The sequence below is a fragment of the Oncorhynchus kisutch genome, linkage group LG5 (genome assembly GCF_002021735.2).
Source record: "Oncorhynchus kisutch isolate 150728-3 linkage group LG5, Okis_V2, whole genome shotgun sequence".
In the NCBI taxonomy this organism is placed as follows: domain Eukaryota; kingdom Metazoa; phylum Chordata; class Actinopteri; order Salmoniformes; family Salmonidae; genus Oncorhynchus; species Oncorhynchus kisutch.
The window spans coordinates 59,860,585-59,931,399 of NC_034178.2; the positions used below are offsets into that span (position 1 = coordinate 59,860,585).

Consider the following 70,815-nt stretch of genomic DNA (forward strand, 5'->3'; position numbering starts at 1 on the left):
TCATGTGGAAGCGGTAAGTTACCTGTAAACTTGTTCCAAACATTTCAAACAACTCTCCTAATACAACTTTAGGTATTTTTATACGTAAATAATCAATACAATTTAAGACGGGATAAACTGCGTTCAATTGCGGATAAAAACAAAGTGGAGCGAGCGTTCAGTTCGCGCTCCCCTAACAAACAGTACACTTCACTCGACCCTCGTTCTGAACAGCCCTACTTCTTCATTTTTCAAAGGAAAAACATCAACCAATTTCTAAAGACTGTTGACACCCAGTGGAAACTATAGGAACTGCAAGCAAGTGCCACATGAAATCTAGGAATTGGGTATAGAGCCAACCAGGAGGAAGGGGGGGTCCGTAATGACCCTAGGTATCTGTGGCCACTACCAATGTAAACTAGCTAATGTTGAGACCTAAAACATAAAATTGGTTGATATATATTGTCCGGAAAACGTAAAATAGAAGGCGAAATCTAATAATAAAATTATAAGAGAGTAGGTCAGAGACATAATTATATAAATATAGATTGCCTGTCGAAATACGTTTTGGAGGGGATAGTCGAGATCGTCCGGAGGCGCACAAATAGGTCTGATTATCCCGTAAAGGAGGGAAACCTAAAATAGGGTGTATGAGATACAATATATTAATTCCAGTGAATCATTTTGGATTAAAAATATGTAGGCAGCCTAGCCAGCCCAAAATGTTAATATAAACTGAATTTGATCACATTAACATTTTCTCCTGATACATAAATGGACGATAAATACATAACGTTACCAATTAGTTTAAAATGACCAGATGGACAGGGCGCATAGGATGTAACGTTATACAGCTGCTCTTATTAGTAGCCTACAGTTGATCAGTCTGAAAATTAGTCATTTAAATCCCATACAGCATGTCAGATTTCTAATGTTTAGGTGTTGAGTTTTTGCTTGGATCTGTCTGGAGTGATTATGTGTTCATCTTTGCTAAATAAATATCGGAGGAAAGTAAAAAGCCTACTTGAGCACGTGAAAAAATGTCAATCTCTCTCTTTAATCTACATTTTAATGGATGATGCGATGGAAGCTATCAAATCATTCGGAAAAGACATTGGAAAGTTTGATATGTTCGGTTACCTCTGCAAGGTGCAATTACCTCTGCAAGCTCATTGTAGTTGACCTTGTTGGCGAAACTTTCCCTCTTGTGGCCTCTTATCAATGCAGCTTTTTCCCAGAAGCTTGAATCTGATGTGGGCATTTATATGCTCCCTGCTTTTGTTTTGCCATTTAGCTGAACGATCGATGTTCTTCAGGTCACTCTACCCACATTTCGACCAAGGCTCAGACTTTCCAAAAAGCAGGCAAGGCCAGCAATACAGGCAGCTTGAAGAAAGGCTCCCTGTTAACCAGCTATACTTTTGATACCAGTCGATATTGAATGACCTCACCTTTTTATCCTTTATGAAACTGATCTCAGGCAGAGATCGACCCCCAGACCTGAATCCAATCGAGAATCTGTGGAAAGAACTGAAAACTGCTGTTCACAAATGCTCTCCATCCAACCTCACTGAGCTCGAGCTGTTTTGCAAGGAGGAATGGGAAAAAATGTCAGTCTCTCGATGTGCAAAACTGATAGAGACATACCCCAAGCGATTTACAGCTGTAATCGCAGCAAAAGGTGGCGCTACAAAGTATTAACTTAAGGGGGCTGAATAATTTTGCACGCCCAATTTTTCAGTTTTTGATTTGTTAAAAAAGTTTGAAATATCCAATAAATGTCGTTCCACTTCATGATTGTGTCCCACTTGTTGTTGATTCTTCACAAAAAAAATACAGTTTTATATCTTTATGTTTGAAGCCTGAAATGTGGCAAAAGGTCGCAAAGTTCAAGGGGGCTGAATACTTTCGCAAGGCACTGTACATTTCAGAAACCAAACCTATCACCTTCATTGCAAAACAGTGTATTTGACTCAATTATTTGGTGACATGTTTAGTATAGTATGATAACTTTTTTAATGTTTCTAATGTTTTTATTTTTGGGAAATTTCATTCTATACCTATATCACAGGAGGTTGGTGGCACCTTAACTGGTGAGAACGGTCTCGTTGTCATGACTAGAGTGGAATCAGTGGAATGGTATCAAATACAACAAACACCTGGTTTACAGGTGTTTGATGCCATTCCATTCGCTCAGTTCTGGCCATTACCATTCTCGGTAAGAAAAAAGAAAAAAGAAATGCATACAAAGGAATGATCATCTTGCTCACATAACATGATTTGATAATAATAAAATTGGTACGTAAAGAAAAATAAGTTTAAAAAAGGTGGGCATCCACCTCCAACTCCCCATCCCAGATGTCAGAACAACACAATAAAGGCCTTTAAACACTTGTTGGACAATGAATGTAAAAATAAAAAGCCTTTTATGGTGTATGACAGAGTGGAAAAATAACCCCATTTAATGCATTTTATGAAACAAGAGTATCAGCTTTCACATGATGTGAAAGCTGATACTTTGTCATGCAAGACTACAAATCCATGCTGGAATCTCCTGCACGTACTCTCTAGCCGACACCTTTGCTGCATAGAAGTAGTAGTAAAATAAATGTACTGCTTTAAAATGGTCCTGCCCATGCTGTCACAGATGCTACAATAGGACAGATACAAAGATGAGATGTCTAAGTAAATGCTTTGCTGTCAGCTAGCCATAGACTTAGTTAGACTTCTTACTTTGTATCTGTGCCATTATGTCGTCTGTGAGAGCATGGGCAGCGCCATTGAGGCTATCTGCATTTTAGAGTAGGCCAGTGGGAAGAGTTATAGGAGGATGGGTTCATTGTAATGGCTGGAATGGAACTAATGGAACGGAGTCAAACAGGGTTTCCATTTGTTTGATGCCGTTCCATTTATCCCATTCCAGACATTACAATGAGCCCATTTTCCTATAGCGCCTCCCACCAGCCTCCTCTGCTCCATTTTAAAGTAGTGAATTTCTTATTTTACTACTTCTATGAGTTGGTAAACAAACTGAAAGGGTGCACAGTGCCACCTGGAGTGTGTTGTTTGAAAAGGTATAAAGGCAAGGTTGTTGTTTACTTCCACCTGCAGTTATGGAATGTTTGCTAATGAGTATCATTCTTTGGCTGACCATTCCTGATGACCTGGATGGAATTATGTGATCCTTCCTTAACCCATAGGAAGTCCCACCCAGTTGACTTCTTCAAAATGGCGAAATTCCTCAATGGCGCTGTTCATGCTAAAACGGGCTTCACTAGTTATCTATCTAATGGGGCATTCACATGCCCGTGGGAAGTTGTAAATCCGACATGATTGTTTTCAAGTTGTTTTGATGTTAGGAACAATTCTTCAACCAAGAAAAGTTTACATAGCTTGCTTAACATTGATAATATGTTAAAACTAGCTACATTATCCATTTAAATACATTTTTAATTGTTAATAAGGGATTTGTTGCCATCACTTGGTTTAAAATGTAAAAGCTTAGTGGTGAAATGCCACAACTCTGCAACTCGGGTAACAACATTTTCTCAGTTTCCCAATTGTTATTATGACTTGAGGGTTGTTCAAGTGAAATTGTCCAGTTGAAACTACAAACTTCACAGTCAATGCAGCTTTTCATCGATTCTTCCACATTTGATTTAACTAATATTTGTTGGCTTATTTATGCATTCCCTCTTGTATAGAATGCTGTCAGATATTTATACATACTGTGCCTTGCGAAAGTATTCGGCCCCCTTGAACTTTGCGACCTTTTGCCACATTTCAGGCTTCAAACATAAAGATATAAAACTGTATTTTTTTGTGAAGAATCAACAACAAGTGGGACACAATCATGAAGTGGAAAGACATTTATTGGATATTTCAAACTTTTTCAACAAATCAAAAACTGAAACATTGGGCGTGCAAAATTATTCAGCCCCTTTACTTTCAATGCAGCAAACTCTCTCCAGAAGTTCAGTGAGGATCTCTGAATGATCCAATGTTGACCTAAATGACTAATGATGATAAATACAATCCACCTGTGTGTAATCAAGTCTCCGTATAAATGCACCTGCGCTGTGATAGTCTCAGAGGTCCGTTAAAAGCGCAGAGAGCATCATGAAGAACAAGGAACACACCAGGCAGGTCCGAGATACTGTTGTGAAGAAGTTTAAAGCCGGATTTGGATACAAAAAGATTTCCCAAGCTTTAAACATCCCAAGGAGCACTGTGCAAGCGATAATATTGAAATGGAAGGAGTATCAGACCACTGCAAATCTACCAAGACCTGGCCGTCCCTCTAAACTTTCAGCTCATACAAGGAGAAGACTGATCAGAGATGCAGCCAAGAGGCCCATGATCACTCTGGATGAACTGCAGAGATCTACAGCTGAGGTGGGAGACTCTGTCCATAGGACAACAATCAGTCGTATATTGCACAAATCTGGCCTTTATGGAAGAGTGGCAAGAAGAAAGCCATTTCTTAAAGATATCCATAAAAAGTGTTGTTTAAAGTTTGCCACAAGCCACCTGGGAGACACACCAAACATGTGGAAGAAGGTGCTCTGGTCAGATGAAACCAAAATTGAACTTTTTGGAAACAATGCAAAACGTTATGTTTGGCGTAAAAGCAACACAGCTCATCACCCGGAACACACCATCCCCACTGTCAAACATGGTGGTGGCAGCATCATGGTTTGGGCCTGCTTTTCTTCAGCAGGGACAGGGAAGATGGTTAAAATTGATGGGAAGATGGATGGAGCCAAATACAGGACCATTCTGGAAGAAAACCTGATGGAGTCTGCAAAAGACCTGAGACTGGGACGGAGATTTGTCTTCCAACAAGACAATGATCCAAAACATAAAGCAACATCTACAATGGAATGGTTCAAAACTAAACATATCCAGGTGTTAGAATGGCCAAGTCAAAGTCCAGACCTGAATCCAATCGAGAATCTGTGGAAAGAACTGAAAACTGCTGTTCACAAATGCTCTCCATCCAACCTCACTGAGCTCGAGCTGTTTTGCAAGGAGGAATGGGAAAAAATTTCAGTCTCTCGATGGGCAAAACTGATAGAGACATACCCCAAGCGACTTACAGCTGTAATCGCAGCAAAAGGTGGCGCTACAAAGTATTAGCTCAAGGGGGCTGAATAATTTTGCACGCCCAATTTTTCAGTTTTTGATTTGTTAAAAAAGTTTGAAATATTCAATAAATGTCGTTCCACTTCATGATTGTGTCCCACTTGTTGTTGATTCTTCACAAAAAAATACAGTTTTATATCTTTATGTTTGAAGCCTGAAATGTGGCAAAAGGTCGCAAAGTTCAAGGGGGCCGAATACTTTCGCAAGGCACTGTAGATACATACATATACATCTCTACGGAGTTGAGTTGCGATGAGTGTCGGTGGAGTGTACCACTGGCTAGATTGAGTCGCTATCAGTCGATACTTGTAAAAATGTCTGTTTGTCCTGTGTAACTGCAAGCTTTTCTTTGGGTGCTGAAATCCGTAGTTTTTATATATGGATTACGGGGTACAGTTTGGCAGACGTCACATAAAATTATAATTTTTTCTCTCCAAAAACAACTGATTTCAGCACCCGAAAAAAAGCCTGCAGCTGCACAGGACAAACATAGGTACAGGAAAAGCATAAAATAATGGACATTTTTACAAGTATCAACTTATAGTGACTCGATGTAGTGGCGGTGTACTCTTCTTGGCACATCACACAAGAACCCTGTATGGAAGATATCCATATTACAGAGGGATCTAACTAGAGCTACTAGCTAGCTAAGATGAACCAGTGAGGATTTTACATGGTAGTTCTTCACCGGCAGGATGCAGTTCATGGGAACACCCAGCTCATTACTGCAGATCTGCAACTGAAAAATGTTGGACAACAATTACTTATGCTTTACCTGAGAAAGCAGGATTTTTGTTTTACCTGAGTTGGCAGGACTTTTTCTTTACCCGAGTGGGCAGGAATTTAGCTTTACCTGAGTAAGATTTAATGTGATTTGATGTGACTTGAGGATTACATGTGATGTATAACATGACACCTTCTCTTTGATTGCATTGCTGGTGTATATTCTCTTCACATCACTGTCCACAAGAACACAAGCCTTGTCTGGCATGGTCATGACAACAACTTGAGGAATTCCTGTTGAAGAAATGATTGAATGGAAGAGCTAATATATAGGTAACCCTGTTTCAAGTAATAATAAAAGTGAAGGTCAAGAGCTATCTACAGCCAAAGGCCACTTCATAAACACGGCGTGAGAAAGACACAGAGAAACATAGAGGGTTTGGAATAGCTCACCCATATTACTGGCTTTTTCTCTGACCTTCCGCATCTTCGCTGTGACATCACTTGACATGAGAGAGATTTTGTCTGCTGGTACAACACTCACCAGACAGTGAACCTTGTTACTTGACATAGGCATCCTATTGTAGTCTGGACTTTCCTCAGTTAATGGCCAGCAAGGATTGAACTGGCCCAAGGAAAGACAAGACTGGTCTGACAGGACTTCTCTGCTTAAAACGATTACTAGTTTGTTTTGTTAAATTTGCCATTGAAAAATGTATTATTTGGCTGGTGTTGGTACACTCTGAGGAATAAGGTGCTATCTAGAGCCTAAACCCATAGGAGAACCCTTTGAAGAGCTATTTTTGGTTTATGGGAGAAACCTTTTGGTTCCATGTAGAACCTTTTCCACAGAGGGTTGTACATGGAACCGAAAAAGCTTCTACCTAGACCCAAAAAGGGTTCTACTATGGGGAATGGTGAAGAACCTGTTTGGAGCCCTATTTTCTAAGAGTGTAGGAAGAGCAGAACTATTGGCAATGTTTGTTGGGTTAAGGAAGGCTACATTTACAGTATAATATTATTTGTGTGTGTATGTATACATTTGTGTATGCTGGTTTACCTTATAGCCTTCTGGTAGATGGTCCTTCAGAGCATTGATGAGGTCTTTAGGTTGCATCCCATTTTCTTGTGCCTCCAGACCCATGACATCATTGAATGCAAAGGGTAGACGGGCATTTCCATTTTTAATGTAGTGTGTTTTATACTGAAAATAAACATTTTTAGAACATACTCATAGCAGGTTTTTGTGTACAACGGTATGCTAGGGATCCATGTTTCATCCATTAATAGTGTTTTGTGATCATTGGCACTACATTCCTAATTTATAGTAACTTACTGTCTTGGTGAAGCTTGTGCCAGAGGCAGCTGCTACCAGGGCACCAGATGTTGTGCGTCCTTGGAAGACATTGTTGACTGAGTTGATGAAGCTGGACTTCCCTGCACCGACTGGTCCATGTAGCAGGCATCTCAGATGACCCACGTCAGGATCATTCAGTTCAAAGTTCCTCAGGACCCCCACCATCTCGTCCCTATTTTGTTTACTGTCAGAGACAATGATTTATCATCAATTTAGCATAGCACACTGTTTGCACATCCCTTGGTATTGATTGTAACATCCTTTGCATTCTTTTTTGTTGTCTCCTAGTTATCCTCCATACTTACCTCCAAGATACTTTCCTCCATGGGCTGTCAAATTCTGTGTGACACATAGGAATGTGTTTATATTAAATGAACTTGGCTGTAATTTCTCGTTTCCAATTTCCCCCATCACTTTCAAAAGATATCTTCACCTTAATTTAAATGAATGTACAATAATTCATGATTACAGTCAACTTGATATATGCATGACTTTGGACTTTTATCAATGCATGCTCTAAAACAAAGAATACAGATCAGGCGTCAATTGTATTTTTACTGATATGTCTCATGCTGTTTTCACAATATGTCATGACTCATGTCTCTTACCCTTCTTTGGTGGTGTTGGTCTTGGTGTTGGTGATGGTTGGACTTGATATCTCCCATATCCCCGGAATAAATTGTATTTGGGGGTGAAAAGTATGTAATTTATGTACTGCAACTCTCATAGTCTGCTAAGGGCCACATGAAAATAATATGTTCATATTTTGGTCAGATTTGATTTCAGACTGGTTCCTTCAACGACAGACATACAGTCAGGTCCATAAGTATTTGGACAGCGTCACAATTAGCATAATTTTGGCTCTGTACGCACAATGGATTTGAAAGGAAACAATCAAGATATGTTGAACTCGTAGACTTTTATCTTTAATTTAAGGGTTTTGTCAAAATGATTGTATGAACCGTGTAGGAATTACAACCATTTTCATACATAGCCCCCCAATTTTAGGGGCTCAAATATACAGTGGGGCAAAAAAGTATTTAGTCAGCCACAAATTGTGCAAGTTCTCCCACTTAAACAGATGAGAGAGGCCTGTAATTTTCATCATAGGTACACTTCAACTATGACAGACAAAATGAGGAAAAAAATCCAGAAAATCACATTGTAGGATTTTTTATGAATTTATTTGCGCCTTTGAAAACCTTAACATGACTCCTGGCAATGTCATTATTTTTTTCACCATCCAACAATTTTTGAATTGTATTATTTTTACTTGTACATGCACCAAGCTTCCAAAGGCTGGAGCCAAACAACTTGGTAAATTATAAAGACCCAAATAAAACGTATGTGAAAAGATGTGGTCTAAGTAAATAACTTTGCTTTTTTTTTTGTTATTTTTTGTTACAACAAACCAGGTCTTCCTAACATTTACCATAACTAGTAAGCCTCACATCCTGAATGTATATGGGCTCCCAAATATCCACCGGGGCACACATGGGAGGGGTGGGACCACATGCACTTTTAAGTAATTGAGCCAAGAACATAATTTCTATATTGTAATTAAAATAATTTACCCATAAGAGAACACATGACCAAAGCAAGGCATGACCCATATAGAATTAAAACAAGATTATTCTTAATGAGAAATATAATCTACTAAACAAATGTTTGCGGCAGGCTAGCCTAGTGGTTAGAGCATTGGACTAGTAACCGGAAGGTTGCAAGTTCAAACCCCTGAGCTGACAAGGTACAAATCTGTCGTTCTGCCCCTGAATAGGCAGTTAACCCACTGTTCCTAGGCCGTCATTGAAAATAAGAATTTGTTCTTAACCGACTTGCCTAGTTAAATAAATAATGAAAGACATGAAAACTGTCTCCAACATTGTGTTTAGCTATGTATAAAACTTTCATATTGGCAGGAAGGTCATTGAGAATATAACAATATACAATAGTTTAGGAGGTTTAGGGATAAATATAGTGAAGGATCATGAATGTTAAAGATTTGTTCACAGTAGGGATTCTGAAAGAAGGGGATTAGAACCCCAAAGTAATAGCGGTAAGAAAGATCATGAAGGTCATTTCAGATTCAGGTTTAGGGAGGTAATAACTTTATGGAAACCACTATTCACACTATGTGGATTATAAACATGTACAGACATAGAGAACCATCACATCAATAAGGTGTACAGGGATGAATGGCTATTCAATGTACAACAGTAGTCTTCTGTTACAAGCAATGCGTATTTAATATGTTTACATACATCCATGACTGGATGGTTTCACAAACTCCTTTAAAGCTTATGTAAGTAAGTTGTAACAGGCCTCATTCAGCTGTCTGAATTAATCTAGAGACACCAAAACATCAATGTTTAGAGAAGCTTGGAGATTATATCACAAGTAAGGAGCAAAGAGCTGATTTACCTAACTCTGTACATACCAAAGGAATTTCCAGAGCTAGCAATCCCTGAGACTGTGTAGGATAACTCCGACTCGTACGTGTAATGGTTATTGTAGATGTTAACTACAGAGGGAGTTTACAGTACGTCAAAGAGCTTTATAAAGGTAAAGAGAGCAATGAATGGACCTACGTGACCTCAAAGAGGGTCAGCCTACTTTCTGATAGAGAATGCAGGGATGTGTACTGAACCTGTACCCATAATAAAGGGCTCTATGGTCAAATGCATCTAAAGGCTTTAAGGAAGTGGCAGCTGCATTCATATAGATGATTTCGCCATAGTCCAGGTCCAGTAAGAACATCACTTGAATGATCTGCTTTGTACTATTGAGCAAGAGGCCTGACAAATGTCTATATAAGAAGCCCTTTTTCATATTCAGCTTCTTAATTAACTAACTCATCAATATGTTTTTTAAATGTCAGCTTAACATCTATACATATACAATATACTAGGTACATACACTTCAAGCATTAGAATAATTATTGTACACTCTGGAAAACAACATATACTTAGTTTTCCATGTATTCAATAATAATTTAAGGTAAATAAAGGTTTTCTGCAAAATAATGACAGCACACTGTAATTCAGATAGAGCATGATCAGCAGGGCGGGCAACAGAGTACACAACTGTATCGTCTGCATACAGGTGCAGGTAAAACTTTGTTATTATTATATTTATATCTTTCTGACAAAACAATATTATTAATGTATACAATGTAGTTGTTTAATAGACATTCTAACATATAACACAGTATCTAGATACAAAAAAACTGTATATGCAACATTTGAACAACAATTTCGACCCCCTCGGGTTACGAGGTATTTGACATGACGAGACATTGGCTATTTTAGTATTTATTTTTTATTGACATTTTTATAATATGAAAGTATATTTTTAGAGTTGAAGGAAATATTGCTTATGTTAAACTGTAGAGAACAAGAACCTTTGGTGAATCAAAGAGTCACTGATGTTTTATACACAGTACTACACATATCTAGAAGGCTCGTTCTGACAATAAACAAGAATTTTTAACATTTCAAACGAGGATGTCAAGACAGGTCCGCACTGTAGTACTACAATATTACACTGTTATATACTACTAATGTTCTAGTATCTAGGATGTTAAGTAATATCTATAGGGGGGAACATGTACAAGATATAACACATTCCCCACAGCATCTAAGGATGCATACACTGACACTGACATTGTATTATGTTAATGCTAAGTATGTGTACATTAAATAGCATAAGTATGTGTACAATTTTGTTTAAAAGTTCAGAATATGTCTCTTGTGAATTTTGAGATGGGGTACATATATTATGTTTTTCAATTTCTTACGCATTTTTAATCAAATTTGTGAGTTGTAGACATATTTTGATTTAGTTCAGCATTGAGTAGTTTTTTTTACATGTAGATCTTCACAACCTAATACATATACAACTTTTTTCGTTCCCCCATGGCTATATAAACCCAACTCTAGGTTTAATTTGTGTTATAATAATGATCCAAAGTTTAAAAAATCTAAGAAAAAAAATCCATGGGTTTCTATGGGATTCTCTTATTAATAGAAACCTGGTTGCAGTTCCTATGGCTTCCACTAGATGTCAACAGTCTTTAGAAATTGTTCAATGTTTTTCTTTTGAGAAATAAAGAAGTAGTGCTGTTCATTGTAAGTGTCACTCCAGGTGGACTCTACTGTTTTGGTTCGTGTGAACTGGAGCGTGCTTGTTTTTATCCGGTATTAGAAACAGTTTATTCCGTCTTAAATTTTTTCGAATATTTACATTTTAGGGTACCTGAGGTTGGATTAGGAACGTTGTTTGAAATGTTTGGATGTAGTGCATGTACAAATAAAAATAACACAATTCAACCATTGATGGATGGTGACAAAAATAATGACATTGCCAGCAGCCATGTTAAGGTTTTCAAAGTTTTATTGGTGGAGTTTATGGATTTGCATGTGGCTGTGCATTATACGATGCCTGCATAGGAAAGAGGATCTGATCATGCCTATTAGTATTCTATATCAATTCTTGATCCAAAAAGACACACAACTGTTATGGGGTTAATTCCACGTCTGCTTGCATTGCTTGGTAGTGTATTAGCAATATGCATTATGCTAATACACTATCAAGCAATGCAAGCAGATGTGGAATTAACCCCATAACAGTTGTGTGTCTTTTTGGATCAAGAATTGAACATAAATAATACAATTTAAGTAAAGTATAAAATAAACAGTACTATCCTAAATTGAGACATTAATAAAAAAATGTGTTATCACATCAACATCAACAGAATCTTTCAGAATGTACCTGTTTTCCGTATAGAATGACATGTATACAGATTATATTACAACTTTTTGTGTTTGTCTAAATGATTGTTCTTCCGTAAATAGGAAACTCAAAAGTGTGTTTGTCCGAGAAACATTAACTAGATAGTTGTTTTATGTTTGTGAAACCTTGAAATGAACACAATGAGAAGTGATTTTGTAACACTAGTTTTGAATGGGTAATTGTATCGAATATACATCATTGTATGTTTTAATTAGCGCTCATATAAACTGTTTTCATCACTGCCCACTGTAAACCCATTCTTGTAAATTGGAGCTACTGTACATGATTGTCTGGGGCTGCTGTACAGATATGAGCACTTGACAAGAAGTTGACATTTCTGGGTAAGTCTCACCTGTAATATAATAATAATAAAGATTATGATAATAATAATAATATTGTTATATTAGTTTTAGAATAATACAAATCTGTCAATCAACCAAATGCATTTCTTAAAAGCCCTTTTTGCATCAGCAGTTGTCACAAAGTGTTTTACAGATACCCAGTCTACAAATATAAGACCCATCAATGCATATGCCAATGCACAGCATCTAGGAAACACTCCCTAGAAGTCATGAACCTAGGATTAAAACTAGAGAGGAACCATGCTCCATGGGTTGTGCTGAGTGGACATTTAAGAGTACATGTGCCCCTTATTGTTAGGTTCTATTACATAAAGTTATCACAGATACACACTATGTACCACATTATATTAATATTTTGCCTAAAAAGTGGATGTCATTGTCTTTCATAACTGTTGCAATACAAAACATTTAAAGGTTGTTAAATATTGGTTACTTTGGTGTAATATTACACAATTAAATAATAGATCACCACTCACACACACATACATGGCTTCATCGTTGTTCACAGTCTATTATCATAGTTTGTCATAGTTTCTAATTATCGTTTCTAATCATAGTTTGAACATAGTTGGCCATAGTTTCTAATCATAGTTTGAACATAGTTGGCCATAGTTTCTAATCATAGTTTGAACATAGTTGGCCATAGTTTCTAATCATAGTTTGAACATAGTTGGCCATAGTTTCTAATCATAGTTTCTAATCTGAGTGGTTTTGATATAATAAGAGGATCAAATAGAACCTAAGAGGGCAGAAGCTATTGTCTACAAACAGTATGGATAAAAACAATGGCTAGTGCTCAATGGATAAATAGCCTTCATTAAAAAAAACATATGTCAATGAAAACAATTAAGACAAATCATTCTTAAATAATATATATCTTTATACAAATATTCAACTCACCTTCAAAAAGCTCCATGAGGGAGGGAGGATTCCCAGATGATCTTTTAGCTGTTCTGTGTTCATGCTGTTCTGGGCTGATGACTGTTGGAGAGGGGAGGGGCACTGGAGTGAGCTGGGGCCTTTTATGGCCCTGCCTCTGGGAGCCTGTTCGCTTGTGACATGATGAGATAGTGAAAGAGGGCCTACCTGTAAGATATTTTGTGCTACAAACATACGTCTATTTGAAGAGTTTTTTGACCATTCAGGGATATACTATCAAACAATCATGAAATCATTTTTTTTTGTTAATGTCTACTCTAAAGAATGTGAATTTGGTCATAAAAATACTTGTTGACAAGTTGTATGCATGAAAATAAAGATGCTTAAAATATGTGACATTTTAGAGACATTTTGGACACTATTAAGGGCCTCTTAGGCCTTGTTATGGATAAATGTCTATAAAGATATGTTGGTATAAGATATCTGCTCTATTTTTGGGTCCCATGTTGACCAGATGTTGGGGAATCACTGGTGGGGAATATCTTAATAAACACACTAGGCGTTTTGTTATATTTCAGTCTTCTTTGATGTATTTAAAGTAATGGGTTGCAAACTCAAAAAGGAATACATTTAAACTATATCTGACATGTTACTGGTTACTGGTGTCTTCTTTTTTAAGTCCATAACCATGTGTGTGAGGTGTATACTTTTGTTCTCTCAGTAGATTTGTTTAAGACTACCATGAAACGCTCTGTTTGCCCCTTATATAAACAACCCAGTGCATTAAAAGGTAATTAAAGGGGGTAAAATGGATCTGTTTAAGTCATAAGTACAATTACCGTTTCAAAAACAGGATGGCTTGATTGAACGAGACAGCCACCACAGGTGACAGTCCCAAGGGACATCCTCTGGGTGGAAAAAATCAACATTTGTTATGGGGTACCACTATGTACATATAGTAACCTACTGTGTTGTTATGAGGTACCAGTATGTACATATAGTAACCTACTGTGTAAGGTCTGTAAACGTTTGTTGACCATTCACAAGGAGTCTTTTTTGTAGGTCAGAGGTTAGACAGGTTTAAACACCATTGGTTCCTACAAGCATACCCACACGTTCGCACTCAAAAGGGGAGAGACAGAGGTCATGAGATCGCCCCAGTACCCGCCTCACACACACACACACCCCAGACACACACACACACACACACACACACACACACACACACACACACACACACACACACACACACACACACACACACACACACACACGCACACGCCCATCTTCCCGGAACCCTTTCTCCTGTGTTGAGAAACCGAGACAGACAGATACAGAGAGAGAGAGAGATTCCATTCATGGTTAGATACATTTAAAATGTTTATAAAACATACATATTATTTTTTAACAGTACGACACTTTATTACCCCTTAACATGTTTTTTAACTGTATTCTTGTAAAATAAGGCATTTTGCTCCTTGATCAGGATTATCTCTTTGTGTGTCAACTCACAGCTCGTGATACCTACCATGCACCTACCATACACCTACCATGCAGCCTGGGGACGGACGGACGCATGCACGCACGCCGCACACACACACAGACAGAGGGCAAGAGGAAGAACTGTCATTCACTGAAGGTAAATACATTTTTCTTTTTAAAACCCTTGTATTTTCTTCTAAAATGTTCATACGTAAATGCCATTTATATCCTTTAAATGTTTACATGTATAATTAGTCTTTAATTCCTTTCTTATAAAATAATGTTATCAGCATGTTTCTCTGCTTGTAACCGAACGACCTCCCACACACAACCCCATGTTGGGGGGTGACAGAGGTCATTAGCTCCCCCCCGGACGCTACAGATCCTTGTCAACACACACACACGGAGAGCGAGAGAGAGAGAGACAGCGATTTCATTCATTGTAGTTAAATCACAATACACCTAAAATTGGTCTAGGAGCCATGTTTTATTTCTTTCTTCTTTGGAGTCTTCAGTGGTTTATCTCTCTCGAGGTTTCTTGTCGCTCGTAGTGTTCACAGCTCTTTACTTATACTGACCAATGCACAACCCCCCCAGAAATGACTGTTTCATATACATTATCATAAACAGCAGAGACTCACTACTCTACTCTTTAAAATGTTCAACAAGGTCACTACACATCAATCATCTTTAATGCAAAAACATGCTTTACCATAAACAGATGCACTATCAGGATACATAAGCACTCACTCGATAGTGTGAGAACGGAAGAACAGGATGTACATATATGGGCATAACCACATGACACATAAAATAGGTAATCAATCATCTTTGAACACAAACTGTCTACTGTATTCTCTCTGTGGTTGTTGTCCTGGCCACACACGGCCAAGTCTCTGACCTTTTCTCTATAGGCTGCCTCGTCGTTGTCTGTGATCAGGCCTACCACTGTGAGCCATGACCAGCCTTTCAAAGCACTTCATGGCTACAGACGTGAGTGCTACGGGTCGGTAGTCATTTAGGCAGGTTACCTTAGTGTTCTTGGGTACAGGGACTATGGTGGTCTGCTTGAAACATGTTGGTATTACAGACTCAGACAGGGAAAGGTTGAAAATATCAGTGAAAATACTTGCCAGTTGGTCAACGCATGCTCAGAGTACCCATCCTGGTAATCCGTCTGGCCCTGCGGCCTTGACCTGTTTAAAGGTCTTACACACATCAACTATGGAGAAGGTGATCACACAGTGGTCCTGAACAGCTGAGGCTCTCATGCATGTTTCAGTGTTTCAGCGGCTGTGCTTCCCTTTGTAGTCTGTAATAGTTTGCAAGCCCTGCCACATCCGACGAGCGTTGAAGCCGGTGTAGTACGATTCGATCTTAGTCCCGTGTTGACACTTTGCCTGTTTGATGGTTTGTCGGAGGGCATAGCGGGATTTCTTATAAGCTTCCGGGTTAGAGTCCCGCTCCTTGAAAGTGGCAGCTCTACCATTTAGCTCAGAGCGAATGTTGCCTCTAATCCATGGCTTCTGGTTGGGGTATGTACGTACAGTCACTGTGGGGATGACATCATTGATGCACTTATTGATGAAGCCAGTGACTGATGTGGTGTACTCCTCAATGCCACCTGAAGAATCCCGGACCATACTCCAGTCTGTGCTCGCAAAACAGTCCTGTAGCTTAGCATCTGCTTCATCTGACCACTTTTTTATTGACTGTCAATGGTGCTTCCTGCTTTAGTTTATACTTGTAAGCAGGAATCACGAGGATAGAATTATGGTCAGATTTGCCAATTGGAGTGTGAGGGAGAGCTTTATACCCATCTCTGTGTGTGGAGTAAAGGTGGTCTAGAGTTTTTTCTCCTCTGGTTGCACATTTAACATGCTGATAGAAATGAGGTAAAACAGATTTCAGTTTGCCTGCATCAAAGTCCCCAGCCACTAGGAGAGCCGCCTCTGGAAGAGCGTTTCCTGTTTGCTTATGGCCGTGTACAGCTCATTGAGTGCGGTCTTAGTACCAGCATCGGTCTGCGATGGTATATAGACAGATACAAAAAATATAGATGTAAACTCTTTTGGTAAATAGTGTGGTCTACAGCTTATCATGAAATACTCTACCTCAAGTGAGCATAATCTCGATACTTCCTTAGATTTCATGCACCAGCTATTGTTTACAAATATGCATAGGCTGCCACCCCTTGTCTTACCAGACGCCACTGTTCTGTCCTGGTCAAATAAATTAAAGCTGTATGTTAATCATGTCGTTATTCAGCCATGACTCTGTGGAACATAAGATATTACAGTTTTTAATGTCCCGTTGGTAGGATATACGTGCTCGTAGTTCGTCTATTTTATTATTGATTGATTGTAAGTTGACTAGTAAGACCGATGGTAAAGGTAGATTACCCTCTCTGCGATGGATCAAGGCACCCGGACCGTCGTCCACGATACCTCCGTCTTTTCCTCCTGCGAATGACGGGGATGAGGGCGTTATCGGGTGTCTGGCGTAAATCCTTCCCGTCCGACTCTTTGAAGAAGAAGATTTCCTCCAGTACGGGGTGAGTAATCGTTGCATATCAATAGGTGGCAGAAACATTATGAACAAAATAAGTTACAAATAGCGTCCATCTCCTTCGGCGCCATTATTATCTAGGTGGGCGAGGGAGGTGTGGATTTCGTCATCTATGGCTCTGTTGGGGCGGCATGCAAATTGGAGCTGGTCTTGCGTGTCTGCGTTGATGGAGTTGATTTGTGCCTTAACCAGTCTCTCAAAGTACTTCATGATTTCAGATGTGAGTGCTACAGGCCGGTAGTCATTGTGGCATGAAGCCTTAGAAATCTTGGGAACAGGATTGATGATGGTCATCTTAAAATGTGGAGATTACAGACTGGGACAAGGAGAGGCTGAAAATTACCATGAATATGCCTGCCTGCTATTCAAATCAAATGTTATTGGTCACATACACGTGTTTAGCAGATATTATTGCGGTTGTAGCGAAAATGCTTGTTTCTAGCTCTGACAGCGCAGTAATATCTAGCAAGTAATATCTAACCATTTCACAACATATACCCAATACACACAAATCTGAGTAAAGGAATGATGAATTAAGAATATATAAATATATGGATAAGCAATGTCAGAGCGGCATAGACTAAGATACAGTAGAATAGACTACAGTTTTTAAACTCAGCAAAAAAAGAAACGTCCCTTTATCAGGACCTTGTCTTTCAAAGATAGTGTCCCTGCTCATCTACGTGAATGTGCCTTAGGCATGCTGCAAGAAGGCATGAGGACTGCAGATGTGGCCAGGGCAATAAATTGCAATGTCCGTAATGTGAAACCCCTAAGACAGCGCCACAGGGAGACAGGACGGTCAGCTGATCATCCTCGCAGTGGCAGACCACGTGTAACAACACCTGCACAGGATCGGTACGTCCGAAAATCACACCTGCGAGACAGGTACAGGATGGCAACAACAACTGTTCGAGTAACACCAGGAATGCACAATCCCTCCATCAGTGCTCAGACTGTCCGCAATAGGCTGAGCGAGGCTGGACTGAGGGCTTGTAGGCCTGTTGTAAGGCAGGTCCTCACCAGACATCACCGGCAACAGCGTCACCTATGGGCACAAACCCCCCGTCGCTGGACCAGACAGGACTGGCAAAAGTGCTCAAAACTGATGAGTCGCAGTTTTGTCTCACCAGAGTTGATGGTCGGATTCACGTTTATAGTCGAAGGAATGAGGTTTACACCGAGGCCTGTACTCTGGAGCAGGATTGATTTGGAGGTGCAGGGTCTGTCATGGTCTGGGGCGATATGTCACATCATCATCGGACTGTGCTTGTTATCATTACAGGCAATCTCAATGCTGTGTGTTACAGGGAAGATATCCTCCTCCCTCATATGGTACCCTTCCTGCAGGCACATCCTGTCAGTGATGGAAGCCAGTAGCTATGGAGCGAACCGTCACACCGATGCCCACTCACTGACATAATCTTGCTCGCTTCTAAACCAGCATTGGCCAGTTTCTGGACTGTCATTGTCCTGATGCTGTGTTTTGTGTATGTAGTTCTTCCTGCTGCCCTGCAGATCTTAGGTAGAAGTTCTGCCAGATAGTTCATGCCCATTTGCTCTGACATGTACCAGATCGGGCGTTCTCCGGGCATTTCGATAGATATTTCTCCAGTGATGCCACCGGGCATAGTGGCTTCCCTGGCTGCTTGAACATGAATCCACTCTTGTACCCCCTGCCCCTCTCCCTTAGGTCCAGATGATTCTTTGTGGCCTGTTATAATATTGTTTTCCAGTAGCCTAATTACGAGTTCAAATTATGAACAACAAACCTTAGAACGCTCTCATCTGTTTTTACGAGGAATGAGTTAGAGTTTAGTTGTCTGTTCCCCTCTTTTCCTCTTCGACCCAGATGTTACCGGAGGTCAAACCACACCTTCTCGACCAGACCCCATGGTGTACCGGGATTCAGAGCCTGGGAGTTTTGGAGCGGGGCCATGTCCTTCTCGGTGATTGGAGGGTGGCTGTTTGATATATTTTCCTTGCCTTCTTAGCTGTTTGATGTTGCCCAGAAATACATGATTCGAAGTGGTAAATTCAGTGTCCTTCATAAACTTTTCCTTAGTGACAGTTTTGAAGTCATCAACGTTTTTCTTCTCTGCTAGCCAGCCCTCGAAGCAACGGACAGCACAGTTTGTATTCTTATGTGTTTTTTTTCCGTTGTGTCTTTTCTCTAGGTCATTCAATGCAGTTTCCCCCAAATCTGCATGCCTGGGTATTACTGCCATCTCTTTTTATTCATCCATAGTCATGCCGCCAAAAAGATCAGAAGAATTCTTCCATTCATCCATTTTAGTTTTCGCAACAAAGTATCGATTTAGCCAGTCAACTGAAAAAAAAGTTGTCTATGTTGCTCAATTTCCTGTCTGACTCGTTTATTTGGGATGATGGAGATCGCAATACAATATTGAAAAGGTCGGAGAGACAGACAGTAGGGTTTATACAAATCTCTGCTGTTGAAAACCAAATGCTAATCTAAAAGAAATGGTAGATAATGTCTAGATACTTTTTATAGTAGAGATTAAGTTTATACCTTTCCTGGCAGGGTTGATGAGACAGTGGGTTGCGCATTGAGATGGACATAAATGGGCATTTCAACGTCATAGATTTAGCCGGTGGTAACTTGTGAAATAGACACAGGCTGGAATGCGGTTTTACCCAATCAGCATTCAGGATTAGTCCCACCGGTTGTATAAAGGTCAATATACTAATGTCAATGTAGCCTTTCAAGGTCATTGTAGTCTTTTGGACATTTGTTTTGCAGACAGGATGAAGTAAGATTGGAATGAAAGTTCTCATTTCAATGTTTTCATATTGTGGTTGTATCATTTCACTTAAATTGAAAGGCCTATACTGTTTATAGACGCAATATGCACCTTTGTGTGACAAAAAGCTTGAAAGAATGTAAGTGCACTGGTTGAGTTTTATATTACTTTGAACTATACACAGGGTTCATTGGCTGTCGCCATAGCAAAACCCTTTTTGGTTCCAGGTCGAACTCGTTTGGGTTCCATGTAAAACCCTCTGGGTAAAGGGTTCTACATGGAACCCAAAAGGGTTCTACCGAGATCAAAAACGGTTCTACCTGGAACAAAAAAGGGGTGTCATGACGCCAGGCGAAGAACCCTTTTCGTTACTGTAATAGATAGAGCCTTTTTTTCCCCAAGAGTGTACATGTAACACACAACAGTGCACACTTGTATTAGATAAGCTAGTCTCATTGATAGCTATGCATCATGTTTTTGCATTCTAACTGACATTGATATACAGTCACTCATTTGATGTGACCTTATGGTTCTGTGTATTTATGCTTTTCTGCTTTAGCTGGCTCTCTTTGAGATTTCTGGGTAAAATGAAGGTAAATAAATACATAATCATTTTTCATTATTTCATTTCCTTTTGGCAATTGTTGACATTTTATTTATATCTGTGACACAAATATACCAGTTGTGTTATTTACTGTGTCAAAAATACTTTGGATGGGGGGTTGGAGGGACGCGATTTGCGACTGACATGTTTTCCGTTTGCTCCCACGGTATTCTTAAAGTTTATGTGAATTTTGCAGCAGAACCGTAAATATTAGTTAGGTGATCCCTTTCCGTAAAAACCAAGACTACCTTGCTTTCGAATGTCAGCATGTTGACGAAACATAAGTAACATGACTTTGAGAAAACCCAGCCTACAAGACCCACTCTCATCACCGCCCTCTCCTGAGTCCCGGGGACTCACACTTTACCTGGGGGTGCAGCTTGGCCTGGCGGCGCTGAAATGAACATTCTCAAGGCCGTCAAACTACTACGCTCTGACATAGTTGAAATGAAAATGGAGGTAGTTGCTACGATTAAGGCCCGAATACAGGAGGTCTCTGATACTGTAAAATCAGATCTAACCATCCTGCGGAATGAGACGGTGCCAGCAATCACATCACTCAAAACAACAACGGCGTAGCACACTACAACGATTGCAGCACTGGAGACCTCCGCTACCAATGTCTCCGACTTAACTTCATCCATGGAGGCTGACGTGAAACGCCTAGCTGCGGATTTGAAAAAGGTGAAGGAGAGCTGTGTGAGTTTAGAGGGATTCTCTCGCCGCAATAACCTGAGACTTGTATCGGTCCCAGAGTCAGCGGAAATGCCTCGCGCCACGGATGAAGTTTCTGGGCTGCTGAAGGATGTTCTTGCCTTAGATGAGAAGCCCCTGATTGATCGTGCCCACCGCTGCGCCCAAAGCCCCGGGATGGTGAGAGTCCCCGTGACATAATTCTTCGAGCGCACTTTTTCCATGAGAAGATCGAGATTCTCCGAGGAGCCCGTAATACCACTCTGAGCTTTCAAGGACAGAGCTTCTTCATCTACCAGGACTACTCCCCCACTGTTTCCAGGCAGCTCACAGCTTTCGACAGGCCAAACGACTCCTACGGGACCATCCAGGTGTGAAGTATGGACTGAGATTCCAGGCCTGTTTATGGCTGTTCCAGGCCTGTTTATGTGTCACAGAATTTGACGGCCCATGGCGGGTATAGTAAGTATAGTTTGACCAAATATGGACAATAGAGGACACCAAATATATGAACTCAGCAAAAAAAGAAACGTCCTCTCACTGTCAACTGCGTTTATTTTCAGCAAACTTAACATGTGTAAAAATTTGTATGAACATAACAAGATTCAACAGCTCAAATAAGCAAAGAGAAATTACAGTCCATCATAACTTTAAAACATGAATACAGTCAATCAAGACAATGTCAAGAACTTTTAAAGTTTCATCAAGTGCAGTTGCAAAAACCATCAAGCACTATGATGAAACTTGATCTCATGAGGACCGGCAACAGGAAAGGAAGACCCACAGTTACCTCTGCTGCAGAGGATAAGTTCAGTAGAGTTACCAGTCTCAGAAATTGCAGCCCAAATAAACGCTTCACAGAATTCAGGTAACAGACACATCTCAACATAAACTGTTCAGAGGTCCAAATTTGAGATTTTTGGTTCCAACCGCCGTGTGTTTGTGAGACGCAGAGCAGATGAACGGATGATCTCCGTATGTGTGGTTCCCACCGTGAAGCATGGAGGAGGAGGTGTGATGGTGTGAGGGTGCTTTGCTGTGTAAGGGCTATTTGACCAAGAAGGAGAGTGATGGAGTGCTGCATCAGATGACCTGGCCTCCACAATCACCCGACCTCAACCCAATTGACATGGTTTGGGATGAGTTGGACCGCAGAGTGAAGGAAAGGCAGCCAACAAGTTTTCAGCATATGTGGGAACTCCTTCAAGAGTATTGGAAAAGCATTCCAGGTGAAGCTGGTTGAGAGAATGCCAAGAGTGTGCAAAGCTTTCATCAAGGCAAATTATTCCATATGTGTTATTTAATAGTTTTGATGCCTTCGCTATTAATCTACAATGTAGAAAATAATACAAAATCAAGAAAAACCGCTAAATGAGTAGGTGTGTCCAAACTTTTGACTGGTATTGTACGTGTTCTGTGCCATAATCACTGCCGGATGGGGCCGTGCTTAACATGACATGTTTTAGGCTAAATGGAAACACTAAAGTGTGAAATATGCATTTGTCCTACAAACATTTTATTGTCTCTGAACAGTTGTTGTGTTTTGTATCTTCTCTCTTTATCTGTCTCTATCTAATAAGTGTTGCATTCACTGAATTGTTGTCAAAATAGGCTATTATTTCGACATTTTGTGTCAGGCCTTGTCTGTACTAAATCTTATTGAGAGAGGTTACCTACATTTTGAACTAGTCTCTGAATAGTTTTTTGCATTTTTACATTGACAACAATTCTTACTTCTTTAACAATCACATAACCTACTTTGTGTGGGTTTTGAAATACTTTCTGAATATTGTCCTCTGGTCACATTTTGGAGAATTGTTTTATTTATATTTAAATAATATTTCTAAGTATAATATATTATACTTCATATATTTTTTGTCATTTAGTCAAATTTACTCCAATTTAAATACTTTAGGGTTTTTTGTTGAGTTGAGTGTTAATTGTTTTTTGATAGTGTGTCTACACAATGGAAGACACAATTAGTGTTAGTCCTATTGACATTTTTTAATTTTATTTTACCTTTATTTAACTAGGCAAGTCAGTTAATTCTCATTTGTGCTTTGTTTTGAGCTATGTCTGTTTGTTTGAAATGTGTGAGAAATGTAGCTTTATCTTCTCAGTAATCTACAGCATCATTCTATTGGGATCTAAAGGGTTAATAGAGTGTTGGGCCACCATGAGCTGCCAGAACAGCTTCAAATGCTTCTTGGCATACAGTGTATCCTACAAGTGTCTGGAACTCAATTGGAAGAACGCAACACAATTCTTCTATGATAAATTTAATTATTTGGTGTTTTGTTGAAACAATACTAAATACTATAGACTAAAGTCTGGAAAAACATGACTGTGAAAACTAGTATTTACAGTTAGCTATAGTATAATTACCATAGTAAAAGAAAACAGTAGTATACTGTAGTAATTATTGTAGTGTTTTTGGACTGTAGTATACTGTAGTATTTACTGTAGTGTTTTTGAGGCCTGTAGTATACTGTAATAATTACTGTAGTATTTTTTCAGAAATTACTGTAGTATTTACTTTAGTGTTATTGTTTTATTATATTTTACATAGATGTGGAGGCTTTATCCTTGAGGAAACATACCAGAGAAATACTAAAAGCATGTTTGTCTATATTGGTTACACTGTGCATTTGGAAAAAATTCAGACCCCTTGACTTTTTCCACATTTTATTATATTACAGCATTATCCTAAAATTGATTAAATTGTTCCCCCCCCTTATCAATCTACACACAATACCCAATAATGACAAGGCAAAAACAGATTTACATAAGTATTCAGACCCTTTACTCAGTACTTTGTTGAAGCACCTTTGGCAGTGATTATAGCCTTGAGTCTTCTTGGGTTTGACGCTACAAGCTTGGCACACCTGTATTTGAGGACTTTTCTCCCATTTCTTCTCTGCAGACCCACTCAAGCCCTGTCAGCTTGGATGGGGAGCATCGCTGCACAGCTATTTTCAGGTCTGTCCGGAGATGTTCAATCGAATTAAAGTCCGGGCTCTGGCTGGGCCAATCAAGGACATTAAGAGACTGAAGCCCTTCCTGCATTGTCTTGGCTGTTTTCTTAGGGTCGTTGTCCTGTTGGAAGGTGAACTTTTGCCCAGGTCTGAGGTCCTGAGCGCTCTGGAGCAGGTTTTCATCAATGATTTCTCTGTATTTTTCTCCGTTCGTCTTTCGCTCAAAGCTGACTAGTCTCCCAGTCCCTGATGCTGAAAAACATCCTCACAGCATGATGCTGCCACGACAATGCTTCACCGTAGGGATGGTGCAAGGTTTCAGGCCAAAGAGTGCAATCTTGGTTTCATCAGACCATAGAATCTTGTTTTTCATAGTCTGAGAGTCCTTTAGGTGCCTTTTGGCAAACTCCAAGCGGGCTGGAATGGTTTCCATCTGGCCACTCTACCATAAAGGCCTGATTGGTGGTGCTTCCCTTCTGGAAGGTTCTCCCATTTTCACAGAGGAATTCTGGAGCTCTGTCAGAGTGATGGAGTTGACCAGCAACTAATGTGGGCAGACTGGATCTCCGACGTCACATAAAATTAAGTTTTTATTAAAAACTATCTGATTTCAGCTCTCAAAGAATACCCTGCAATTACACACAACATTGTTCTGTAATTTTACCTCCTACTTTTTCTTGACTGAAAATCTCTCTCACCAATGTAGCAAGACCATAAATGTAATGGTAAGGCAGGTTTGGAAAGGAGAGCTCAGCTCTTTGCTGTGCTATAGCCAAGATGTACCATAGGGGGGAGCAGCTGGTCAATCCAACTCTGTAATCTCAGGGCCTCTTTCACTACCATGAAAAATACTTCAAGAAGAGCAAGCACATGCATGTTGTCTTCACAAAAAGTCCTATTCTAGTTTTTAAATTACAATGTAAATCTGTTATGTTGGCTAAAAAACATCAGATCCTTCTCAGGTATCAGGGCTACAAATAGCGTACTATTACCGGTAGTTACCGTAGCTACAATACTGTAGGACTGTTAATCTCTGAAGGAGGTAATACAACTAGTGAATCTGGTTAAATATAGAGGAGGCCTGATACCTCTATCTATATGGATCTCATTTTGAGTGTCTAGACTCTAGAGAGAGAGAGCGACGTCTGCAGAAAATGTGTCTGTGCGTGCATGTGTGTGAGCTTGCATTTGTGTCGGGTCAAACAGGTGCAGGTGGTAAAAATGAGGACACTTGGCATACTACGGTTTATTGTAGAATGAATGAAAGTTCATATACAGCAGTTACATCTGGTGTATATTTGATCAATCTAGAAGAAAAAGAAACGCACACCTATTTAGGCGAGGTGCTGGCTAGCAGAGTAGAAAAGTAGAAAATTAAAGAGAGCCACACACTCTAGGAGCTCAAAGATTTAATTACCAATGTTTCGACAGCCAAGCTGACAGCCAAGATCAATGTCTATTGGATCATTGTTATCAAGTTAACACACTGAATTCAACATTTCATTCAGAATTGTTTTGCAAACAACAATACAAATCATACAAATGGAAAAAAAACATGAACATTCCTAGGTCTCCTGTACTGTGTGTACCTGAACAGACATGACCATTCCTAGGTCTCCTGTACTGTGTGTACCTGAACAGACATGAACATTCCTAGGTCTCCTGTACTGTGTGTACCTGAACAGACATGAACATTCCTAGGTCTCCTGTACTGTGTGTACCTGAACAGACATGAACATTCTAAGGTCTCCTGTACTGTGTGTACCTGAACAGACATGAACATTCCTAGGTCTCCTGTACTGTGTGTACCTGAACAGACATGAACAATCCTAGGTCTCCTGTACTGTGTGTACCTGAACAGACATGAACATTCCTAGGTCTCCTGTACTGTGTGTACCTGAACAGACATGAACATTCTTAGGTCTCCTGTACTGTGTGTACCTGAACAGACATGAACATTCCTAGGTCTCCTGTACTGTGTGTACCTGAACAGACATGAACATTCCTAGGTCTCCTGTACTGTGTGTACCTGAACAGACATGAACATTCCTAGGTCTCCTGTACTGTGTGTACCTGAACAGACATGAACATTCCTAGGTCTCTTGTACTGTGTGTACCTGAACAGACATGAACATTCCTAGGTCTCCTGTACTGTGTGTACCTGAACAGACATGAACATTCCTAGGTCTCCTGTACTGTGTGTACCTGAACAGACATGAACATTCCTAGGTCTCCTGTACTGTGTGTACCTGAACAGACATGAACATTCCTAGGTCTCCTGTACTGTGTGTACCTGAACAGACATGAACATTCTAAGGTCTCCTGTACTGTGTGTACCTGAACAGACATGAACATTCCTAGGTCTCCTGTACTGTGTGTACCTGAACAGACATGAACATTCCTAGGTCTCCTGTACTGTGTGTACCTGAACAGACATGAACATTCCTAGGTCTCCTGTACTGTGTGTACCTGAACAGACATGAACATTCCTAGGTCTCCTGTACTGTGTGTACCTGAACAGACATGAACATTCCTAGGTCTCCTGTACTGTGTGTACCTGAACAGACATGAACATTCTAAGGTCTCCTGTACTGTGTGTACCTGAACAGACATGAACATTCCTAGGTCTCCTGTACTGTGTGTACCTGAACAGACATGAACATTCCTAGGTCTCCTGTACTGTGTGTACCTGAACAGACATGAACATTCTTAGGTCTCCTGTACTGTGTGTACCTGAACAGACATGAACATTCCTAGGTCTCCTGTACTGTGTGTACCTGAACAGACATGAACATTCCTAGGTCTCCTGTACTGTGTGTACCTGAACAGACATGAACATTCTTAGGTCTCCTGTACTGTGTGTACCTGAACAGACATGAACATTCCTAGGTCTCCTGTACTGTGTGTACCTGAACAGACATGGACATTCCTAGGTCTCCTGTACTGTGTGTACCTGAACAGACATGAACATTCTTAGGTTTCCTATACTGTGTGTACGTGAACAGACATGAACATTCTCAGGTCTCTTGGACTGTGTGTACCTGAACAGACATTAACATTCTTAGGTTTCCTATACTGTGTGTACCTGAACAGATATGAACATTCTTAGGTCTCCTGTACTGTGTGTACCTGAACAGACATGAGATTAAATATTTATCAAATCAAATCAAAGCAAATTTTATTGGTCACATACACATGGTTAGCAGATGTTATTGCAAGTGTAGTGAAATGCTTGTGCTTCTAGTTCAGACAGTGCAGCAATATCTAATGAGTAATATCTAACAATTGCACAACAAATACCTAATACACACAAATCTAAGTAAAGGAATGGAATAAGAATATAGAACTATATGGATGAGCAATGTCAGAGCGACATAGGCTAAGATGCAATAGATAGCATAGAATACAGTGTATATATACATATGAGATTAGAATTTCAGCTTTTCAGCATTTCAGCTTTGCACCTCGAGAGCCCTGCAAAGGCTTGACTGTTCTGAGGCGTGTAGAGAGATCTTCTGAGATCTCCTGTTTTCAAAGAATCATGTGGTTTGGTTCCCTCTCTCTCAAACCCTCGACCCCCGTAGAGCTGTGCTGTGCCCACATCCTCCCCCTGTACGACCCCCACCTAGATCATGTTTCTCCCCATATACCCCTCAGCCCACACAGACTCCAAAGAACCAAGCACTATTGCCATGCAGTTCTGGGCAGTAACAAGTTGCTTTTTCAGAATGCCTTGGCTTAGCTGCAGCAAGGAACATTGTTAATGTAAGAAACTATCTCGCAAGGTGACGCCAATAGCAATTATATAACAACAACCTATGTAATGAAATGCATTTCTAAAATATGCCCCAACGTTGCAGTTACATACACTTTTACGCACTTATTTTTTACTGCACTGTAGAACACTTTTAAATGACCCCAAATGTATATCTTCACCATCCTGCTATGTTCAGTGCCTTAAGAAAGTATTCATACCCCTTGACTTATTCCACAGTGTGTTGTGTTACAGCCTGAATGCCAAATGGATTTTAAAAAAAGCATAATTTGCCCATCTACACACAATACCCGATGATGACAAAGTGAAAACATGTTTTTAGACATTTTTATCAAATTTATTGAAAATGAAACATAATTTACATAAGTATTCACACCCATAAGTCAATACATGTTTGAATCACCTTTGGAAGTGATTACAGCTGTGAGTCTTTCTGGGCAAATCGGTAAGAGCTTTGCATACCTGGATTGTACAATATTTGAACATTACAGACATTTTCAAGTCTTTCCATAGATTTTCAAGCTGATTTTAGTCAAAACTGTAACTGGTCCTCTCATGAACATTCGATGTCGTCTTGGTAATTGTATATTTGGCCTTGTGTTTTAGGTTATTTCTGAAAGGTGAATTTTGTATTCCAGTGTCTGTTGGAAAGCAGACTGAACCAGCATTTCCTCTAGTATTTTGCCCGTGCATAGCTCTATTCCATTTATTTTAATTTTTTTTAAACTCCGTAGTCCTTGCTGGTAACAAGCATACCCATAACATGATGCAGCAGGTACTCAGTCATGTGTTGTGTTGATTTGCCCCAAACATAACGCTTTGTATTCAGAACATAAAGTGAATTTCTTTCCCACAATTTTTGCTGTTTTACTTTAGTGTCTTATTGTAATGTTGTTGAATATTTTTTATTCTGTACAGACTTCCTTCTTTTCATTCTGTCATTTAGGGTAGTATTGTGGAGTAACGCCAATGTTGTTGATCCATCCTCAGTTTTCTCTTATCACAGCCATTAAACTCTGTCACCATTGACCTCACAGTGAAATCCCTGAGTGTTTTCCATCCTGTATCTTTGTAATGACTGGGTGTATTTATACACCATCCAAAGTGTAATTAATAACGTCACCATGTTTATAGGGATATTCAATGTCTGCTTTTATTCCCATCTACCAATCATTTCCCTTCGTTGAGGGGCATTGGAAAACCTCAGAGTGGAGGTAGTCATTCAAAAATCATGTTAAACACTATTATTGTGCACAGCGTGAGTCCATGCAACTTATTATGCGACTTGTTAAGCGCATTTTTACTCCTGAACTTATTTAGGCTTTCCATAACAAAGGGATTGAATACTTATTGACCCAAGACATTTCAGTTCATTCATTTTTTATTAATTTGTAAAAATGTATAAAATCATTCCACTTATGGGGTATTGTGTGTAGGCCAGTGATCATAAAAATCTAAACGTAATCCATTTTCAATTTAGGCTGTAACACAACAAAATGTTGAGGCACTTTACAGTGTATCTGGGTAATGTTCTTACTGAATGGAAATTTGGAAATTAAAATAGAAAATCAAAAAAAATGTGGCAATCGTTCACCTGCTATTGAATTCTATTCCCTAGCTAGTGTGTGAAGTAAATATATTAAAGGTGGCCCATATAACCAAGGCATAAAAGGGGTATTGTGGCAGATCGGGGGGTTTGGTCAAGACGTTTACCCAGATCAGACACGGACAGAGAAGGATTAGCTCAGTTTCAAGGGTGTTTATTTAAATAATAGATCAAAAAGAAAATGATGGGTCTCCCCTATGAGAACCTCTCCGGGATGCCATCTTCTGGAATTCTGGATCTGGCTGTATCCTGTCGTGCACAAAACTCACCTCCCTCTTGTTACCTCTGCAACCGTCAACAATAACACAGTAGTCCTTTCTTCCCCAACTCCTACTGTGTGCTGCCCTTCTGCCAGCTTTATGGGCCTTGCACAGATGGTGAGCAAGCCGCCCTTGATTACTCACCAGCTCGCAATCAGCCCCAATTAGTCCTGGCTGGAGAGCCCGTCGAGACCTGGCAGATGGAGCCATCACCTCATGATGTAAATTCCATCTGTTACCAGGCCTCGACGAGTCTCCCCCTGGTGGCTGACCTGCTGTACGCCACAGTATAAAGACGTGAAAACGTAAATGTGAGCTACTGTATTTGCTATCAAACAGATATATTACTATTGCTCATTCATTTTATATCAAATATAGGCTACATATCACTTTATTGTAGGAACAGTGACCTCAAAGCTGCTTCACTACATCTTACAGTAAAGTTCATGCTCTGTTGAAATTGTTAAGGCTTAGTTGAATTTACTTGACAGAGTCAATTAATGTAGATTTTCTCAGATATATTTATACGGGTATTTATCTGTTTTAGCAATGACAGAAGTACTCATTAAGCATTGTTGTTGGTTGGCTGTGTATTGCTTTAACATGAACTGGAGTTAAGGTAGCTGGATCTGCAGCTGTGCTCCAGTACTCAGTGCTGCTGCAGCTGGTCTAGGTCACACACCTGGGCAGAGCGGTTCGGGTTAGGAGAGGTGATCCACACTTGGCAATTGTGCAAACTAGTTACACCAGAAAAAAATGAGGTCTGATTTTAAATGTGTTGGTATAAAACAATACAATATAGTGCTAAAATAGTGTTGACAAGTACTATTTATACGGACTCTAAATACTTTCGACCTTGACGAAAATTTCTATGCCGGTGGTTCTAGAAGTCCAGAGGTTCGTTGAGACATAAAGTCATTGTTGATATTATGAAATTGTTCACTTTCTGTTGGTCCATGAGTTTTACCTTATTCAGAATGAGGGCTATCGCTGGTGGAGTAAGTCTCAAAAACTAGTGAAATGTTTAAAAAAAGTGTCTGAACACTTCTACAGCATGCCATTTACATCAACAGTAGAGATTTGGTTAAAGAGGAATATAGAAGAATAGTTAGACATACCACATAACACGTTTTAAGTTAGGAGTATAAAGTTACCGTAACATTTATCCATTTTATGTTTTATTTTATGTGTTAATATTGTATGAATCAGTGATCTCTTAAGTGGCAAATACAGACAAAACCTAACAAACAATCAACAAGAGGACATAAATCTAATTTATTATTTTGGGAAATCTTCTGACGTAATGTCTTTATTGCAAGTGTGTGTGTGTGTGTGTGTGTGTGTGTGTGTGTGTGTGTGTGTGTGTGTGTGTGTGTGTGTGTGTGTGTGTGTGTGTGTGTGTGTGTGTGTGTGTGTGTGTGTGTGTGTGTGTGTGTGTGTGTGTGTGTGTGTGTGTGTGTGCGTGCGTGTGCGATAGGCCTGGTGTGTGGCTGTGTGTTGCCCAGGCAAGGGGTGTTGCCCAGACAACACTTGGCCATGTTACTTCAGTTCCTCCCCTGTTCTCTGGCAGATGCATGAAGGGAAAATAAATCACTTTTGCCGACCCTCAGCTAACACTCGAGACATAGACCACAAGTCCACAGCCACTCAAGATGACCCCATTGGGACTGATCTGGACAATGGTGTGTTTGATGACAACAGGTAGGACCGCAATATTCTGTCTACCCACTGTCATCAAGTTCTTCTCTGTTGAGTCCTCAGGAACAGCGTTAGACCCACCTTGACAACTAGTGCAAGTCAGAATGTTAAATGTGTGTGTTATTTATTTGCTTAATGGAGTGTTGAAGAGGCCCCTGTGTTTTCTTTAAGTTTCTTTATATAAAGTTCTTTAAAATATTTAAGTGTTATGTTTTAGTCTGCGATGATTAAATAACAGTAAATAAACAGTATGCTGGAGCCCAAATGCACAGACCCTCAATATTGTCTTCAGGACATGACGGAAATTCAAAGACGACCAAGAGCTATTCTTAAATCCAACGAGAGCTCTGCAGTTAAGATATTTATACATATTTCTGTGACGCATTACATATAAAGAAGCCAAGCGAAACATTTCAGCAGTGTCTCGCACGTTTGCTTCATAATGTCGCCTTTATAGATAAGTCTCTCCACTAACCTTTCATTTGTGTTTCTTCATGGTTCCAAGGCGCTGTCATTTAACATTTCCACTATTGCAAAACGAGTGGTTTGATGATAGTGTTGGTTTGTGTCTGTTTAGGTTTTCTTTACATTGAGCAGGCTCAAACCTTCTGTTTTCTTTCTGTCTTTCTATCTCGCTTGATGTACAGTATTTCATGTATAATTTACCTGATTTAATAAACAGGTGTCCACAATACTGGTGAAAGCACAATAATTCATTTATATTGACGCACAAGCAGACAATGTTTCAATCTTATGTCAGGTAAGAATATTGTAGGACAGCGTACGTGTTACGGACGTCCATCATGTCTTCTTATTATTTTGATCTCTGTCCAGCACGCAAAAATGGCAATAGGACCTCATTCCATCAGTATTGTTTATATACTGTATGTCTCCTTTGATGTGGTAGCAGTTTGTTTAGCAAAACTAAACCTCCATTCACTTCTCCTATCCCAGTGTCCTGCCAGACACTTTCAGAGTCCGACTTCGTCCGCTACCCCAGGATCAACGACACAGAGGTCCTCACCTGTGAGTGTTCCAGCCGCTCCTGCCAGACGGTCTACTGGTTCCGCACTCTCCACAACAACCTCGACTTCCAGTTCCTTCTCAGCCTCAACAATGCTGGCCGGACCAACCACGAATCCAGTGTGGACAAACACCGGTTCCAGGCCAGTAAGCGGGATGGGGGAAGCAAGATGACTTTCACACTGCGCCTCATTAACATAAGTTCAGAGGACGCAGGGCTGTACACCTGTATGCTCCAGAACCAGAAAGAGAATGAGCTGTGGAGGCCAGGAGTTCTTCTCAGACCTGGAGGTGAGAGGAACCCATTCCCCTGCATGGCACTGACGCTTCCCATTCTTCTTATGGCTAAATAGAAGGGTTAGGTAGGTTGCTTTCTAAATGTAATCTTTTGCAGATACTAGTTACCTGTCCAAAATTACAAGTAGTAACGTAACTTTTGGATTAACCAAACTCAGCAACTAATCTGATTACTTTCAGTTAGTTTTAGATTACTTTGCAATATATAACTTTTTCGGCGACCCGACCAAATTCACATAGAAATGTGATTTATAGATCTGTCATTCTCATTGAAAGCAAGTCTAATAGATATAGATCTGATCTATGTGCGCTTGTTTTTGGGTCTTTTGCTTTCAGTTTTATACACCAGCTGAAAATACAATATTTTTGGTTATGGAAAATATATTTCACAGCAGTTTAGATGGTACAATGATACTCTACCCCCCTCAAACTTAACTAGGGACCTCGAAGCTAGTTCTTCTGCTTTAGACCTGGGACACCTGCTGGGTGCAATTATAATCATGTAGAACAGAAAACCAGCAGACTCCAGACATCATAGGGTAGGAGTTGAATACCCCCGCTCTACACTATATTTGCTTGTTTTTTCACATAAACTGAGATTAGGCAAATTAGAAGAAGACAGAAATGACACCCCACCTGTGTTTTGGTATAAATAAATAGAAAGCTGAGGGATTGGCCAGGAGAAATGTAACCATTCTCAGATCAATAGACAGAGCTATGGATGCAAGGACTGACCATCCATATAAAAATGATTGTTTTAACCACGTTTTGGGGCTATACAGTGTTGGTTCACATTTATATTACAGCTTCTCATGGGGTGTGACAGTTGAACTAAACTCGTGAGGCATTTATAAGTTATATTCTTCAAGAAGCAATGGGTATATATAATACATGTATAAGTCCAGTGGATGTAGCAACTACTGATGGTCCCTTTGAGTCTTATTTTGGAATCAGAACGAATTAGATTGAGCAATGAAAGCCCCACTCATGGTCTTCTTAAATGTAAATAGTTTATGACAGTATGGAGCACAATACCACGGAGGAGTTTAGAAGGTGGGAACTCTTCAAACTTGAATTTCATAGACTGGGATCTGCACTATGCAGCTGTAGCAAGAGTGCATTTTTCACTGATGATCCACTGGTCGCAAAAACAATGATTGATAGGCAGCTTAAACTTCTTAAATTCCATCATTATTGGGTTAAAATACACATATACATTTGTGAACAGCCATTCACAACACAACAACCACAACCCGTAAGGTGCAAATAGATCAATGAGAGAGTGTGTGATTCACATACATGTGCTATGTAGATATCAATAATAAGTGATATCCGTATCACCCCGTAGGCTACACTACTGCTGTCGTCCTCACCTCCAAGCATTTATTCAAATTTGATAATCTGATGGGTAATCAATTTGGATGCTGATAGAGTTCGCAAGACAGAGCTTGGAATGTAGCATACAACATTTTCCCGCTATCCATCAAATGCATTTGGTCTTATGGTCAGACTCCCTCAGGTGGAACAAATTGAGCTTTTTTTCAAAGCTGATTTGAATGTCATTGAGAAAACAGAAAGGTGTCAAAGATTGTTTTCATAAACCTCCTTTCTGAATTTAATCCTAGAAGTAATCATCTAGTTTTTCAAAAGTATCTGTAATCTGAACTCTGGTTATGTAACACGTTACACAGTTTCCATAACGGATTTCATGTCATCTGTTACCTCCCAACCCTGCTGATTAGAGATGAGAAGGTTCCTGAATTAATCCAGAATTCCTAAATTTACAACCTAGAACCAGGGACACAACTTTCACTGGCGACGGGGGGGACATGTCCCCCCCACATTCGGAAATTGCATATTTGTCCCCCCCCCAGTTTTATCTTTGGAATGTGATACAAAACGAGGCAACGTGGTGCTTTAGGACCATGCGGACGCCTCCGAGTGGTCGGGTAGACTGTTTGGAGCATTTATTTGTCTGGCAAAATAAAAATATATGAAAAAATTGTGACCCCCCCCACTTCTAAAACCAAAGTTGTGCCCCTGCCTATAACTATACTGAACATAGATATAAATGCAGCATGCAACAATTGCAACGATTTTACTGAGTTACAGTTCAATAAAGGAAATCAGTCAATTGAAAAAAAATGTTTTAGGCCCTAATGTATAGATTTCCCATGACTGGGCAGAGGCACAGCCATAGGTTGGCCAGGGAGGGCATAGGCCCACCCACTTGGGAGCCAGGTCCACCCACTGGGGAAACAGGCCAAGCCAATCAGAGTGTAAGTTTTTCCCCACAAAAGGGCTTTTTTACAGGGCTTTATTACAGAAATAATCCTTAGTTTCATCAGTGGTCCGGGTGACTGGTCTCAGACGATCCCGCAGGTGAAGAAGCCGGATGTGGAGGTCCTGGGCTGGCGTGGTTACACGTGGTCTGCGGTTGTGAGGCCAGTTGGACATACTGTCAAATTCTCTAAAAAGAGGTTGGAGGTGGCTTGTGGTAGTGAAATGAACATTCAATTATCTGGCAACAGCTCTGGTGGACACTCCCCGTCGCAAGTTGTCCGCTGTAACATTTGTTGAAAATCTTACTAAGAAGCTAAGATCCAAGATAGTTTTTTTAATATCAAAATAAATCATGCTTTAGTATTAAAAATAGGAGAAAGATTGTTCAAACAATGCTTCTCTGTGTATTGGATTTTAGTGATACTGTTAACATACATGCAGAAACCTCTAAATGAAAAGCCCTGGGCACAGTCTACCATTCCGCAATACGTTTAGACAGACATTGTAGTCTGTAAAAAGAGAGCTGCATTCTCTTTTATTTATTTACAAAGCAATCTGACAGAAACTCCTTCTATATGCAACATCATTAATTAAGATAAGAGTCATAAATGACCAAACCCGTTCACAGGAATGGATAACACTAGAGATCCCTTCAGTCTCCACAGATTTGGGAAAATCTGCATTTAGTTTTTTTGCCCCTAATTTCTGGAACAAAATGAGTTCACTGCAGCTACATGTACTGGTGCCACTCAGGCAGTTTAAATTATTGATTGAGGACCTTTATGTAGTTAAATGTGATTGCTTTTATTAAATATGTTTATTTTTGTTTGTTGTGTGCTGAATTATATTGTTTTATACACATATATCCGTATGTTGTTTTAATTTTCTGTTTTTATTGTAATGTGTACAGGGCTCTCTTGATAGATTTTTTATCTCAATGTGACTCCCTGTTTAAATGAAGGTTAAATACAATTCCTGCAGTCAGCATGCCAATTGCATGCTCCCTCAAAACTTGAGACATCTGTGGCATTGAGTTGTGTGACAAAACTGCACATTTTAGAGTGGCCTTTATTGTCCCCAGCACAAGGTACACCTGGGTAATGATCATGCTGTTTAATCAGCTTCTTTATATGCCACACTTGTCAGGTGCATGGATTATCTTGGCAAAGAAGAAATGCTCACTAACAACTGTCTGCACAAAATTGGAGAGAAATTATTTTTTGTGCGTATGGAAAATTTCTGGGATCTTTTATTTCAGCTCATGAAAAATGGGACCAACACTTTACATGTTAAGTTTATATTTTTGTTCAGTATAGTTACACAACAGTAACTATAACTCTCTTACACTATACTCCTGTATTATCTTTTGAATGGCCTGAGAACAGACCAATTTCCTGATTTTCCATGGTCTACACTCTTAGAATAAAGGGTTCTTCGGCTGTCCCATAAGCGAACCCTTATCCCTTCATAGCGCTAGGTTGGGATTAATTTAATTTCTAGTGAAGTCAGGACGATAGTGGGGAATTCAGCCTTGTTATAGAAGAGAAAGGCAATAAGTTCATATTATTTTGCGCCGGTTGCAGATCCATTTCCAAGATTCTTCATCTGTCCAAATCTCTCTCCATGATCTTTTGTGCATTTTGTCTCTCTCACAGTGTTTCTTATATCCATCACATTGTGTATTTTTGTGACCCACCAGAAACTCGGCCAACATTACTCCCCGTCACAAAGCCTCAGCCCCAAGGCATCCCAAACAGCATCCCAAACGGCCGCTGCACCAAAAGCAACTATCAGACCCCAAAAGGTAAGATTCACAAGTTTAACAAGTCTGTCCAATAAGTTGTCTATTGTAACAGGTTGAATGTTTTAAGCTAAATCCACACAAAGATTATCCCGTTAATTAGTGGTCTCACTCTCTCTTTTGGAGAACCAGGGCTATGTTTGTAACTCCAATGTTATGTAACTAGTTACGTTGACACGATATACGTCCCAGCAGTTTAAACATTATTTAACAGGTTTTCTGTTGTGTTTCAGGCTGTGGCTCCAAGGTTCTCTGGCCATTGGTTGGAGTGCTGATGGCCCTGGCTGTGGCTTTGATCTCCACACTGTACTACTTCAGCCGTGAGTATCTTCTCTCCTTCCTTACCTGCCGATAAGTCTTGTAGTAATGTAGAAATGTAGTAATGTATTCATGTTTATTACAGTTACTCTGCTGTTGTTCTGAATTTGTTTTTGTATGTGCTACAGGACTACCCAAAAAGTGTCGACATCAGTTTGCCAAGTAAGTTCTTGTGTAAACTTCACAAATCTGTGACATCTTTCACTTCTCCTCTCCCCTTTTCTCACAACACAATAAAATCTATCTTCCTGCTGCTGTATCAATCTCGGGACTTACTCTTTTTCTCAGAAGTAGATCTGAGCCTGTATTCATAAAGTGTCTCAGAATAGGATCCGTTTGGCCTTTTAGGTCACAATGAATACGATTACATGTGATTGATCACTTTCTCTATATTTGACAGTGTCTTTGTCCCTGTATCCATCTCTGTGTATTTGACTTTCTTTGACTGTTTGTATCTGCCTCACAGGAAAGGACCATTGGAGTAATTCAGAGCACCCAGACTGCAGACTCAGAGACAGTGCTGTATTTACTGTATGTGTCCTTACAGGGATCTCCTTCCACTTTATGAATCTGAAGACTGTTTTATTAGCATCTTACTTTTCTATTCTTTGTTCATTACAACGAAGAAACAGCCTGAAGTTCCAACTGTCTAAAAGAGAACATTTAGGATTCTGTTCACAATGTTAATGTCTCTGGCTATGGATTTGTAATTAAGTAGATGTTTGAAATAAAACAACCTTTATACTGAGCAGGTATTACTCTCGTATGTGCTAGTACTGCACCAATGCTATGCATTCTGCTGCGGTAGCCTAATGTTATGATTATTGGATGTGTGCAACATGTATAGATGATAAATAAAAGCTGTAAAAAACAAAAAATAGAATTACTTCATGTCTACGTACTGTCATCTTATCACAGGGACCAGAGAAAAGAGTGTGTGTTTGTGTACAGCATAGTGTATGTGTGTGAATGTGTGTGTCTATAGCAGAGTGTGCGTGTGTGTGTGCGTGTGTGTTATTTCCTTGTTTAGCTGTTGAGTAGAAGACTTTTAATCTTACTGTTTGTGTTTAAACACAAACATAATCAAGCCTGCTCTCCACTATTTCACTTCACATTGCGGAGAGCAGGGACATTCTGTAACACTGTATATAAAAAGTATTTATTGATGTCAACCACAATAATAGTCTACATGATAAACACACATAGATAAAGCTTGTATAAAACAGCATGCACACCTTTATCATTTGAATGGGGTGATAAAAACATCTGTCTTCGTTTCTTCGGGTCTCAAAGAGTGTACAAGACCCTTTCCTGTGTGACAGAGAGAGAGAGGAGAGAGAGCGCGCTGCGCACATTGAGATGCTATCGCTCTCTCTATCTCATTGTTCTTTTAACTTTGAGTCCCTCATCTTGACGCTGAAACAAAACAACCGCAGCGCGACCACAGACCACGCCACAGGCAGAGAGAGAAAGAGAGAAAGGAGAGAGAAAAAGGAGAGAGAGAGAGAGAGAGAGAGAGATAGAAAGGAACATAGAGTGAAAAGGCATGTGTACATTGTCATCAGACATTACAAAACCCTAAACTTTATTTAAACTCCTGACATTGCGTTGAATGTCTGTCACATTGTTTATTTTTATGTGTCCTAATAAAAGAAGGGAAAAGTTGACTACAGTGGTTGATGGCAGAAGTGAGCATCAGAAAAGTGCACATGGAATTGTAGTTCATAGTTACACTTTATTTTACAGTGTTTATACCTAATCACTTTGTAATAATTACACCTTGGTTTCTTTGGGATTCATTGAAAAAATCATCACTATGTATAGTAGTTGATGAACCATGTTTCTTTGGTATTGCTATCATATAATTTCCTATTAAATAAATAGGAAACACTTTAATTTACACTCTTGGGTAACACTTTATTTTACAGTCCTGGTACACGTTCACAACAGTCCTAAGACATTGCATCTATCTGGAATGGTAAGTGGTTATCCTGAAGAGAGATGTGCTGAACATTTCATAGAATCTGAAGATATTCTAAGAATACTAATAAATTTACAAGAAATATGAATGCTTGTTGCCGGAGCATAATACAACTTGACATTGAAAACTAGAACTGAAAAGTAATCCTGTCATTTAATCCATGATTTCTGTTTGAGCATAGTACAAATAATGTATATCACTCATAAATATACACTTGAACAAACAATGTAATATCTATCAATATAATATTAGGATTACATGAAACACAACAGCGCTCCTAAAATGTTTCTCTTTTATTTGCTTTGAAAGATATTTGAAAAGAGAATGAAATAATGATATTGTGATCAGAACAATAGTAGTATATTTAGTTAAACACATATATAATATATAGTTAATCCTGTGTACAAAATGTAATGTAACTATGGTTGAATATATTATTTTTTGTATTTCTGCTATTCTCATCATTTGTAGTATTTGTAATCCCATGACTGTATTTATTTATATTTCTGCTATTCTCATCATTTGTAGTATTTGTAATCTCATGACTGTATTTATTTATATTTCCTTCTGACAATATAATTGTTAACTTGGGCTCATCCATTTCTGTTACTATTGTTACACCAAAAAGCAATCAACAGCAGTGGCAAGAACCTCTTTTATTTACATTTGTCATTCTTTCATTTTCCACAAACTTAAAATCCATACAAATAGCTTTTTGAAAAATAACAATGATTAAAAGCCAATCATATACACTACAGTCCCCTGTATCACACGTTTGGTAAAATACTATACCAAACATTTTTCATCAACAAATGGTTATGTACTATAAGAAACACTGAAATATAGTTCACCTTACACAAGTAATTAATTAAACAATGCTAGATGAATCATTAGGCAAAGTGCTGCATACAGTTTTTCCTAAACAAACACAGACAAGGAATTAGCTAAACTCAACACATAAATGCTAACACAAATCTTCTGAAATAACAGAAACCTTGTCATCCATGAGAATATCTATATCTCTGACAGTTTAAACTGAGTACAAATTATTTTGAAGACTGAATATTTCAAATCTCCCTCTTGAAAGATCTCATGCCATTGCCATCAGCATTTTTTCCAAAAACAAACAAGCCCCTTACCAACTAATGTACTCTTGGTTAATTTACAATAGACTGATAGACTTTAACACTATTGTGTTACACGTTGTCAATTCTATAAATCTGGTTACAGATTATAGAGTGTGTTTACGTACATGTGTGTGTTTTGTGTCTGTCTGTCTGTCTTTGTCTGTGTCTGTCTGTCTGTTGGTGTTTTGTGTCTGTCTGTGTCTGTCTGTCTGTCCATTATCTCACTCTAACGATGACAGACATGGCAAGCTTTGTCACAGCTAGTCAGCCATTGCTACTTACTGTATACTGAGATCATCCAACGGTAGCTTCTCTGTCTCTTCCCTTCCCACAATGCAGAGAGCCCCTATAAGGGCAGGGGAAATTATCCTAATACTGCTGCTGTTCCATCTTAAATGAGAGGAGCCTACTTCTGACTGCATTTGAATGGCGAGTTACTCAAACTCTCTACGTGTCTAATGTGGTCCTAAATATTCAGGGAACTCTCTCTCTCTCATAGGCATCCCCTGGTCATCCCTCTAGACACAAACACACACACACTGTTTGGGGTCGGAGAGCCCTCATTACGAGTAAGACAGGGAAGCCCAGGTAGGGGTAGAGAGAAAGCACCATGGAGGGTTAGGTGAGTCAACACAGATACAAAGGGATGGAAAGTGGCTAACTGTCAGAGCCCCTATATCTCTGTCTGACTGGCTCTTCCTGGACACCCACCTTCTAACTACAGAACACACCAACACAATGCACAATCCCCCTGTGGTTATGAGTTATTGCGTCACTTACAAACCTACAGTTTCAGGCACTGACATTCAACATGACATTCAGATTTTAGTTACTTTAGGCTACTATAAAGTAAGTAAAAGTCATCTTTCCTTTTCCAAAGTAAAGAAAGGGCATGAGGTGACGCAAGACATGATTGCAACATGAACAAGGTGAGAGGAGCACTTAATTGCATTTCTCAAATGGAAACTTAAATGGAACAGTTGTTATGCCTACAGCCGCCCCAGCTAGCACATTTGGTTCCTTGGAAGTTGTGGGAACATATGTTTTTGGTTACACATTGGTTGAGGGATCAAAGCCATAGGTTTCCTGAACAGTAACATGTAACTTTTTTTAAGCATCTGTTCTCGGAACGTTTGTTTTTAGGTTGTAGGGAGATTCTAAGAACGTTTTACTCTGGTTCCTTTAAAGTTTTACTGGGAAGTTTTATTAATGCTCTGAGAACAGAAATTATGTTATTTGGAGGTTTTTCAATCATTCGTTAATACTTTCACTGAATGTTTCAATAAGACTTTTAATAACACTGCTGTCTTATTTTGGGGAAACTTTTTTTTTACTCCAATGCACAGATAGGACACATGGAAATTAATTTCCTTAGGCATTAATCATACAAACAAATGTATTTTTTATTGTGACACAGCATCAATGAGATACAAATCAGTTCATTTTAGCCAGTGTCCAGTTCAAAGGAAACAAGCACTCGTTAAGATCAGGTGTGGCCAATTAGTGGGCCAAGATGGCTGAACACACTTAACAAAATAGAGGATAGAGAGAGTTTTGTTGATGCTGAGATGGGAATAGAGTACCACAGTATGAGTCAAAATACCCATAACACCTAGCGGTCAAACAGAGAAATGGTTCCAATAGTTTTCCACCATTCATTTTTCCCATAGGGGATTTTTAAAACACTTAAAAAAGGGATGTGTTTCGTGTAGGCTGTTTTGATAACTGATGATCTGGACTAGACTGCCTAATCGAGGCAAAGGTAGGAATCTCTGGATTAATCTCTGGACTAATGTTAGCTAAATGTACTAATGAATACATTAGCAAAATTTCTTTATGGCCAATTCTGTGAACTGTCTTGTGCAAGTTTTAAATTGACACAATACCTTTTAGCAAAGGTGTCATCGAAAGATGACATTTAAGTGTTTCTAAAATCCCCTATGGGAAAAATGAATCGTGGAAAAACAGTGGTATAAAGTACTACACAAGTAGTTTTTGAGGTACCTGTGCTTACTCTATTTATATTTTTGACTACTTTTAGTTTTACTTCACTACATTCCTAAAGACTTTTTACTCCATCCATTTTCCCTGACATCCAAAAGTACTCATTACATTTTAATGCTTAGCAGGACAGAAAAATTGTCCAATTCATGCTCTTATCAAGAGCATATCCCTGGTCATCCCTACTGCCTCTGATCTGGCGGACTCACTAAATACATATGCTTCGTTTGTAAATTATGTCTGAGTGTTGGAGTGTGCCACTGGCTTTCCCTAAATAACAAAATATTAATAAAATGGCATCTGGTTTGCTCAATATAATACATTTGAAATGATTTGTACTTTTACTTTTGCTTTTGATACTTAAGTATACTTTAGCAATTAAATGTACTTTTGATACTTGAGTATATTTAAATCCATTTATACTTTTTGTAGTATTTTACTGGGTGATTTTTCACTTTTACTTGACTCATTTTCTATTACGGTATATTTACTTTTACTCAAGTATGACAATTTTCCACCACTGTGAAAAACTATTGGGCCTCCAAGTGGTGCAGTGGTCTAAGGCACTGCATCACAGTGCTAGCTGTGCCACTGGAGATCCTGGTTTGAGTCCAGGCTCTGTTGCAGCCGGCCGTCACCGGGCGGCGCTCAATTAGCCCAGCGTCGTTCGGGTTAGGGGAGGGTTTGGCCGGCAGGGACGTTCTTGTCCCATCGCACTCTAGCAACTCCTGTGGCGAGCTGGGTGCAATGCACGCTGACACAGTTGCCATGTGTACAGTGTTTCCTCTGAAACATTGATGCGGCTGGCTTCTGGGTTAAGCGGGCATTGTGTTTCATAGTATGCATAGGACTCATCTCGACCTTCACCTCTCCTGAGTCCATACGGGAGTTGCAGTGATGAGACAAGACTGTAACTACCAATTGGATACCACGAAATTGTGGAGAATAAAAGGTAAAAATGTCAAGGGAAAAAATGATTGAAACCATTTCCAATGTGGGGCTCTATTTATATATTTAAGCAATAAGGCCCGAGGAGGTGTGGTATGTGGCTAAGGGCTGTTCTTAGGCATGGCGTAACTCAGATTGGCTGTCAGCGCCCGAACCACACAGTTTATAATTTCAAATAACATTCTTAGAATGTTCTCTGAACATTACTAAAGTTTTCTTGTGGATTTATGGAAAGTTTTCTTAATGTTCCTTGAACAATTTGAGAACATGACTTTAAATAGAACCATGAGGAAACCTGTAGGAAACATTAAGCTGAAGTACTGAAATTCCCACAGAAGAATGTTGTTTGTTAACGTTCTTGGAACAATTTGAGAACATTACTTTAAATAAAACCATGATGAAACCTGTAGGAAACATTATCCTGAAGTACTGAAATTTGCACCGAAAACATTGTTTCTTGATGTTGTCAATGTCAAACCAGTTGGAGAATGTTCCTAGAACAATACCAACATTTTTATTAAATGTAACCTTGTTTGAACTTTTAGGAAATGTTCTGTTAAAGTACTTTTTTGTCAAGTTCCTTAAATGTGCTCAGAATGTTCCAAAGTCAAGCAATTATCCTGCACCATTCCCGGAAAGTTGTGGGAAGGTTGTATGCAAAATAACTCCAGCACAACCACGCTCTAACCAAGCTGTAAGAAACATGGTTTTCAGAACGTTATTTGCTAGCTGGGGCGGGTCTTGCGAAGAGAGTGTTGCTTAATATTGCTATATATATATGTTGAAGTTAAACTCATGTTGCTACATTGTTACAGGGTGTAGGCCTATACAGCGTTGCGCCACATGTGATGTCTCCAGGCTGATCGTATGAGTTGGTTTCTTCCGTCAGTCTTCTGTATATCCTTTCCATTGAATGTACAGAAGCTTCTTTGTTCATATCTTAGCTGTGTTTCAAACTATTTCTAACTGAAGAGAAACGAACAAGCACTAACCTTTTTATGGGAAAGGATAGCAGCTTTGCTGAAGCAGAAGAGTAGGGCGATGTCATGGCTCTGTCCAGCGTGCTGAAACTGTCATGTCCTTTCCTCCTTTCCTGCGAATGTGGGCGACACATTCACCTACGCAAACAAATAGGCAAGAGATAGGTGATTATAACTATGGCCTGTATGTCCGCCAGCCTGTAGCGTAATATCCATGTTGATAGGCCTATAGTCACATGGGGCGGTAGGGTAGCCTAGTGGTTAGAGCGTTGGACTAGTAACCGGAAGGTTGCAAGTTCAAATCCCCAAGCTGACAAGGTACAAATCTGTCGTTCACCCACTGTTCCTAGATCATCTTTGAAAATAAGAATTTGTTCTTAACTGACTTGCCTAGTAAAATAAATACAAAATAAAAATAAAAATGCGAAAGGGCAATGAAGTGGATACATGAGTCTACATCGAGTCTAGGCTACAGAGTTTCTTTTTGAAAAATGTTAATGTCTCAAAACATTGGGTTCTGCAGGCGTGTTTCCTTGCTCACTTTGACTCGCATCCTCCTCAAAACCTAGGTCCCCGCTGATTCACCGACAACTGGGCCGTCATTTTCATTTTCTGGACTGTTGGCTATTTTTGTAAAACGAGATGTTACTTTTGGCGTGAACTATTTCTTGCATTTAGGGGGCGATATACCCGAACATTCATTCGCATCACTCAATATCTTTCACGAATAAGCCTTGTTATTTATGAACATTTATAGTTATAGATGTAAATGTTATCAAAATGAATCCAAAAGTTATCTAAATAACCAGCAAACAGCTGGAGGCAGGGCTTTCTCCTATAGAGCTCCATTTTTATGGAACGGTCTGCCTACCCATGTCAGAGACGCAAACTCGGTCTCAACCTTTAAGTCTTTACTGAAGACTCATCTCTTCAGTGGGTCATATGATTGAGTGTAGTCTGGCCCAGGAGTGGGAAGGTGAACGGAAAGGCTCTGGAGCAACGAACCGCCCTTGCTGTCTCTGCCTGGCCGGTTCCCCTCTTTCCACTGGGATTCTCTGCCTCTAACCCTATTACAGGGGCTGAGTCACTGGCTTGCTGGGGCTCTCTCATGCCGTCCCTGGAGGGGGTGCGCCACCTGAGTGGGTTGATTCACTGTTATGGTCATCCTGTCTGGGTTGGCGCCCCCCCTTGGGTTGTGCCGTGGCGGAGATCTTTGTGGGCTATACTCAGCCTTGTCTCAGGATGGTAAATTGGTGGTTGAAGATATCCCTCTAGTGGTGTGGGGTCTGTGCTTTGGCAAAGTGGGTGGGGTTATATCCTTCCTGTTTGGCCCTGTCCGGGGGTGTCCTCGGATGGGGCCACAGTGTCTCCTGACCCCTCCTGTCTCAGCCTCCAGTATTTATGCTGCAGTAGTTTATGTATCGGGGGGCTGGGGTCAGTTTGTTATATCTGGAGTACTTCTCCTGTCCTATTCGGTGTCCTGTGTGAATCTAAGTGTGCGTTCTCTAATTCTCTCCTTCTCTCTTTCTTTCTCTCTCTCGGAGGACCTGAGCCCTAGGACCATGCCCCAGGACTACCTGACATGATGACTCCTTGCTGTCCCCAGTCCACCTGGCCATGCTGCTGTTCCAGTTTCAACTGACCTGAGCCCTAGGACCATGCCCCAGGACTACCTGACATGATGACTCCTTGCTGTCCCCAGTCCACCTGGCCATGCTGCTGCTCCAGTTTCAACTTCCACCTGACTGTGCTGCTGCTCCAGTTTCAACTGTTCTGCCTTATTATTATTCGACCATGCTGGTCATTTATGAACATTTGAACATCTTGGCCATGTTCTGTTATAATCTCCACCCGGCACAGCCAGAAGAGGACTGGCCACCCCACATAGCCTGGTTCCTCTCTAGGTTTCTTCCTAGGTATTGGCCTTTCTAGGGAGTTTTTCCTAGCCACCGTGCTTCTACACCTGCATTGCTTGCTGTTTGGGGTTTTAGGCTGGGTTTCTGTACAGCACTTTGAGATATCAGCTGATGTACGAAGGGCTATATAAATAAATTTGATTTGATTTGATTTAAATGTATTTTAATTATATTATTTTTGCCCAAGGGAAGAACCCTAAAGTGTTGTATGAGCAGAGCCTCACTCTTCAAAAGAATCAAAACAATTATTTGAATGTTGTCTCAAATCATGTCATAATATTCAACATTTTATTTATTGACAAGCTGCCTACACATTTATTGAGAATCCTAGACTAATGCAATGCCTACTCACAATTTGTTATGTCTTTGGCAATATTGTATCCTTCCTGGACACTTGCCGCTGTTTTTTCGACTGTGAATTGAAAAAAAATCATTTGAGGAATCGAAAAAATAAATAGCACAGCTGTGTTTCAAACCAGCCTATCCTAACGTATTTTCAGCCACCCAGGTATCAGTTTATGTCTAATTATATTTCTAAATCTAATCTGCTATAGCCTATCTATGAAACGTTGACATAACACCACTGATGTAGGCTGCAGATTAGTAAATCACAGCCTAATGTTGACACGATATAGGCGTAGGCTACTACATTATTCATACATTACGCAACAAAGGTAATAGTAATAACACAAATACAATCAAATAAACACTTATATCACTTTATAGACCTATTGATGATATTATTCTGCTATTCTTGCAATACCATGTTTATCAAAGTGGCAGCACAGAGGCACGTCCTCAAAAGTGTATGTCATGACCTGCTGCTCTTGACTTAAATTCCTCCTTTGAAATGTTGACACATTGTGCTGTGTTTGTGCGCTTCAGAGCGCGTGCGGTTTTTTTGCGTAAAGCCAGCCCGTAGCGAAGCGCAGCGCGGATTGGTGGGCTCTGCTGGAGCAGACTTGCAGACCACCTTGGGATACACAAGCTCTGTGCAAGACTCCTGCAATGACCTCTTTTACCAGTGATGAAAGAAGACTTTGGGTGGGGTTTAGGGTCGTGTTGAGCTCCTCATCACACCTGTTTCTACATCCCATGAAGAAGAGCTTGAACGTGTTGCTGTGCAAAAAGACATGAAAATGGTCCAAAAGTGGATGCAGACACTTGTTTTACTGTTCTTTTGTCAAGGTACGTCAGACTTTTTCATATTACTATCCTGTAGTACGTTCATTCCCTTCAGAGTAGGATAGTTTTAAAGTCGTCGATGGATTTCAACGATATTGCCAGAATACTTGCTCTCTCACAGACCTAGTTCATAAAAAGTGTTGCTATATAGACCAGGCCTGCTCTACATAATTTTATATTGTATTTTAATTTCATTTTGAATGGTAACGTATTTGTTGGCCTAATCAATTCTGTGTTTTAGGTTTGTCTAGAGTGTATTTTTTAAATGAAATATATTGTTTAGGCTATAGCCTAAACATCATATGTGTCACGTTTCAGTAATTGCATTTTGAATTAGCCTAATAAGACATCTTCAGTAATAAATTATGAATTTATTCATTAGTTGAATCTCTAATTTCTTTTTAATCACAAACGTTATCAGAAACTCTCCAACTGAGTTCTCTGACAGAGAAAACGGATGGAGAGAGGGTGGAGATCACTTGTGCACCAGTCTCTAAGACTAAGAGCAACATGGTGATTTGGTTTAGAGTGCAAGACAACGCTGGAATGGAGTTTATTGCATCGTTTAGTACCAAGGACGGTATAAAGAAAACAGACTTTAACAATGAGGTCTTCAGCGAGGAGCAGATAAAGAAAAACATCTTGATACTGAAGGCTTTCAAAAAGGCTCGAGATAGTGGCGTCTACAGCTGTGCATCAATCAATGGTAACGCGCTTGTGTTTGGCGAAGTAACTCGACTTACTGGGCCAGGTGAGTAGGCTAGCTAGGCTACATTACATAAATAAATTATATCAGAATAATACAATTATAGAAATCAATGTTGTTTTTTAATCAGATGTTCTTTAAAGCCTATTAACAGTCTGAAAGTTATCCATGCTAACACACCTCACTTTTTAGCCCCTATGACAACAACGACCACGACGACTACACCAATGACCACAACCATAGAGCTAACCAGCTCTACAACTGCCAAGTCGTGCAAAGGTAGAATATTTATTGACATCATCATCATCACATGTGTTCTTATCATAATATAAATGTCCTCATATTTTTTATTGAGTTGATTTGGATAATCATAGTAGAATATTTCATTATCCAATGGTGTTTATCGTTGTAACACATTTATCCCAAATGTTTTCTGTGTTTGACTTGTGTTTTTGCAGTGGGAAAGGTGGACCCTACTGCATCCTGTGATTTGATTGTTTGGGCCCCATTGACTGCTGGCTGTGGCTTCCTCTTCCTCCTCCTCATCATCACTGTATGCCACTGCAACCGTGAGTCCTGCATTCACTCACCAATATAGCCCCATGTACCCATTCACTCACCAATATACCCCATGTACCCATTCACTCACCAATATAGCCCATGTACCCATTCACTCACCAATATACCCCATGTACCCATTCACTCACCAATATACCCCATGTACCCATTCACTCACCAATATAGCCCCATGTACCCATTCACTCACCAATATACCCCATGTACCCATTCACTCACCAATATACCCCATTTACCCATTCACTCACCAATATAGCCCCATGTACCCATTCACTCACCAATATAGCCCCATGTACCCATTCACTCACCAATATAGCCCCATGTACCCATGAAACACCCACCCACCAAACAAAACAAGAGTATTGAACCAACTGATGTAAATATGCTGCCATAATTTTCCAGTTAGAATGTATGAACATTTTCATATAATTTCCATATATTTTTTGTATTAATAATTAATAATATTATATCAATATTATATATTATTTATTTGTTGTTTCTTTTGTTTTAGGGATAAGAACAAAAAGATGCCCACATCATTATAAAAGACAGTATGTTTTCCTTCTTTAATATGTCAAACATGAGTCCTGTTATGATGTATGCAGCCTAGAAAATTAGTAGTTGAAAAAAGAGAAGGTCCACACTTTTGAGTTTTCTCCCCTAAAAGTCCAACTGAGTTTGTAGTTAGAAAGACGAGCTTCTCTTATTTTTCTCTTGTATTCAGGCCGAGAATGGCAGCACCGGGGCAACAACATCCTATAGCCAACAACAGACTTTTCTAACCCTCAACAGGTATATCATGAATAAACTGTCCTCAACCTAAATATTCCTTTTACATTCTAAATTGAGAGGTGTGTTTTAGTATAGGATAAAGTAGCACGCACAAGCTATGTATGAACACAAAAATAATATATTGGTTATTTAAAACATTATTTCACATAATAATCCTTTGTGAATATTATTGTTCAGTGATTATAGTAAGGTAATTCAACTTCTCGCTGTAAAAAACAAGAGAACCCAAAGCACACCCTATTGTTTGAGTGACTACATTTAAAAAAAATAACAATTGAACATATTAAAACTACCTGACATTCGCAATGTAGTTACTAATGCTTATAACACATATGATTTATATAACACAGGTGATTTATGTAGCTTACTACATGTTTATTGTCTATTCTTCTCACAGACACTGAGAGAGACGCAAGATGGTGCGACGTCTCTACTATCAACCATTCAGTTTGTTAAATTATACATTTTTACTGAGACATTTTCTCCGTAACACCATTGAAATAGTAGAAATATAAGAATTCTCGCTCTCTTCATTTAATCAACATAATAGCTTTATGGCAGGTTTGTGTAGATGATTCATGTCGTTACTCAGTCTAATGACGAGATATGTATTGCTTATAGCTTAGTTTAAAATGATGTTATGAGATACTTTTCTCCTTATGACTTTCATGGTCTGTACATGAAACCAAAGACAAAAGCTCTGCAGTGAAACTTCAATAAAACCAAGGTAACATTTTCTAACTCAAATGTCGTATTCAGTTTCTTCCTAGACTTCTATGAATGTTTGGTAGAAATGTGCCATATAAAGCAATATTTTTGCAATACTTGAGTGATTGAACCACAGTGTATGTAATTGTGTGTGTTCTTGTTACTGTAGGACCATGTTAGAGTGAACCTCTATCTCCGTTACTCTCTATTAGTAACCTCTTACAAATCTGAATGAAAAGACAGAAATGGTTCAACTACATAGATTTGTATTCAAATGTTTTGAAATCTATTCAAATTCTCCTCAAGTGCCCAAAGGCCATTGCACAAAAAAAAGAATAGCCTACTTAAATTGGAGTTGAACACGTACCAAAGCTCAGAGAAGGAAGCAGCTTTGCAAAAGCTTAGCAAAATTGAAAAACTACTGAGTTGCTTCGTACAAGAAGTGAAAGATTTTCAGAATATTACATGTGAATTAAAAAAATATACAGTATATTATAAAGTTATTCCCCCTAACTGCAACACAAATATACAGTAAGTTCCCTATACCGCAGGATGCTTTTACACAAATGTATTCTACTACTGTCATATCTTGTTTTTGGCATTTACTTATTGGATTTAATTCATTTATTGGCGAAATACATTTAGGTTACCTCATGTTAGCTACAGGTTACCCCATGTTAGCTTCTGTTTTCGGTTGTTGAAGGTGGCACAAGGAGTTACTTCAGACCCATGAATGTTGAATACACACAGAAAAACACAATTATTATTCTCATTTAAAAAATAATAATAATAAATGAACTCCCATTTCCAAAATATCTCTCAAGTTTTAGGTTTGAGACCTGCACCTAAATATGTAGAATTATGCAAAGTAGACTATGCTGTACACTAGTGTATTATGGTGGCTGTCCACTTAAGAGAGAACTCGCTTTACTGTGTACATCATGATTAGACAGACATCCCGATCTTACATACACACTATATACTGTTCCTAAACCCAGATGACACTCACAATGACCCCCCCCCCCCCAACATCACTGGTACATTGGGGCAATGCAGACTGTTAGCTGGGATGGACAGTCAGTCAAGACACTTGCGGGCAAGCCCAATATTACATTTTCCTCACAGGATTCAACAAGTTCTCTGTCAATCCTAGGAAATAAGTTAGGACAAACTCTTACACACTCTCTCTCTCTCTCTCTCTCTCTCTTGTTCTCTCATTCTCTCTCTCTCGCTCTCTCTCTCTCTCTCTCTCTCGTTCTCTCATTCTCTCTTTCTCTTGTTCTCTTGTTCTCTCTCTCGTTCTCTCTCCTCGTCTCAACGGAAAGAAACCAAAACTAGTACAATCTTCTGTCATGTGCAAAACCAAGCAGGAAAGGCGTTGCACACTGTGTGTGTTTGTTTTCTATCAAGTATACGTTCTCTGCCATTTAGAAAAATATAATCATTGTTCACAGCAGCTCCCTCGAGTGGCGCCTCCGTGTGGCAAGGGACTTGTAGTGCGCTATAAGCCTGCAATGCATCAGAAATGTACATCAGTCAATGTCACAGGCCATACACTACCAGTCAGAAGTTTGGTCACACCTACTCATTCAAAGGTTTTTCTTTATTTTTACAATTTTCTACATTGTAGAATAATAGTGAAGGTATCACAACTATGAAATAACACATAAGGAAACCTAAATAGTGTTCAACAAATTATATTTGAGATTCTTCAATGTAGCCACCCTTTGCCTTGATGACACCTTTTTGTGCACACTTGGCATTCTCTCAACCAGCTTTATTTATTTTATTTAACTTTAATTTAACTAGGCAAGTCAGTAAAGAACAAATTCTTATTTACAATGACGGCCTACCCCGGCCAAACCCTAACCCGGACGACGCTGGACCAATTGCGTGCCACCCTATGCGACTCCCAATCACGGCCGGTTGTGATACAGCTTGGAATCGAACCAGGGTCTATAGTAACGCCTCTAGCACTGAGCTGCAGTGCCTTAGGAGCTTCATGAGGTAGTCACCTGGAATTCATTTCAATTAACAGGTGTGCCTTGTTAAAAGTTAATTTGTGGAATTTCTTTCCTCCTTATTGCATTTGAGCCAATCAGTTGTGTTGTGACAAGGTAGGGGTTGTATACAGAAGATAGCCATATTTGGTAAACGACCAAGTCCATATAATGGCAAAAACAACTCAAATAAGCAAAGAGAAACGACAGTCCATCATTACTTTAAGACATGAAGGTCAGTCAATCCGTAAAATTTCAATGACTTTGAAGGTCTGTTCAAGTGCAGTTGCAAAAACCATCAAGCCCTATGATAAAACTGGCTCTCAGGAGGACCGCCACAGGAAAGGGTTACCTCTGCTGCAGAGGATAAATTCATCCTCAGAAATTGCAGCCCAAATAAATGCTTCACAGAGTTCAAGTAACATACACATCTCAACATCAACTTTTGGTTGAATTTCTGCAAAGAAACCACTACTAAAGGACACAAATAATAATAAGAGTCTTGCCTGGGCCAAAAAAACACGAACAATGGACATTAGACCGGTGGAAATCTGTCCTTCGGTCTGATGAATCAAAAACGCTTTACAGCGAAAGCATACCATGGATTATCTGAGGATAGCGCTCCGCTTACAAAAACATAAAAACATTTTACAACCAGGTAAAGGAATTTCAAAAGTCAGAAATAGCGATAAAATTAATCACTTACCTTTGAAGATCTTCATATGGTTGCATTCACAAGATTCCCAGCTACACAATAAATGTTCAGTTTGTTCGATAAAGTCCCTCTTTATATCCCAAAAACTCTGTTTTGTTGGCGCGTTTTGTTCAGTAATCCACTGGCTCAAAGGCGGTCAAAACATGTAGACGAATACATCCTAATAGTACCGGTAAAGTTCGTCAAAACATGTCAAACTATGTTTATAATTAATCCTCAGGTTGTTAATTGTCTAAATAATCGATAATATTTAAATCGGACAATAGCGGATTCAATAGAAAGGAAAATTAACGAAGGGCGCGAACTCGGTCACAAGCGCAAACCAGCACTGCATGATTCTACAGTCCACTGACAGGAAGGTCTCATTCTTCTTCATTTTTCAGAAAACAAGCCTGAAACGATGTCTAAAGACTGTTGATATCTAGTGGAAGCCATAGGAACTGCAATCTGGTCCTAATAAGGGGGAAATACAAGTTTATGGCCCGTATCACTAGTGTCCTGCCAAGCAGGAAAGAACAATGTTTGTACAGATGGGTAGGAGGAGACTCAGCCTATGAGGAACAGTAAAATATCAGTGCTTGTGTGAAGCACAAGCACATTGTCTAATGCAGCTGTATTGATCCTCTGGGAATAATTCAACTCGGTTAAGCTTTCATAGTGTCCGTTGAGTTATTTGCTCTGAGAATTAGAACCTAACACCGCCAACCAACAGAACATCTCAGGGCCTGTATTCAAAAAGCGTCTCAGCGTAGGAGTGCTGATTTAGGATTAGGTCTCACCCCTGTCTATATAATCTTATTCATTATGATCTAAAAGGCTAAACTGATCCTAAATCAGCCCTCCTACTCTGAGACTCACTTTAGTGGTCTGTTAGGTTGTTAGTGTGCAGTAGGTAAGTACCTCCAGTCGGGGCTGTCTCTGCTCTGTTGTCACAGCTACTGAGGCTGCAGCTGGACCAGTTGAGGAAGACAAGTCTCTAGACAAGAGGTCAAGGGCCTCGCTGTCATCCATCGACGGCTGTAAAGAGAGAGGAAGACGGTCACTTATGTACTGTACATCTGGTTTACATGACTTAAACATGACCTTTAGGAGTTGCAACACAGTATGACATTGAATATGACGGATCTGTGCGATTATAGATACAATTGGACAGAAACCTCACCTGCTTGGGTCTAACATCAGCCTGGACTTTGGCCTCTGCATTTGCCTTTGAGAATAAAAGAAACATAACCTTATACAGCCTTGTATACAGCCTATATCCACCTCACATAACTTATGGGCACAGGGAATAAATTGTGTTTTATTATTTAGTCCAAAAGTGATCAGAATGGTACAGTATTATTTATGGTTTATTGTGAAATGTTTCGGGTGCGTAGTGGAATATAAATACACATACATGTTATTTGCCGTTTTATTTACACACCTATTAGCACATTCGATTTGCATTAGAGTCTTCAGGATTCTCCGTTTTATTTCCTACTACAACCCTGGATGTGTTACCTTTTGGTCTTCCTCTGTGTGCCGGAACTCAGCTGGAAGGCTGTCATCCCTCTCCCCCACCTTGGTAAGCTTCTCTTCCATAATCTTTTTCTCCTAGGATGAGCAGAGAGCAGACTGAGATCAAATAGCAGATAGCGCACACGCATATGCTGGCAAGTTACAATGGGAATCTGACTGACACCGATATCTTGGACGTGAATGAAGCATAAAACAACAATGATATCACATGAAGTGTGTCTCAGTACCTGGCGGTCAACAGCAGATTTGACTGCAGGAGCAACAGCTGGGGCTACAAAGTCCCCTGCCAGGGCATCCAAGGCAAAGTCATCTGAGGCCTGGAGTCAAAAGAGAGAGAAATGAAAAAACAAGAACACGACATGTACATGTTAATTAAGCTGTTATACTACTGATAATAAAAAAACGAAGAGACGTAAGCAGCTAGACATAAAAACACATATTGGATGATCATAGATCTATACAGAGCAGACCAATCAGCGGATGGGTTGATAAGTGAGTGACCAATGGTAGAGAGTGTTGTTCACCTGTGTGGGAGCAGCATTGGGGCAGAGGACCGCTGGAGCCACAGAGGGAGACATGAAGTCACCTGACAGGATGTCCGGAGCTTCACCATAGTCAATAGAGGGCTGAAAAGAGAGAGACTTGCGCTTTGCCTCTTTGAGACTCACCTCTGGCTTGGGAGGAGGCAGGTCTTTGCCTATCTAAGTCACCTCTTTCTTGCACTATAAACCCCATGGCATTTTTTGTTGTTATTTTTACCCCCTTTTTCTCCCCAATTTCACGATTATGATCTTGTCTCATCACTGTAACTCCCCAACGGGCTTGGGAGAGGCGAAGGTCGAGTCATCCAAAATGTGTCCTGATCGCTTAACCCAGAAGTCAGCTGCAGCAATGTGTCAGGAGAAAACTTGTTCAACTGACGGGTTGAACCCCAGGCCGTAGACATACTGCAACACTGCGATGCAGTGCCTTAAACCGCTGAGCCACTCGGGAGGCCCCCGCAAGGCATTTTTAACTCAAATATTTATAGCATGTTGAACTCCAAGTCAATGAAAATTCATTATTGCTTAAAATGTTTGTGGTACTGACTCAAAACTAAATGAGAAGTCACACCAACTCTATTATTTAAAGTTATGATAACAAATACGCTTTTTTTCCCAGCATGCTCTACTGCAGGTAGATTGTTTGGAATAGTTTTTAATATCTGTGTTTTTGCATGTACATTGAAAAATTTTGCACCCATTAATTAAATGGTTATTCCAGTTTGAATGTGTTAGGTAGTCTGTAGTGCCTAGATTCCAATATGAATTACACATCCCTTCACAAGCCAAAAAACCCGTCGCTACACCCGCAATAACATGTGCTAAATATGTGTATGTGACCAATAACATTTGATTTTGATTTGATAATGTGACTTACAGGTAAGGTTGCAAAATGCTGGTACATTTCACAGGTTTTCCAGAAATCCTGTTTGGAAGATTCCTTGAAATCCTTCAATCAGAATTTTTTGTAAATATGGGAATTTTGGGACAGTTAGCGAATTTTGAAAACCTACTTGAAGGCCTGATGTGGCCTGTGAACCATGAGTTTCAGGCCACTGTATTAGAGTAAAGCTAAGCCTCAAAATAAGGCCTTATGGGATATGTAATGTCATTGAGTTTAATTAGAATGATAACATTCACCTAGAACCTCACTTGGTCAAGGCCACAGGACTGAAAAATAATGAATTCAACAACCATGTCTCTGTCACTAACAAATACAGTTATGGGTGGTAACTCTACAATTCACTTGAAAAGGCAAGGCACACTGGGAAATGATATTGGAGGTGTGGCTTAGTAGGGGCTTACTCACATTTCTCAAGCTGATGCAACTCAAATTTGGTCACCCTACAGGATCACAGTGACTCTATTGGTTTGAGTAACGACTACAAAATCACTTTATGTAACTGTACTCAGTTATATTTAGTGCAACAGGTTTCCTCCAAAGTTTTGAGTAATGACAGCACATTGGAGTTTACCGCTCTCTATTCTCTCTGAGCTCTAGGCTAAAGCCAATGCAGTGGAAGACAGAACACTTCTGAACTTCTGCTTTTTGAGTGTACAGTAGTTAACTACTGCAACTGTTTTGTATTTACTGATTATATTTGAGGTAAGGCTAATTGATCAAATTGAGGAAATCAGTTTCCTAAAAATGTTTAAGTAAACTTACAGTTACATTTGAGTTATGGTAAATTATAGTTTCTAAGTAAGGTGGACTTTGCTAAACTCAAACATTTAAAGTATTGCAACTTATACTTAAGTGACTTTGACTTTTTTTATTTTATATTGTGGCGTTAACTTCACCATATTGATTTAATTTTATTTATAGAGAAATCAAATGAACTAAGCTGATTTACATGAAAAATGTAGGTATACCTTACAAGATATACTGCATTTCTATTACTCATTTGAAGGTAGTTTTGCTCACTTCAGCTATGTACGTTTCTTAATGAACTTTTTTTAAATGACGTAGCCAGGACTTATCCAGTTTTACAGTGTGTCATTGTCTCATCGCTCAAGTGATTTCCATTTTGGGTCTTCTGTTTCACTGTTCTTATCACTGTCTGTGCTGTGCAACTATTTGCAATGCATCATCAGTGCTACAATGTTATCATTACTGTATCATTACTGGCCAAAAGTGATCACACTAATGCACATTCTCTCCTCAACATTCCCAACATGTGTTGCAACACAATCTCACACTCAATTCGTGCAAATATGCACAAAAAGTATTTCAGCAGCTTTTGTGAATTTTTGTGCTTTTTTGGTGTTCTACACTGCCTTTGTGTCCCACATTTGTTTATATAAAAAAACCTAAACATGTTAACAACCCAATATTATTAATTAACATTTCGGTTCGAGTTGTGAAGCATAAACAAAATAAACACGGAATACGTTGATACACAACAAAAGCCGGGACTCCACAGATCATGATGATATTTTACTTGTCTGCCGATATTGATCACTAACCCCGAGAGTCAAAATGTTTATTTTACACAACGTTTTCACCAAACAGCAAACATCTTACACGGTAAGCTTTGATTTGGTCTGTGTTTGAGCTATAGCTACATGGGGGGTATCAAATGAATCCTTAGGTTAGTAGGAACACATCTAGCCTAGTTCATGCATTACTTAATAGCAACATCGAATGTCCACCGACTGACTAGAACTGAGTGACATTGCCTGCTTAAGCACTGTAGGCATCCATTACACAGGGGATTGGCTACTATGGCACCTTGACAGTATAAGCTTTCCAGGGATATGCAGTTGACCTGGGTGGGGCAAAGCAAGGCCTAGAACCTTTTATGCGTAATGTGAACTATTGCTACCTGACTCAGCACGACATAACGCCCAGCTTCACCATATGATCATCAGTGAGCCTGATGATCACTCAGCTGGGCCTGCCAGAGTGGCAGTACGCCTTCATCCCCTACGGCCCCAGGCCAACGTAGTACACCGTCACTCCATAGAGCGGTCTCGTGCGGGGTCCAGGGATTTGGCTGGAATTGTCGATAAATTAAAGAGGATACATGGGGTGGCTTAATGCACTTGAAAGAAGTGACCCATTGTTCTTATGTATTGCATGTAGATATCAGTGTAAATATGGTAGACATACATGTATCATTGGCCCACTATCATGTAGCCTATGTAAGTAAAATGCTAAATCAGCATGGCCAAAAATGTGAGCCCCTGCATACAAGGTCAAATTGATTTGGTTTATTTCAATGTATATACAATATAATATACAGTAATGTCAAACCTAACATACCCCACTTAGTTAGGCTTTCCAGTCACCTCGGCTAAAACAAATAAATCCCTGGATTATGTTTAAAAACTGGATTATGCCTAAAACAGGGGATTATGTTTAAAATGGGATTATGCCTAAAGGCGTCTTCCTGCTTCCCATCAGAAACAGTTTGTGCATATATTATTATCACATCTTGTGACATTTTTGTTCATTTTGGTATTCAACAAGGTTTTTTTGGGCTGTTTGTGCACACAACATTATTTCTTGAGGCAAACCGAAGTTGGGTAATTGATCAATAGTAGGGATTCTTCAATTAAGTGTTTGTGAGAGACGACTTGTTTTCATGCACTTGAGAAACTTGGCACCAAACATCTTAGTTAGATGTAAAATTAACCGACTAAGACCTCCTCGGCAATAATAAATATAGAACATATTGAGTTGGCATAGATTAATTCCACTGCATCTCAAGAGGGACAAACAGTACTATAGCCACTTTTTTCTCGTTTTTCAAGTGAAAGTCTTTTAAGGGAGTATGCGAGGCATAGACATTCACTTACCTTGCCGAGTTCTGCTAGGAGCAAACCAAACCTAGTATGCAGACGTCTTAAGACACAAGTGTGTTGACTAAGGTAGGTTGAACGTTGACCCCAAGCTCTGGCCCCATGGAGGGTCATTAAATGCATTTGTTCCATTGCCCTGCCGCCCTTCCATACCTTGACTAGATCTCACTTCAAATGTTGTTTGTATTTTAGTAATTTAGCAGATAAGTGTATCCTAAAATGACTTATAGTAAGTAACTTAGAGGAAGTTCATAGATTTGATTTAACAACTATTTGATTTAACAACTTACAATAAGGTTTAGTTATGTCAGTCTGAAACAAGTCTGTCTCATGAAAGAGATTTCTATCGGCACACAAACCTGGATAAGAACAGTTTAACACCACACGTTTGTTTGGTTGTTTTTTTATTTGGCTGGTTGGTTGTTTAGTTAGTTGGTTGGTAAGTTGGTTGGTTAATTGGTTGGTTGGTTAGTTAGTTTATTTGGTTTGTTAGTTGGTTGGTTGTTTATTTGGTTGGTTAGTTAGTTTAGCCGTTGTGCTTGTATTGTTCCTCCTCTCTCCCCAACAGCAGTGGGCGTCTCTCTACAAACCTCTGACATTCCACTGTGAGCCCACTATGTCTGACCTGGCCGGAGAGCAGACCGTCAACAAGCTGGACCCCAACAAAGACTTACAGGGCAAAGCCAAGCGCCCGCCCACAAGAAGAAACAGTCGGCCCAGTGAAGCATGGGGGCACTGCCAAGGGGCAGAGGGGCTCAGGGAGACATAGTAGGGGCAGGGGTATGCCAGTGTTTCCCCTACATTTGTGTCTTGGGTGGGGTGAAAAGGGCCCAGAAGCAACATCTAAGGCCGCTAGTGTCAGGAGTTCACCTAGGGGTCATGATTGGGGATGTACCAAATGATTGATGTATTAGAATAATTGATTATGTTTATGTTGTATTAATAGAAGGGGAGGGGTTATAAGACCCCTCCTTAGATGTATAAATCAAATCAAAAATCAAATCAAATTTTATTTGTCACATACACATGGTTAGCAGATGTTAATGCGAGTGTAGCGAAATGCTTGTGCTTCTAGTTCTGACAATGCAGTAATAACCAACAAGTAATCTAGCTAACAATTCCAAAACTACTACCTTATAGACACAAGTGTAAGGGGATAAAGAATATGTACATAAAGATATATGAATGAGTGATGGTACAGAGCAGCATAGGCAAGATACAGTAGATGGTATCGAGTACAGTATATACATATGAGATGAGTATGTAAACAAAGTGGCACAGTTAAAGTGGCTAGTGATACATGTATTACATAAAGATGCAGTAGATGATATAGAGTACAGTATATACGTATATATATGAGATGAATGATGTAGGGTATGTAAACATTATATTAGGTAGCATTGTTTAAAGTGGCTAGTGATATATTTGACATAATTTCCCATCAATTCCCATTATTAAAGTGGCTGGAGTTGAGTCAGTGTGTTGGCAGCAGCCACTCAATGTTAGTGGTGGCTGTTTAACAGTCTGATGGCCTTGAGATAGAAGCTGTTTTTCAGTCTCTCGGTCCCAGCTTTGATGCATCTGTACTGACCTCGCCTTCTGGATGATAGCGGGGTGAACAGGCAGTGGCTCGGGTGGTTGTTGTCCTTGATGATCTTTATGGCCTTCCTGTAACATCGGGTGGTGTAGGTGTCCTGCAGACCTCACTACCCTCTGGAGAGCCTTGCGGTTGTGGGCGGAGCAGTTGCCGTACCAGGCGGTGATACAGCCTGCCAGGATGCTCTCGATTGTGCATCTGTAGAAGTTTGTGAGTGCTTTTGGTGACAAGCCGAATTTCTTCAGCCTCCTGAGGTTGAAGAGGCGCTGCTGCTCCTTCTTCACGATGCTGTCCGTGTGGGTGAACCAATTCAGTTTGTCTGTGATGTGTATGCCGAGGAACTTAAAACTTGCTACCCTCTCCACTACTGTTCCATCGATGTGGATAGGGGGGTGTTCCCTCTGCTGTTTCCTGAAGTCCACAATCATCTCCTTAGTTTTGTTGACGTTGAGTATGAGGTTATTTTCCTGACACCACACTCCGAGGGCCCTCACCTCCTCCTTGTAGGCCGTCTCGTCATTGTTGGTAATCAAGCCTACCACTGTTGTGTCGTCCACAAACTTGATGATTGAGTTGGAGGCGTGCGTGGCCACGCAGTCGTGGGTGAACAGGGAGTACAGGAGAGGGCTCAGAACGCACCCTTGTGGGGCCCCAGTGTTGAGGATCAGCGGGGTGGAGATGTTGTTGCCTACCCTCACCACCTGGGGGCGGCCTGTCAGGAAGTCCAGTACCCAGTTGCACAGGGCGGGGTCGAGACCCAGGGTCTCGAGCTTGATGACGAGCTTGGAGGGTACTATGGTGTTAAATGCCGAGCTATAGTCGATGAACAGCATTCTCACATAGGTTTTCCTCTTGTCCAGATGGGTTAGGGCAGTGTGCAGTGTGGTTGAGATTGCATTGTCTGTGGACCTATTTGGGCGGTAAGCAAATTGGAGTGGGTCTAGGGTGTCAGGTAGGGTGGAGGTGATATGGTCCTTGACTAGTCTCTCAAAGCACTTCATGATGACGGAAGTGAGTGCTACGGGGCGGTAGTCGTTTAGCTCAGTTACCTTAGCTTTCTTGGGAACAGGAACAATGGTGGCCCTCTTGAAGCATGTGGGAACAACAGACTGGGATAGGGATTGATAGAATATGTCCGTAAACACACCAGCCAGCTGGTCTGCGCAAGCTCTGAGGGCGCGGCTGGGGATGCCGTCTGGGCCTGCAGCCTTGCGAGGGTTAACACGTTTAAATGTTTTCCTCACGTCGGCTGCAGTGAAAGAGAGTCCGCATGTTTTGGTTGAGGGCCGTGTCAGTGGCACTGTATTGCCCTCAAAGCGGGCAAAAAAGTTATTTAGTCTGCCTGGGAGCAAGACATCCTGGTCCATGACGGGGCTGGTTTTCTTTTTGTAATCCGTGATTGACTGTAGACCCTGCCACATACCTCTTGTGTCTGAGCTGTTGAATTGAGATTGTACTTTCTCTCTATACTGACGCTTAGCTTGTTTGATTGCCTTGCGGAGGGAATAGCTACACTGTTTGTATTCGGTCATGTTATAGGGTCCTACACTACAGATTAACAATATATATACATTATGAGGTTTAATATGGTTTAATATTGTTCCACAGTACTTTGCTAGGCTTTCTGCCTCTTATGAAGAAACTGTCTGAGAAATGTGTGACTGTGAAGACAGAACTCTGCAGGGGAGTATAAGAGACAGGAGTCTAGTCAGACATTCCACTATAAATCAACTTGGACATTTACTGCTAAGCTTTTAGATAACACATTAAAAGCCTTGTTTATATAGCTGTGTAGGCATGGTTTTGGTCTCATGAGTAAAAGATAATGACGTAGGCAGTGACATCACGAGGGCTGGACTTCGGGTTTGATAAAATAACATGTGACCTTTTCTTTGATGCAGAACTTACTCGGAAACATCCGTGCTATGCTCCTGATTGTCAACTTCTGTCTGCAATTGCATTAATAATGTTTTTGAATTATTTAATTAAATATATTGTCATAATACTAATTTCACCAAGGAGCCAATGATTGACAAGGAACAAGGAGGAACGAACCCCAACATTTGGCAAGCTTGCCAGGAGTGAGTGTCCCCCCGGTTGGCGGAGATTCCACACCAAGTTGCCAGAGCTCAAAATTAAATAAGGTAAGCAGACACACGTTTAATCTAAGTCTGTAATTAAATGGCATTCACTGATGTGGTTCCCCTCTAAAAAAGTATGTGGCACCTCACTCAATCTAAATTATAGACACTTTGAATATGACATAGTCGGATCTTCATTTGGTGACGTTACGTAACGGACTATTGGTGAAATGCATGATGTCAATATATGATGAATGAATTTCATGTTTGAAGAGGTGATTCATTGATAATCATCCATTATATATTGGGATGTAATGCAGTGATCATTACTTTTGGTTTTGAAGAGGTGATTCAGTGAGGATCATCCATTAAATATTGGGAGGTAATGCAGTGATCATTACTTTTGGTTTTGAAGAGGTGATTCAGTGAGGATCATCCATTATATATTGGGAGGTAATGCAGTGATCATTACTTTTGGTTTTGAAGAGGTGATTCAGTGATAATCATCCATTATACATTGGGAGGTAATGCAGTGATCATTACTTTTGGTTTTGAAGAGGTGATTCAGTGATAATCATCCATTATATATTGGGAGGTAATGCAGTGATCATTACTTTTGGTTTTGAAGAGGTGATTCAGTGAGGATCATCCATTATATATTGGGAGGTAATGCAGTGATCAATACTTTTGGTTTTGAAGAGGTGATTCAGTGAGGATCATCCATTATATATTGGGAGGTAATGCAGTGATCATTACTTTTGGTTTTGAAGAGGTGATTCCATGATAATCATTCATTATATATTGGGAGGTAATGCAGTGATCATTACTTTTGGTTTTGAAGAGGTGATTCAGTGACAGTCATCCATTATATATTGGGAGGTAATGCAGTGATCATTACTTTTGGTTTTGAAGAGGTGATTCAGTGAGGATCATCCATTATATATTGGGAGGTAATTCAGTGATCAATACTTTTGGTTTTGAAGAGGTGATTCAGTGAGGATCATCCATTATATATTGGGAGGTAATGCAGTGATCATTACTTTTGGTTTTGAAGAGGTGATTCAGTGGTAGTCATCCATTATATATTGGGAGGTAATGCAGTAATCATTACTTTTGGTTTTGAAGAGGTGATTCCGTGTTAATCATCTATTTTATTTTGGGTAGTATAAACTAGTTTATTTTTTATTTTTGTAGAGGTACCCAGCGAATGAGTTGAGTTGGTTATGTATAGTGCGTTGTATGTTTCATTGTTTGTTTGTCTGTGGATTATGGCGGGGTTTATTGGGTAATGGTCCAATGGTGGAATAAAAAGTTAGGAGTAGGACAGAAATTATTTGAATAAAAGTTGAATGTATTTGTTAGTGACACTTTCCTACCATAGGACAGTAATTGTGATTCTATCACCACCAGGGGGCACTGGAGTATAACATAGCCTGTTGAATATATGCAAGAGAAGTTTCCTGCTATGGAATTTACATTCACTTTTGAGAAATGTCATGCCTGGATAGAGATGGCAGGAGAAAATAGATAGCCAATGGCTGGATAATTCAACAAGACTAGGTTGGATTTCGTAAAGGAGATAATTCAGACAAGAAAAATTGACAAAAAGAAGGGGATGACAAGTGCCCTTGTATCAGAAACTGATACCCTTATTACAAGTCACTCTCCTCTGATCATCCTGGGGTCGCTCAGACAGTGCGCTGTTTGCGCTGGTAGGTACTGGTGGCCTACCTTGGCTAAGGACGTGAGGGTTTATGTTTCCTCCTGCTCGGTGTGCGCCCAGTGTAAGGCTCCTAGGCACCTACCCAGAGGTAAGCTACACCCCTTACCCGTTCCTCAGCGGCCTTGGTCGCACCTGTCGGTGGATTGTCTGACTGATCTTCCACTCTCACAGGGTAACATCGCGATCCTGGTCATTGTGGATCGTTTCTCTAAGTCCTGTCGTCTCCTCCCTCCTCCCTCAGTCTCCCTACGGCCCTACAGTCTGTGGAGGCCCTGTTTACACGTCTTCCGGCACTACTGGGTGCCTGAGGATATAATGTCTGATCAGGGTCCCCAGTTCATGTCTAGGGTCTGGAAGGCGTTCATGGAACGTCTGGGGGTCTCGATCAGTCTTATTTCAGGGTTTCACCCCGAGAGTAATGGGCAGGTGGAGAGAGTGAACCAGGATGTGGGTAGGTTTCTACGGTCCTATTGCCAGGACCGGCCGGGGGAGTGGTCGGCGTTCGTGCCCTGGGCAGAGATGGCACAGAACTCGCTCCGCCACTCCTCCACTAACCTCTCTCCCTTCCAGTGTGTACTGGGGTATCAGCCGGTTCTGGTGCCTTGGCATCAGGGTCAGACCGAGGTTCCTGCAGTGGACGACTGGTTCAGGCGCGCGGAGGAGACATGGGAAGCTGTCCGTGTCCACCTTCAGCAGGCCGTGACGCGCCAAAAGAGAATGCAGATCGCCACCGCAGTGAGACCCCGGTGTTTGCACCAGGGGGACCGGGTCTGGCTCTCGACCCAAAACCTGCCCCTCTACCTGCCCTGCTGGAAGCTGAATCCGCGGTTTATGGGGCCATTTAAGAATGAACAAGGTTGTTATAGGTTACAGCTTCCACCAGATTACCGTATTAACCCCTCGTTCCATGTGTCTCTCCTCAGGCCGGTGGTGGCTGGCCCGCTCCAGGAGTCTGAGGTGCGGGAGGTTCCTCGGCCCCCTCTGGACATCGGGGGGGGGGGGGGGGGGGGAGCATATGCTCCTTACTGGATTCGAGGCGAGGGGCCTTCAGTATCTTGTGGATTGCGAGGGGTATGGCCCGGAGGAGATGTGCTGGGACCGGTTTGACCCATCTATGCTGCAGGAGTTCCACCGTCTTCGTCCGGATCTCCCTGCGCCTCGCCCTCCGGGTCGTCCCCGAGGCCGGTGTCAACGCGCTGCTTGAGCCGTGTGTCAGGGGGGGGGGGTACAGTCATGACTTCCGCCGAAGTTGGTCCCTCTCGTTTTTCGGGCGGCGTTCGGTGGTCAAAGTCACCGACCTTCTAGCCATCGCTGATCCTCTTTTCATTTTCCTTTGGTTTTGTCTTGTCTTCCATCACACCTGGTTCCAATCCCATCAATTACATGTTGTGATTTTAACTCTCTGTTCCCCCTCATGTCCTTGTGGGTGATTGTTTGTTGTAAGAGCTTGTACCCATTATTTGATTGTTCTGTTTTCCAGTGAGTTTTTTTGTTATTAAACTGCACCGTTTGGAAACACAGTTTTTGCTTTCCTGCGTCTGACTTCTCTGACGCTATTACCCACCCCTTATAGACAGGTTCACCAGTTGGGTGGAAACATTTTCCACCAACAACTGCATTGCGCGAACAGTTGCAAAATTGCTAGTTAGGGAAATTATACTCAGGTTCGGGGGGCCTGAGGTTTGTCTGCAGACAATGGGATCCATCTCATAGGAGATGTGGTTACCCAAATGGCCAAAATGATGGGTGTTGACCAGAAGTTTGTGTCCATCTATCCATTCTCATTTACCGCAACAACCTGGGAAAAAAAGCTATTGTCAGAGCTGATGGAGTATTTAGTAACGTATTGGAGGATGAAAAGACAGACAACACGACTGTCAAAAAGAAGGAAGACACCTGGGACATTTTATGCGTCAAATGTAATGGATCGACATGGATTAAAGTGAATAGGGACCCAAATCGGATGAAAATGTGCTGGAAAAAGATTAAAAGCGAAAGCCAGAAAAGATGCGGCTAAGGAGAGTTGGGGGCTATTTCAGACACGAGCCAGAGAGGGGCCTCCATCCAAGAGAATTGATCCTATCACCCAGAAGATGTGCGAGATGATTCCCCAGCAGTTTGCCCCTCTCCATAAGCCCATGACAAAGGACAGCTTGACCCATCAATATTTAGTAAGTATAAATAGCTGGTAAATATCAACTCCTATAATGCACGTTAAAACTAACGTTAATTCTACTTAACTACAATGTTACCTTTATCAGGCCCGTTACAGCATGTTGCATAACATCATCATTTGTACCAAGGCTGGGCATATCATAAGCCCCAATTCAATTGTTGTACAAAATGGGCACGTACAGTAAATAGCTTACTAATAATGAGTTAGTTATGATAAAACTCAACAGGATTAAACCTGTCTCTAATTATTCTCTGAGGAACTCGTTTTGGTCTCTCCACAGTAGATATGGGGTGGGTTGCGCCAGCATGGGTGAACTCATAAACTGGGTTAAGTCAAGGTTTATCTTTTTAATCTTGTTGCACCAAATTTTAAACCTAGTTTTAAATTAATCTAGTTCAATTAAATCCCCTTACTCTAATCTAAGTTTGGTTTTCACTTTAAACCTAGATTAATTTTAAGCCTGTTGCTCAATTTAAAATATGTCATATGAACTTAGATTGGAGGTTAATTATAAACTGCCACTTGAGGTGGTTTAACTGATCAAATGGCAGCATATCTACTGTGGAGAGACTAAAACGACAGAGTTCCTCAGAGAGTAATTAGAGACAGGTTGAATCCTGTTTAATGATAATGATGAGTTTTCAAGGAGATACTGCTTCTCCAAGGACTCTGTAATGCAACTGGAAAGAAAGGTTGCACCAACCATTAAGCATGGGAGTGATAGGAATGCGGCTGTACCCCCACTACTTCAGCTCCTGGTGGCCCTACGGTTCTATGCAACTGGATGTTTACAGATGATGGATGGGGAACCGTCTGCAGGAATGTAGTCAGAGTGTCCAGTGCTATTGCCGGTCCGAAGAAGGATGGGCTCCGCACAAAGATGGACACTACACTGATGAGCATTATTGCAGTGGCGGTTCTGTATAACTTTGACAAGCGACAAGAAGACGAGTTATCTGAAGAGGCTGAGGTGGACCTACCTGAGGAGAATGAAGAAGATGGCCAGGTGCAACATGCTGCCAATCCAAATGGGAATGTTGTGAGGAGAACCTTGATTGAGAACCATTTTGCAGCCTAAGGTGTGTATAATGTAACATTAGTAACATGTCAAAAGCAATATTATATTTTGATCGGCACGTACAATCTGTATTCAAATCTATTATTAAGACTTTGTTATTCTCAATACCATACAGGGTGGAACTGAAAGCACCAGAACACAAGAGTGGGAACAAGACTGGAGGACACCAAATTGCTTGGGAAAGCATTGTTTTAATAAATAATTGCTTGAATAAATAAACAGATCAGCATTCTTTACACAGTGGGCATTTGATTCCCTGAAGGAGTTTGTTTCTGAATTTGCAGTAGCTCTTTTTGTAAATTCATGCCCTCAATCTGCAGTAGATTTTTCTCCCACTCCTTCTCCAAAACATCAATATGAGCTTGGTTCATGTCAGTTCTGGGGTGTTTGATTGGCCTGTCTGTTTTTTTTGCTGCTGGCGCAAGATCCAGACACTGCTGTTTCTCCATGGCACAGGATGTCAGTTCAACTAAAGGAAAGAAAATAAAGAAAATTAACTCATTATTAGTAGGCTATTTACGTGCCCATTTTGTACATGCTGTAGTGGGCCTGATAACTGTAACATTGTAGTGAAGTAGCATTAACGTTAGTTTTAATGTGCGTTATAGCCATTGATATTTACCAGTTATTTGTTCTCACTAAATATTGGTGGGTGGAGTTGTCCATCATCATCATAGGGGTTAAGGAGCGAGGAAAACAGATGGGGAATCATCTGGCATTACTTCTGGGAGAGAGGATAATTTCCTTTGGATGAAATCCCCCCTCTTGTCTGAAATAGCCCCCGCCTCTCCTCTGCTGCATTCTTTTTGGATTTTGCTTTTACGTTTTTCCAGCGCACCTTCATCTGATTTGGGTCCCTCTCGTCTTTAATCCGTGTCGATCCATTAAATCTGTTGCAAAAAATGGCCCGGATGTCTTCCTTCTTTTTGACAGTCGTGTTGTCTGTCTTTTATCCTCCAGTCCATTACTAAATTCCTCCATCAGCTTGAACAAGAGTTGATTTTCATAAGCGGAGAAATATGAACTTATTTGACGTACCATGATCAGGTGGCTAGCTGACAAATAATAAATGCCTAATTAAGTAATGTTATATAAATAATTATAATATCGAGCACTACTAGCAGACCAACACTCTGGTTAAACCGGATGCCCTCAGATAACTCTGGGCCCAGTGTCCTCAGTCAAGTTTAGAGCCTACGTGCAATAACATGATTATCCGAAGGACACACAGCTGCCATCACGCAAATATACTCCCCTGTAAACTACAAAGAGCAGCCTGCAACACTAACGAGCTTAGAAGTGCCAAGCTATCTCACTGACATTGAACCCTACATGCACTCCTGCATAAACAGGAAACACCTGAGCCTAAAGCAGACATTACCAGTCCCTAAATCCACGTTTTCCTTGACACACATACATTTCATGAGCACTGTACACTCACACTATACCCCCCCCCTACTGGTCGGGTGCCAAGAGCAAAGGACTTTGCTGTGCACCAATGAGGCTCCTGCTCTGGCTAGAGCAGGGCCCGCCTCCAACTCTTCAGGACCAGTCAGAAGATCAACACGACGAGACTCCACCTACATTATTCTGTGTATACATTCTGTTGTAAACTCTGGCGAGGCAGCCTAATGATTCTGACTCCTCACAGAGTCGCATTGCTTAGGTCCGTGCACGATAACGGCAGGACAAAATATCTTTGACTCAATAAATTGCCTTTTGATACACCTGATTCCACTCTGTCCAGCGTCGTTGTTTTGCATTCCCTCTCCAGTATGTAGACACCAACAGTAATAACAATAATACATTATATTTTATGCTAGCTAGCTTTCTTTATAAACTAGCTAGCTACAGTAGCTAACATTAACTAACGAATGAGATATCTGTCTAGTACTGGTAAATAAAGGATTTTATTTAAAATCAGCCAACCCACGAGAACCTTTCACGATGGAGTTGCAGTAGTTCTAATGTTACATTGTTATTATTTGATCAAGGAACAGCAACTTGGCCTCATTTGTCAAGTAGGCTAGCTACTTTCAATCCACAAAATACCTCATATATTGGTGTAGTAGAGTTAAAATGGTTATTCCATCAAACTTCAAATGATTAGAATAGTACACAACGCAGAACAGAACAACCAGGTTGAGGGTCAGTGGCCAAAGCCCGCAAACAGGAATATTCCAAGTTCAGACAGAAGGGGGAGTCAGATCGCTATGATCGCCAGGGAACTTTACTTTTGGTGTCTATTTTTAATTGTTGCGCTACTGGTGCTGCCTGTTGATGTTAGGTAGGCAGCTACAGTAGCTGAATGATGTTAACATCTTCAGGTTTTGTTTCATTAAATATATTTTATTTCATCTGGGTGATTGTGTCACCTACTAACACCCTGGTTCTACCCGTAGCTCCCGTTCTCCTCAGTCCGAGAAAACACTGAGAGAGAAAGGTATGTGTTGCAGATTACTCCTTTGTAGAAGTCCATAATGTGAAATAAATTAAACATCTCAAGGTTAATGCTGTAGATATTGTTATAAGGGAGTGTGAGACTATTGAAACATGTAACTTTCAGAGTTTTATTCTTGTTATTAATATAGTTTACAGAGTGCTAAAAGTGCTGATGTTGCCAGCTAGCATGCCTTTCTGTGATGTAGATGGTTAGCTGAGCTGCCGACCGGTGCTGGCGTTGCATTATGGGAGATGTAATTTGGTCCTCTACGGTCTGAATGGAATAGAAGCGATTTCACGTTGTAACTTGTTTATCTTGCAGTGTTTTTGTACATAAGTTGTTGTATTTTGGTACTGTCAACACTGAAAGCACCTAGCAATGTATTGGGGATGTGAGACAGGATATGTGTTTTACTTTTCTTCATGCTCCTGTGTAGAACAACTTGTCAGATGGTGCATTGGAGACTGATGTGTTCCTGTCCTGTCTTTTCACAATACTATTGCAGGTATGGTTCTATTGTCTAAGAATTAAGATTATACATTCTTTGTATTAAGGACTGGTTAATATTTTATAGTATACATTATGGCTTTATGTATGAGTGTGATTGTGTGGGTCCGAGAAAACACTGAGAGAGAAAGAACAACTTGTCAGATGGTGCACTGGAGACTGATGTGTTTCTGTCCTGTCATTTCAACATAAAAGCCTAAAAGACAGCCGTGGTGTCGCTCTTCATTTCTTGGTTCTCCTGTGGTACATAAGAAACCCGCTACAGATTGGTGACGTGACCCGGATCAACAGATCAGCTGCAGCAGATCGCCGGGGGACCCCTACACA

General features: G+C 40.3%; 3 protein-coding genes across 3 annotated transcripts; 2 read left to right on the forward strand and 1 right to left on the reverse strand.

Annotated features, from left to right (window-relative positions):
* The first annotated feature begins 31,498 nt into the window (after window positions 1–31,498).
* On the forward strand, window positions 31,499–38,262 carry LOC109890280 (uncharacterized). The gene is made up of 6 exons (XM_031825554.1): window positions 31,499–31,665; window positions 32,617–32,976; window positions 36,965–37,069; window positions 37,300–37,386; window positions 37,513–37,546; window positions 37,851–38,262. Exons 1-6 carry the CDS (start codon window positions 31,617–31,619, stop codon window positions 37,867–37,869), a joined length of 654 nt encoding a protein of 217 aa, XP_031681414.1. The 5' UTR covers window positions 31,499–31,616; the 3' UTR covers window positions 37,870–38,262.
* An 8,996-nt stretch (window positions 38,263–47,258) lies between these two features.
* cd8a (CD8a molecule) lies at window positions 47,259–50,343 on the forward strand. The gene is made up of 7 exons (XM_020482263.2): window positions 47,259–47,525; window positions 47,944–48,273; window positions 48,421–48,507; window positions 48,687–48,797; window positions 49,316–49,355; window positions 49,529–49,596; window positions 49,994–50,343. Exons 1-6 carry the CDS (start codon window positions 47,471–47,473, stop codon window positions 49,584–49,586), a joined length of 681 nt encoding a protein of 226 aa, XP_020337852.1. The 5' UTR covers window positions 47,259–47,470; the 3' UTR covers window positions 49,587–49,596; window positions 49,994–50,343.
* Window positions 50,344–53,889: 3,546 nt separating this feature from the next.
* LOC109891629 (calpastatin-like) lies at window positions 53,890–56,276 on the reverse strand. The gene is made up of 7 exons (XM_031823910.1): window positions 56,232–56,276; window positions 55,206–55,238; window positions 55,062–55,163; window positions 54,660–54,854; window positions 54,520–54,612; window positions 54,182–54,226; window positions 53,890–54,036 (listed from the first exon to the last, which is right to left on the reverse strand). The coding sequence occupies exons 1-7, from the start codon at window positions 56,274–56,276 to the stop codon at window positions 53,890–53,892; spliced, it is 660 nt and encodes a 219-aa protein (XP_031679770.1).
* Window positions 56,277–70,815: the final 14,539 nt, after the last annotated feature.

Excerpts from the sequence above, each read along its gene's own strand:
- LOC109890280 (XM_031825554.1), top strand. The coding sequence starts at position 31,617 with ATGACCCCATTGGGACTGATCTGGACAATGGTGTGTTTGATGACAACA. Across the intron at positions 37,070-37,299 it reads CAACTATCAGACCCCAAAAG|GCTGTGGCTCCAAGGTTCTC; the intron begins GTAAGATTCACA and ends GTTGTGTTTCAG. Across the intron at positions 37,387-37,512 it reads CACACTGTACTACTTCAGCC|GACTACCCAAAAAGTGTCGA; the intron begins GTGAGTATCTTC and ends TATGTGCTACAG.
- cd8a (XM_020482263.2), top strand. The coding sequence starts at position 47,471 with ATGAAAATGGTCCAAAAGTGGATGCAGACACTTGTTTTACTGTTCTTT. Across the intron at positions 47,526-47,943 it reads TTTACTGTTCTTTTGTCAAG|AAACTCTCCAACTGAGTTCT; the intron begins GTACGTCAGACT and ends AAACGTTATCAG. Across the intron at positions 48,508-48,686 it reads AACTGCCAAGTCGTGCAAAG|TGGGAAAGGTGGACCCTACT; the intron begins GTAGAATATTTA and ends GTGTTTTTGCAG.
- LOC109891629 (XM_031823910.1), bottom strand. The coding sequence starts at position 56,276 with ATGGTTGTTGAATTCATTATTTTTCAGTCCTGTGGCCTTGACCAA. Across the intron at positions 55,164-55,205 it reads TGCCTCCTCCCAAGCCAGAG|CCCTCTATTGACTATGGTGA; the intron begins GTGAGTCTCAAA and ends CTCTCTTTTCAG. Across the intron at positions 54,613-54,659 it reads TAACTTGCCAGCATATGCGT|GAGAAAAAGATTATGGAAGA; the intron begins GTGCGCTATCTG and ends TGCTCATCCTAG.